The sequence below is a fragment of the Triticum dicoccoides genome, chromosome 5B (genome assembly GCF_002162155.2).
Source record: "Triticum dicoccoides isolate Atlit2015 ecotype Zavitan chromosome 5B, WEW_v2.0, whole genome shotgun sequence".
In the NCBI taxonomy this organism is placed as follows: domain Eukaryota; kingdom Viridiplantae; phylum Streptophyta; class Magnoliopsida; order Poales; family Poaceae; genus Triticum; species Triticum dicoccoides.
The window spans coordinates 549,620,147-549,692,222 of record NC_041389.1 but is presented as its reverse complement, the minus strand read 5'-3'; the positions used below and the strand labels follow the sequence as shown (position 1 = coordinate 549,692,222).

Sequence of the window (72,076 nt, the reverse complement as noted above, 5' to 3'; positions counted from 1 at the left end):
TCTTTCTTACCTGTCTGTTTTTTTTTATTATTTGTTTTCTTTTCTATTTTAACTCAATTTAAAATATTTATGCATTCTTTAAAAGTGTGTTTCCTTCACCATAATCATCTATGATTTATTTGCTACAATTTGAACATTTTAGATTTGATAATTGAAAACTTTTATTGTTGGACTTCAATTGAAATTTGAATTTGGATCGGTTCTGAACTAACACGAGATTAGCAACGGTAATCATGGTGATGTGGCATCATTACCAGAGGGTTACTGTAGGTTGATTACCCGGGCGTCACAATTCTCCTCCACTACAATAAATCTCGTCCCGAGGTTTAAGACGTAGAGAGGGGGGAAGGTCTAGTTACGAAAATGGATCTTCTCGGCCTTGGTTGCTCTTCTTGAAGAGGTCGATCCATTACATTGAAGTCTTTATTCCTATGCTTCAGTCATCATGATGAAGCCGACATCCTTCCTTCAAGATCCCCATCGTACTTACGACAGAATAAGGGGGTATTCCGGAAGAACGGGTCTCTGCAAGGTTGACTATCTGGTCGATAACATCGGGGAAGATGGCAGAAAGTAACTCTCAATTTGAAACTTAAGAAAATATCGAGAGCAAAGTAAGGAGGTATCATGGGAAGTTTCAAGTAGGTAGGCAATCGTTTGTTGCCTGAAACAAAGTGTGAAACGGGTCCAGAGCAACAAGAATAAGTATTGCGTCTGATACCAGAGTAGATCATCTGTAGGACGGTGACTCGTGAATTACATACGAAGCTAAGTGCAAAGGGTACTTCGGTATCAAGGATGTACAAGAGAGTCAGGTTTTGATCCTGTGGAACCGTGGGTTATGGGGCCACCATGTGGGTTAAAAGTAGGAGGAGCGGTGACTTCTTGCATGGTCAAGATAGCAAGGCGGGTCAGAATGTAGCATGTCGATTATGTCGGCAACAACGGCGGTACCAAGGGCGAGGGACGAAGAGAACCATTTTCCTGCTCGTTGAACGAGGCGGACCAATAGGCAAAGTTCTCGTCCATCGGTGGTTACCAGAATGTCATCATGAATAGTAACAGGGTCTTGCTGACAGAATTGTACAACAAGGTGTTTACATAAGCAGGGAAATGTTACTGCTTATATAATATAGAACACAAGAAGGTTTAAACAAACCAATGGAAAGGAAAAGTGGTTATCAGGTTTAAACAGAACAATGGAAGGGAAAATGTGTATACACACATATTTCGGGGGTATATCCTTCCCAAGGACAAGCGGAGCATGATATCCATGACAGGATAGAAAGTAGAAAACCATTTAGGTAAGGGGAGAGAAATTTTATGACATTACCATACAATGGTGTTTGGATAATTGAGCAGGAAACATTTAGCATTGCGCCTCCAATGTTCTTGTTGATGAGCGGGGTATCATAGTCATGCTTCGAGGTAGCAATGATATGGTGTTTCAATCAAGGGAGAAACTTATAAAATAATTCCTACAATTTCCTCCAGGAAGAATGGTTATCCTTGCAAAAGAAATTATAATGATAGGTCCTCCAGCCAGAGGTGGGGGGTGCTAGGCATGACATCTTGTTACCGGGTCATCAAAGGACCAACATCATAACTCTTGGAAAGTTGTCCCAACCATCATATCTGACCGAGATTCAGATCCGATTGGTGTCATGATACCTCAGACTCAGGGTGTCCACGAGGAAAAGGTGCAACACAAATCGACGAAATGACATTGCAAGATTCTCGGGAAATGAACTATGGGAGCGGGTTCCTGAAGCAATAGTTCATCATTAAACCAAGGAGGGGATGAGAAGGTGGCTGATGGGCTCAGCGACAATTTATCGAAAATTCCAAATGGATGTATTTCCACAATAAGGTGAACAAGAAGATGACAATTCTCAATTCAAATGATATAATGGTGCATGCTCGAGGAAAACATACACCATCAATCATTAGTTGAAAGGTGTGCCCGAAATATGACCTTAGGCAGCAAGATCAATGCTTAGAATGGTGATTCGATAACCAATGGTCTAAGAATGAAATATAGACCATTAACTTCAAAGCAATAGGGTCGCTAGAAGTTTAGAATTTGCACATCCAAGTTCAATTGTCGGTTTATCGGTTGGAAACAACACGGGGACCAAGAAGGAATGGTGATGGTGAGAAGTATTACTATATCAAGAATTTCTTGAGAGGTTGTGAAATTCTCACGACATTCCTGACATAACAGATGGTAATACTCCAAGGTAAAGAAGAGCAAATGCTTGATAGCAAGGAACTCAAGGTATAACACAAAACACGAACAAGTTTGTGTTGAACGAAAGGCAATAAAGTGGTCGATGATAACAAAAATCATCGAGGGCAAGGATGGTATTTGTTATCATGAATTCAATTGATATCGTGGAAGAGCTCAGAATGCTGATTATGATCATGACATATTTCTAGAGAGATTTCATGAAGATGTAATCGGTCAGCGATGACATCAAGTCAAGGGAATTATGAAGCAAAAGGTTATTAGAACCATGGGTACGACACAAACTCAAAATCAAGCTTGGTGTTCAAGGCGAAATGATATGACGAGAAAGATCGACGAAAGCTTAGCTCACATCGAAAGTTGTGCTTCGGGATTAAGGACCAGGTAGCACAGTTAAAATCATCACGATAATGATATAGCCAAATAGGCTAGGAATGACACGATCGGGTACAGACTTATAGGTAATGAAGATTACTAAGAGTTGTTGAACCATAATGCGGACTCTGTTCAGTTATCGGTGTCCTTGAGTGTTTAACAACTCAGAACCGATGAAAAATTGGAATCAGTGAGAAATAATAGTTCAGGAAGAACTCATAAGAAGTTATGTAGTTCCGTGATATTCTCGAGATACCATAGGGGAATACTCGAAGACAGATCAAAGTAGAGGTTGGACTTGGGTATTGCTCTGCGGAAGACAAGTGCTAAAACTTGCACGAGAAATGGTATTTAAACGAGAACATGGTCGAAACCACGATTGCAAAAGGCCAAATCCCAGATATAAGATGAACTTATACCAAAGGAATAATTAATTTAAGAGAAGCTTTAATGATAAGATCTACATCGTGTCCATGGGCATGAACACGAGGTTCAAGGTCGACTCCCACTTCTCCAATGCATGACCTTTCATTCACTGCTCTATTAAAATGATTTGAGTGCGAAGACCTACTTGGTGAATTACCAAGGGAGTATGAACCTTGAAAAACTTTCAGGTTCACACAGATTAAGAAAGGCATAGGTTCAACCGATTAGGGCATCTTAGAAACATATACCACAAGCTTCGAGAGTAATTATCACCAGCTCGAAAGCAGAGCATGGTTGGCCAAATCGAAGAATATGATTTACGAATGGCAATACGTATCAAAGAAAGAACTTTTTGAGATTTTTGTATATGAAGGACACTGTCAGATGATAATTCAACAAAGGATCTGACGGTCCATAATAGGGCTGATGTGGGCGTCGGCACACGACCAGAGGATGAAACAAAGCAAGGGCTTTGGATTATAGAAACAACTGACTAGTTCAAAGCTCAGAGGCAAAGGAATTAAGATTTCCAATTCAAGGGATCAGGAACAAGCGCTCTGATTAAGGATGGATAAGCCGAGTAGGCTTAGGGGAATAATCGACGGCAATTTGATTGGTCGAGATCCAGGTCAAGTTTAAAATGACGTCTGAGCCGTAAGGATAAATCCTGAGGATTGCAAGCATCCGCAGCATATTGAATCGGCGGACTCAAAATGATAGTGACAATGAAGGCCAATATGATTACAAGAATTATGGGATTAATCATAATGTTAGTAAGCAAGAATTTCAAGAGCATTAGGATGTCAAGGATTTCTAGAAGAACGAATGGTATTTCGAGGACTTTTGTGAAATACAGGAATCAACTGTGGATGAACAGATACTCGATAAGTGAGACGAATTATCCATAGGGGTATTCATGTGGTAAAGAACTGCAAGGCAGTAAGCTCAAAGGATTCTCGGGACAACAGAGAATACTTTGGGACATCTTGTAATAACAAGATCAACGGGGAATGATGGTAAGAATGGAAAGTCTATGCAGTTTTCATAGGGGTTGACGGTGGAAGGAATTCGCAAATGCAATGGCACAAGGACTCGAGAGAACATCGTAGAGTAACTTCGGAATCTTCTAGTGCGGCAGGCGATCATCTGAAGTGAGGGGCTCTTCGGGAGAAAGTACTTTCGAGAACCTAAAGTTAGTTTTGTGTTTAGCAAAATCATTTAACCCGAATAGAAGAGAGCTCAGAGTCCCAGAGTAAAGATCGAGGAGTAAAAGATCCTAAGACCACCCAATGGCGACGTGGGCCCGTAAGGCACACAGCCAAGTTAGTAAAAGTTTTGTAATAAATAGACTCGACTTCGGCCAAGGAGTGTGGAGGGGGGATTCCTACAGGCAACCTGGCTCTGATACCAACTTGTGACGCCCCCGATTCAATCGTACACTAATCATACACGCAAACGTGTACGATCAAGATCAGGGACTCACGGGAAGATATCACAACACAACTCTAAAAGTAAAATAAGTCATACAAGCATCATAATACAAGCCAGGGGCCTCGAGGGCTCGAATACAAGTGCTCGATCATAGACGAGTCAGCGGAAGCAACAATATCTTAGTACACACATAAGTTAAACAAATTGCCTTAAGAAGGCTAGCACAAACTGGGATACAGACCGAAAGAGGCGCAGGCCTACTGCCTGGGATCCTCCTAACTACTCCTGGTCGTCGTCAGCAACCTGCACGTAGTAGTAGGCGCCTCCAGTGTAGTAGTAGTCGTCGACGGTGGCATCTGGCTCCTGGGCTCCAACGTCTGGTTGCGACAACCAGGTAGAAGGGAAACGGGAAAAGAGGGAGAAAAGCAACCGTGAGTACTCATCCAAAGTACTCACAAGCAAGAAGCTACACTACATATGCATGGGTATATGTGTAAAGGGCCATATCGGTGGACTGAACTGCAGAATGCCAGAATAAGAGGGGGATAGCTAATCCTGTCGAAGACTACGCTTCTGGCCACCTCCATCTTGCAGCATGTAGAAGAGAGTAGATTGAATTCCTCCAAGTAGCATCGCATAGCATAATCCTACCCGGCGATCTCCCCTCGTCGCCCTGTGGAAAAGCGATCACCGGGTTGTCTGTGGAACTTATCTGGATGTTTTTATTAAGTATCTGGTTCTAGTTGTCATAAGGTCAAGGTACAACTCCAAGTCGTCCTGTTACCGAAGATCACGGCTATTCGAATAGATTAATTTCCCTGCAGGGGTGCACCACATAACCCAACACGCTCGATCCCATTTGGCCGGACACACTTTCCTGGGTCATGCCCGGCCTCGGAAGATCAACACGTCGCAGCCCCACCTAGGCACAACAGAGAGGTCAACACGCCGGTCTAAATCCTATGCGCGCAGGGGTCTAGGCCCATCGCCCATTGCACACCTGCACGTTGCGAGGGCGGCCGGAAGCAGACCTAGCCTCCCTAATACAAGAGCAGGCGTTCCGGTCCAATCCGGCGCGCGCCGCTCCGTCGCTGACGTCAAGAAGGCTTCGGCTGATACCACGACGTCGAGTGCCCATAACTGTTCCCGCGTAGTTGGTTAGTGCGTATAGGCGAGTAGCCAGACTCAGATCAAATACCAAGATCTCGTTAAGCGTGTTAAGTATCCGTGAACACCGACTAGGGCCAGGCCCACCTATCTCCTAGGTGGTCTCAACCTGTCATGTCGCTCCGCCACAAAGTAACAGTCAGGGGCTGTCGGGAACCCAGGCCAGCCTATACCGGGATGGAGCCACCTGTCCTTGTAGCCCCCACATCGGAATCACTTGCGGGTACTCAACGAGCTGACCCGACTTTAGTCACCATCTGTATAGGATATGTATGTATAGTATATACCCGTGATCACCTCCCGAGTGATCACGGCCCGATAGTATAGCAAGGCAGACTGACAAGAATGTAGGACCAATGATGATGAACTAGCATCCTATACTAGGCATTTAGGATTGCGGGTAAGGTATCAATGACTGTAGCAACAATGACAGGCTATGCAACAGAATAGGAGTAACCGAACAGTAACATGTTACACTACTCTAATGCAAGCAGTATAGAGAAGAATAGGTGATATCTAGTGATCAAGGGGGGGGGGGCTTGCCTGGTTGCTCTGGCAAGAAGGAGGGGTCGTCAACTCCGTAGTCGAACTGGGGGTCGCCGGCAGTCTCGGGGTCTACCGGAAAGAAGTAATGGAGGGGGAACACAATAAATAATAGAGCAATCAAAGCATCACAAAGCATAACATGGCAATACGCGGTGCTAGGTATGCCCTAACACGGTAGGAGGTGATACCGCGAAGGGGGGAAACATCCGGGAAAGTATCCCCGGTGTTTCATGTTTTCGGACACATGAACCGGAGGGGGAAAGTTGCGTCTTCGCCATGCTAGGGGTGTGTGGCAAACAAACGGGCTACGTATCCAGATTTGTCTCGTCGTTCTGAGCAACTTTCATGTATAAAATATTTTCATCCGAGGTACGGTTTATTTTATATTAATTTTTAAAGTTTTTAAAACATTTTCTAAATTATTATTATTAATTTAATTCGAAAATGTAATTACGATGTCAGCATGATGCCAGGGTGATGTTAGCAGTCAACTGGTCAGTTGACCTAGTCAAATTGACATGTGGGTCCAAGGAGTCCCAGTTGACCAGTCAGACTTTGACTGGTCAAAAGGGGGTGGGTCCCCCTTGTCATATACTATCTTACTAACCTAACAGATTAACTAACACAGGTTAATTAATTTAATTAACTCTTTAATTAATTAATTAATAATAATAATAATAATAATATTTAATCTCTTTTTTTAAAAATGTTTCAGGGGCATGGGCCCCCTTTGTCATAGGCACCTGGGGGCTTAACGGGGCGGGTTTAATGGCTGCGGGTGAGGCTGCCCGTTTGGACGCCCGCCCAGACCCAGTGGAGGCACCGGGGCATCGAAGCTGGCGGCGAGGTGCGTCGGGCAGCAGGGGGGCGAACGTCGGCTGTGGTGCGACACGCGCGCAGGGGAGCGGCCAAGGCATTAGGCAGGTGAGCAACGACACGGTGCGGCAACGACAGCTAGTAGGGACAGAGGCACGCCTCAAGCGGACGTGCGCGCGCGAGGCACGGCCAGGTCGTGCACGGTTACTGACAAACATCTTAATGTTACTCCGACTATTCGGAAACTTTCGCAAGTAGACAGAGAACACATCCAGGAGCAAGGTTAATGCGAAGCAAGACAACCGAGTCTTCCTTTCAACATTTTTTACAGCTGATGTTGAGATCAAATATCTTGAAGGACAAAATCACCCAAAAATATAAAAACATAACCAAAGAGCACATAATAGGGAAAGCATGTCATGAAAACTCTGGATGGTGCCAAGCAAAACCAAATCCCAATCAATTGGCGACGCTGCAAAGCTTTAAATACCCATCAACCATAGCCTTTAACTGTTGTATGTGTCCGTCTTCACTTTGCAACGTGAGTACATGCACGTATTCACTAACAGAACAACCAAAGCATCATCCAACTCCCACTATCACCATATGTCAATATAAATGTCTTGGGAGTTTGCGATTTACAGTGATTCATTGTGAGTTTCATTTGATATGTTGCTAGAGTGGGTGACTGGGCTGCCTAATCATATAAATTGGTCTGAAAGTTAGGATCCAATTTGATTGCATGTTCACTTGGTTTTTAGGATTTGTTAACAATCAGTGTCTTATTTGTGGTGGTCCTAGCTAAGTCCAGTCCTTATCTATTATTTATTTATTTTGTGCTCGTTGGTGATAAGACGACCATGTTGGTGAGTTCATTTGAGATGTCAGGCTGCTTCAAACGGCTGAAAGTGATTGGAGATGGAACTCAGGCAAAACTAGGCATTGGAGGCATAGAGGAAGAATTGTGAGCAATTTGGCTATAACCCTCAAGGGTATTCCAGTCAGGTGGTAGTTAGTAACCGATAGTAAGATCGAAATGGAGCATATGAAGATTTGGGCATCCGGTCCACATTAAAAAGCCCCTTCGGTCGGTAGTGAAAGATTTATATAAGATCTCTTTTGCATTTCTCATCATGTCTACCTCTGCAACTTAATAGCTAGCGCGGAGTAGCCATAAGAGCTCAATGGAGATTCGGATAATCTGGGCATCTGCTCCAGTTCATGCCTCATACTCGGTAGTCAAAATAAGAATTTAAATTCAATGGAGACATGTAGAACTGAATGAAAGGAGTATTAATGTTGTAATGCCAGCTACTGTACGTACCAGCTGCGGTCCAATCGAAGATCCAACTCGCGACTATGTCAGTCACAAGCGAACACAGTAGTATGCTACTAAAGCAGCTTACCGCCACCTAGTTTGCAACACAGAATTACTATTTTTGCCACCGTAGTAAAAGTTTGGCTTTTCTCTCTTTTGCTTCTGACAAACATGCTCCTGCATCGTCGACTTTTCACAGGTCATCTGTGTCCCTGAATCTCACAGGTCCTCCTTCTCACAAACACCCAGCCACTTGATAGTTCCACCAGAAAAAATCACAAATATAATCATTTTTCCAGCAATCAATAGGTGCATTTGAATATCTACGCTTGAAATTCTTCTATGGATTTTTCATCTTTGTGTATTTTCCACGCTTGAAATTATGCTTTGGATTTTTTGCATCTTATTAATGTCTTCTTAACCATTCTGAAACAAAGAGTTAGCTCGCCAAAGGGCAAGCACGGCACCGCACCGAAAGAGTAACGGTCAAACCGGGCAAGTATAGAGAACCTCTGTCCAAAGGTTGGTAGGCAGAAAACAAACCTTTGGACAGGTCCGAATCCGAATTGCTGCTGGAAAATTGCAGAATCAGCAACTCCAAAGATGGACAGGTCCGAACCTGAATTGCTGCTGGCATCAATGAGACTTGTCTCTCTTAAATCTCTGCAAGTCACATCAGATAAGTAGTGTAGTTGTCCAAAGGTTAGTGTGCAGAGAACCAATGTAGTTGTGCATTTTCGCGGCATCAGAATCTCCAGCTGTTGATGTCAAACAAGTAATCAGACTGCTGTCCTCATCAGGTAAACATAGGAAGTTAGCAACACATAACTGCAAAGTCACGGTCACTGACCAAACTTCACTTTGTAACGGAATATTGAAATCTAAGGTCCCAACTGCTGACAAAATACAAAATTCCAATGTAAACATAACCAAAAGCACTGCTGACAATAGAAAAAACTTACTGTTGAAAATGACAAGAACACTGAATTTTCGTGACAGCTCCAAGCCTCCAACAATTGTTGTCACAGAAAAATGGTAAAAATCGGTGCAGGCCACAAGGAATCGGATTTAGAACAAGGATAAGAAATATGGAATCACCAACGCCGCGGCACGGAAGCATCCCATCGAGCGTGCAAGTTGGGTGTGGGCAAAGCGGCGTTGCCCAGCCGTGCATTAGTGCGTGACGTGTGCGTGCAAGACTACTGCTGAATACGCAGAGGCAGATTGAGATTTTTGTGGGAAAAAAGTGTCAGAGAACACCACGACGGGATGCATTGATGAGGAGCAGTAATGGATATTAAATCAATTGTACAGTAGTCAGGTGGGATTTGTTGAGAAAGGCGTTTCGCCCGTTCCCTCGCGTCCCCCTCTCGAGGGCGACTCGGGGGCACCGACCTCCCCGTCCGCCTCCTCCCCTTCTCGATTCCTTCCCTCGCCGCTGCCGGAGACGGGCGCCGGGTCCCCCACGCGGCCACCGATGAGGGTGGCGGCGAGGCCCTCGGCCGCGACGCCGCTCGGGCTCGGGCCTAGGGTTTGAGGCGGCGGCCTCTGCTGGTGAGGGCGGCGGCGTCCCGCGGCGGGCGGCGCTCGCCGGAGTTGAGGGCAGCGTCTACTCGGCCGTGCGGGTGGCGAGTTGGCGGTGGATGCGGGCACCGCGTGGAGGGGTCCCTTGCGGCTCTCCTTCGCCAGATGAAGACGGCGCCCCCGTGCTGCTGCTTCCTCCTCGTCAGTCCGGCCGGATCCGGTGGCGGACTGCGCGGATGTGGGGTTGGGAGCTCTGGATCGGAGTAATTTCTTGTCCGGCTGCGGCGGCCACGACGTCGGCGGCGCTCCAGGCATTGTTTCCTTCTTGAAGGCGGCTTCGAGATCCAGCTCCCTCCCCCTCGTCCTTCCCCTGCACCCGGGTTAAAACCCACAACTTTGGTTGGGCAGCGGCGGTGCCCGGCTCCATCACCTTCTTGAAGGCGCCGCTTTGGGTCTGCGGGGATGTGGGACAGCTGCAGCGCGTTCTTGGCGTTCCTGATGGCGGCGGTTCTCTCTTTAGTGGTGTCGCTTCGCCATGGCGGTCGGCAGGTCCGGCTCTCGTGGGGATTGTGGTGCCCAACTCTTCGTTGTGTCTTCCTGGGGTGCTCCCGTCCCGTTCAGAGAGGCTGGAGGTGGAGCGGCTTCATCTTGCACGGAGCTTCGGTGGAGATGTCAAGTCATGCCTGACCGACAGGTGCTACGCTTTGTCATGCCTGGCATGCAGGTGCTACGCACGACAGATCTTCCAAAGACTTCAAGCTGTGTCGACTGGTGGTACTTGGCAGCATGGTGCTGATGTGTATCAGTGGCGACCGCGACGTGCTCAGCTGTTTGCGCGCAGGGAGGAGGTGCCGTTGGGCACCGTGGTGGCGTCGACGATAGCTAGACCGAGCAAGGTGGATGCATCAGTATAGTTCTGAAGATGGAGCGGCGGCAGTTGGCGGCGGCGGCCTCTGAGTGCACGCCGGACCGATGAGACCCATGCCCGGCAGGCGTCCTGGATGGGACCTCAGGTCTTAGATGTTAGGTTTGGTTGCGATGTCTGTTTGGTATTAGGCCCAGGCTATCTGCGCCCCTTCATCAACTAGATAGAGTTGCTTAAACGGCGGCTTTAGTCTTACTATTGTATTACTTTGTAAAGTCTTGTGAGAATAATTAATAAAGTGGTCGTATGCATCGTCCAGATGCAGAGGCCGGGGGTCATCCTCCTTTTCTAAAAAAACAGTAGTCAGGTGTGATGGACATGGAGTTCTTTACACGGAAGAGGCTACAAGGGATGTTGTTTTGACTTTCTTTGCTTTGTATACATGGGCTGTACCTGATGGCAGCATGGAGGTGTTGAGACGCGGCGTCACATGTTCATATAAGATCAACAGGAACTTTCGGGTGGAATGCCAAGTTGATGAATATGGACTTGTGCGGGAAGGGCGGCGTGCGTATAAGGCTCGGGAAGAGTCTGGAGTGCGTCGTGAAGGATCATGAATATACGTGGCGTCTAGGAAATGCACTGATGTGCGGGGTGGACATGACGCGAGGTGGAGCATGGTTGCAGCCGGATAATTTCGGCTGGGTCGGACTGGACTGTCTGACGGATCGACGGATATGTTGGTCAAAACGGAAGATGGCGGTGATTTCGGCGACGACGACATAGAAGCGTGATGCTGATGGTGGCCGACTTCTAGGGCGTGGAAAGACGTGGTGCAGGCCTGAGGGCTTGTGCGGTTTCTACAAGACTAAGGCGCGGGGTTGATTCAAGGTTGTGTACACATGAGAGCTTGGAGTCGACAGGGCGCGGGGTGGCTCATACAACCACCATGGATTTATGTTGAAGGTGGAGCTGGAGTCGGGTGGAAGATTTCACTCCGTGTTGATGGAGGGGCTACCGCGTAAGATGACAGAGAGTCGAAGCCTATTTCAGCGGGATAGTGAGAGACATGTGGATCGGACTGGGTATCAGTGGTCTGATGGAGGCATGATACTCGGCATCGGTCGGTGATCGATGGTTCTCTGCAGTGGGGGTTGAGGAAGTGTGGGCTAGCTACCCAGGAGACTCGACCAGGATAGCAGAGGCTTGATGCGATGATAGCGGTGAGGCGTGCGGTAAGCACGGGACACAGCGACAGGCCAAGGCGCTAGTGGTCAGACATGTGGTCAGACAAATTGTGCAATGATGCTAAAGCAGTGTTGACGAGTACCAGATTCGAGTTAGTGACTGGGTCTATCGGTGTCAGAAGATGGACAGGAGTTGACCATGGAGAATCTGAGAAAGTGGCGGAGAGTCTGAAATTGTTAAAAGATGAGAGAGTACATGGCCGTATATTCTGTGGTGTTCAGTTCACATGGCAAAGTGCGGATGACAAGTACATAAGAAGGCGGAGTGTTATGGTTGTGGGACATGTCAGAGACTATCCAGGAAAAAGGATGAGACAACTGCGAATTTGACTCAGGGTGACATAGGGCGACGGTGAAACTCCTTCAAGTTTCAGAGAGACGGTCAAGGAAGAGCAGTGACACAAAGTTCAGGTAACTCTCATATGTGACGTCCAATATGTGAGTTGTTACTTTCAAGCAGACAGTTATCGGTGTGTGATGACGTTGAACGGATACTCCGGAAGTTGGGAGCATAAGGTAGAGTAATGAGGAACTTAATTTTGCTCAAGTGTTGACTATGGAGAAGACGAGAAGAGACTACAGTTGCAGGTGGAGTCACGTGGAGTCTGGGAGTAGCAGCAGTGCTCATGGTGTATCTCATGTCCAATGTACATGAAGATTCCACGCATGGATGAATCCAAGATGATGAAGAATATTCGTCAAGGTGGAGTTTGTTAGAGTTGTGTCGAATATTATTGTACAACTTATATTGGTTACAGTTGGACTTGGAGTCGTACGGTGTGTAGACAGGATATGGAGTCGTGTCCAAGTAGGACACTTGTATCCTAGGCCTCTCATATGTAGTGGGGGTAGACACACAATGTAACCTATGCCAACATAATAGCACAGGCACGCGGGGGAGCCAGCGGTATTGTGCCGGCGCCCGGGCGGCGGGGGTGCGGTGTTGTAGCGGTGTCATAGGAAGGAGCGCCCGTAGTCAGGCCCCGGGATGTAGCCATGATGGTGAACCTCGTTAACAAATTTCGGTGTCGTGCTCGTGTGATTGCTTGGTCCTCGGTAGATTGACGGTGCGCCTCAGATTAATTTTAATAGGATTAGTAGCTGATTACGAAGATTGTAATGTGGTAATAACAATGTAGAAAGTCTGTCATTATTATGTGGTAGAAGAAAAAATAAGTTGGAACATTAATCCCTTTACATTTATTAATTGAGGTGGTTGGTACTTCATTAGTAGATGAACATCATTGGTCAACGTATAATTTCCAAAAATATCTTACTTTTTCTTCTAAAAAAATGTGGAGGATCCATAGGATGGGATTTGGCCTTTGCTCGTTGCTCTACTGCACCACTAAGATCTCATTCCGTGGTACCAACACAAATCATCCTAGTGCTAACTAGCTCGCTGTGCGCTGCCGAGTTAGCATGAAATAAGAATGTTCATGGATGTTATGTAAATGCAATCACACAAGCATTGGCTAATTTTGCAATGTGTCATGTGCTTGAGGGTTGTAAATCATAGAAAGGACAACCAGATCTGAAATGCTACCATCCAGATCTTATGCGAGTTTTATTTGAAGACACACAATAGAGAAAGCACAGCATAAAACTCTGAATTTCAACGAAAAAAATGCCAACCAATAGTTTGGTCACCATGCAAGGATGTCTCATTGCCCGACTTTAAATGATAGTTTGGGTCCCTCTTCACTCGCAATGCACACAAGTGCACTCATTTAAGAACACAACAACCTAAGTACCACCCCACTATACAGGTCCAAGGATCTTGACATCTAGACTAATTCATAGCTATTTTGATTTCATATGTTGCTGTAGTGGGGTGGGTTGCCTATGCGCTTCGATTGGCCTCATAGTTTTAGATTAATGTTATCACATATTCACTAGCCTTTTTGACTTTTGTTGAGCATTGGCACCTTGATTTTAGTGTATGTATCTGGCTTTGAATCCGTTTGCTTGAATTATTTTTTGTTGTTCGTGAGGTTGTCATCTCAGTGAGCTCATTCGAGATGCAGGAGAAACAGCCGAAACTTATAAGAGTTAGAATTCAAACATAATTAGCTAGGTGTTGGAGGCATCCCGGAAGATTTATGAGCAATTTTCTGATTCTCTTCAACTGGAAGTCTAACACTTTGTACCGACTTAAGTGGAGGTGCAAAAGATAAGAGAAGAGGTTTGGTATGAACAAAAATAATAGGTTTAGAAAGGGGAAAAGGTCTGGTAAGACCAAAAATAATAGATCTACCATGACAAAATGATTTAGCTTAGGTAGCCAACGCAATACAATTATGCTATGGAAGCGGTTCCGCCTATTTGATTTGTATAAACCATATTTATTTATCTTCCTGCACTACAGGTTCAGAACTGCTTTTCCCATCTTCTCTATTTTTTTAATGGGCATCTTCTACTTCCTACGAAAGGCACTCACGTCTCAATCATTTGTGATCACCAAACCATGGAATTTGCACCAGCAACGTCAACATCGCTGGGTGACCTTTCTACTAGTGCGAAGAGGCAGCCTGCGGTGGATGCAATGGCGAGCTTGTGCAACGTGGCTGACCACCACCAGGATGCTCCAGTGCAAGCACCAGCTGTGCAGAGATGCTTCAGAATTGTAACTTTTAGAGAACTTTGCTGAAGGAAACTTTCGGCGACTAATTGGATCACTTCATTTAGCATTTTATTCAACAGTTTGACACCATATGTTAGGATATAAAGTCTCAAAGACAATATCCTAAAGCACTTAGCAGAACAAAGAGCAATCCCTGACAAAAGATGACCAGAGCACTGAATTTTCCTGATAGCTCCAAGAAATTACTGCCAGACAAAAATGTTCAAAACCAGTACTGACCACAAGAAAAAATCAGATCCTGAACGAGAAATCAATACAATGTATAATCTTATTCATCAACATATTAAGATTTAGGCAATGGATAAACCAAACCAAACAAGGGAGATGACTCATGATCATTCAGACTATACCCATACTTCATGGTTCCACCAAGAAATTCAAAAACTCCAGTCCAGCCAAAAAGCTATTTTTGCCTTGCATTCTGTGTTGGGGTTGTAGATCTTATGAAGGACAGCCAGATTTAGAATGATGTGTTACTATTTGTGCAAAGATGCACACTCTTATAGTCGTGTTTGTGTTCGACTTGGTTCATTGGTTCATTTTCAATTAGAGGACTTAGGTGCAAAAACTATGGTGCTCTGGAGGGTGTACTTCATAGAAAAAAATACAATAGTTCCCACAGTAATTTCATAAACAAAACCTATGATTTAATAATTCCTCTATAAGCATTTTTCCTTAATTTCTTAGTTTTAAAAAAACTAATATTTCAAAATTATTTATTTATGTGTTGAAATTGCCGCCGCATGTGTGGAACAATCATCAAGCTACCTCATGGAAAATCACGTTAAAATGGTGAGCTATTGACTTTGTTTTCGAAAAAGGGTTTCCCCCTGCTTTGTATTACAAAGCAACCAATGATACAACCAACGAAGGTGTTGGGGCGGAAGAAGCACAGACACGCCCAAAAGAACCGAAAGAGAAAGAACAAAAGAAACAAATGCCGACAATGGCGGATCGACAAAAAAAAAATGAAGAAGCCTCGCGACCACTGCGCCCATCGGAAATCTCCCACCGAGCTCCTAGACTCCGAAGCGCCGGTACCAATCAACACCTCCAAGAAGGGACGTGACGATGATGATGCTGCTGCCAAGGGTTTCCCTCGGTACGCGACGAGGAGAGAGGAAGGATAGCCCCCGACGCCCTCTAGGAAGGTCGGGCGGCACCCTCAGGCGCCACCACGTCGGTGTCGGTCAAGCCGACCTGGATTTCTCATAATCCCAACCTTCACCTCGGGCGCTCCAGAGCCCGCCACCAAACCGACCATCACCCTACGCCAACATGGTCTCACCACGGCACCACGAAGTGAGGTCTGCACACCAAAGACGAGGAGCCGGGACTAGAGGCAGCAGCACCGTCAGCACGCGGGAGGGCTCAACCTCCACCGTTAACGACGGTAGCCGACCGGACGCAATAGTAGGAGCATACCAGGCCCATGGGCCCATAGGTCGGGCCCTCATAGGCCCATAAAGCTCCCACATTCGCGTTGTAATAGGCACGCTGTCGGCATCGACGCCCCGATCCGAGCTGCTCCTCCTCCCCACCGCGCAGAAGACAACGAAGCCGCACCCGGGTTGGCCCGCTAGGACACAGATGGGGCCCGCGGGGCACAAATCTAAGCTGGGGGCGCGCTGCCGACCACCCCGTGCCACTAAGCTGCCCCGCCACCGAGGAGCACGCCGCCACCTCGCCCGCCGCCGGCCACCGCCACTGGGTCGCCGGACCACAGCCAAACCGACGAACACCTCTGTCGTCCCCTGCCCCAGGATGGGGAAACGGGTGCGGGGGGACAGGAAGTCCCGCTGCCACCGACACCACCCAGACCAGCGCCGGGGGCGGCCGCCCGCGGCGGCAGAGGTGGAAAGGGGAGGTGGGCCGCCCGCGGCGGCAGAGGTGGAAAGGGGAGGTGGGCCGCCGAGGAAGAAGCGGGAGGCACGCCGCCCCGGCCACCTCCCGGGAAGGCGGCGCGAGGGTGGATCCGGGAGGGTAGGGAGGGGCCGGGCCAGGCCTGGGCAATCGGCGGTCTGCGGCGGCGCAGGGGCGGTAGGACGGCCGACGGCGGCGGGAGGTGAGGAGGAGAACCCTAGCGAGAGCCTGGGTTGGGAGCGGGTCGGGCGCCATCAGCTATTGACCATCTCTACTGTGTAACGCTTCATTGACTAAAGTATAACAACTAGAAAATAAAGCAATGTAAACATGGGACTCCCATATGCCAGAAATAACTTCCAATTTGATGAATCACACGATAGGGAAATAAAAACTCTGGACAACGCCAAGCAAAACACAATAGCAATTAATTGGTGACATTCCAGGGCTTTCAATACACATTGCTCTCAGCCTTTAAATGGTGGTCATGTACCTCTTCACTTGCAATGCGAGTATGTGCATGCATTTACTAACACAACAAACAAAGCATTATCCCACTCCCAGCACCACCATATGCCAATATATACAAAGGTCTTGGAATTTTGTGAATTACACTAGTTCGTAGCCAATTTGATTTGATACGTTGCTAGAGTGGGTGGTTGCCTAACCGCATTGGTTGGTCTCATAGTTTAGGATCCGATTTGATCGCATGTTCATTTGGGTTTTTAGGATTTGTTCACAATGTGGTGGTTCTATGCCGTTTTCTATTTCTTTTAGTTTTGTATACTTTTGTTTGTTGTTGATAAGACTATCATCTTGGCGAGTTCATTCCGAGATGCCAGACTACCTCAAAATGGCCGCAAGTGATTGGAGTTGAAACTCAGGCAATACTAGGCATTGGAGGCATACAGGAGGATCTATGAGCACTTAAGGGAAATGCAACTTTGGTTGAGATCATTGGATCGTTATGCCATGTGCACCAAGGGCCAGTTCCCGAAGTCGATGCAGTCCCCATGAAGAACTGAACCAAGTTGGAACGGGAACTTCGGTATGATTCATTACAACGGGCAAAGGCCCTCAATCATCTATCCAGACAGGATATTCTGCATCCGATCCAAGTACAAGCCGTCCAGAGTGTCAGACCTTCTTTTCTTTTCTTTAGTGAAAAACAGTGTCACATCTTCAAGTACCGTGTCATGCAGTTGGACAGCAGTGGCCTTGGGCCGTACGTGTGTGCGCGCTTCTAGCCCATCTGTGTGAGGCAGATGTCCCAGCTTAGTCCAAGAGAGCGTGTACTTAGCTACTCAGATTAGAGAGAACGGCATGAATGAGGAAGTGGCATTCTGAATACCACCTCTCTCTCTCTCTCTCTCTCTCTCTCTCTCTCTCTCTCTCTCTCTCTCTCTCTCTCTCTCTCTCTCTGTGTGTGTGTGTGTGTGTCTCTCTCTCTCTCTCTGTGTGTGTGTGTGTCTCACCTTCTTCCTCAAACTCACCCCTCACGTGTGATATGCACATATGCGCTTCAGAAAAACTTTCGTTAAAGAAACTTGCAGGCAACTCTCACCACCTTCTTTTTTATCCAGCGGTGCATCCCACAAGTGAAAAAACAGTAGACCATCACCTTTGATTGATTAAGATTCAGTCGGAACAATCACATGGAGGAGAGCTTATCCAACAACTGCAAGGGCTCTGTTCCTGACAGAAACCTCAAAACGCTCCCAAAATTCAGAAACTATCGCATGACAGTGTAGAGCACCGACCAGTCAGAGGAACACATAAACAGGATTAACACGAAGGAAGACATATATTAGCCTTATACCATTTCCTTTCAACAGTTCGACAACAGACATTGAGATCTAAGATCCCAACTTCTGACAAAATACAAAGACCCACTGTACTAACATAACCAAAAGCAACCGCTGACAATAGACAAAATCCCAACAAAAAAACTTAACACAACCAAGAGCAACTGCCACAGAGGACGACCAGAATTGCTGCCAAGGAAAAAAATGGTCAAAAGTAGTGCAGATCACAACAAGGAATCGGATCCAGAACCAAAATAAGAAAATGTAGAATCTTATCCATGAACTGATTATGATTCAGCTAATGGGCAAGTCGGGAAAACCATGGGAAATGGTAGACAAGTGAGAACAATCATGGGATATGATGCATAATAGTATGTACTTGAGACTTGAAACAAACACAAAGACACTACAGATTTCAGGATTCCGGTACAAAAATTCAGAGACTTCGCATCAGAAGATAAGCAGTAGGAGTAGTACAAAGAACCAATATACTGAAACTTCCCAACATCAGAATCTCCAACAATCACTACGAGAAAGGGAGAAGACGTAGACTGTCACTCCAAACTTTCACGTCACATCAACAGGAATAAACAGATGCAAGTGTTAAACACCGGATATTTGCACACGCATAACTTGGTTAAGAGGATGTTTATCTCTAGGAGGTTAGCTAGTCTGTCAGGATAGTTGTACGGTTTAACTTGTTGGAATCCCGTAGCACAACTACCTGCATCTTATCTCCTCCTCTCTTGTTCTCCAAGTTGTACTCAACCGATGTATGCATATCCAGGGTTGGCCCCTGCTATATAAACACGCACCCGTCGACTCTACCGAGGTAAGACGCTTCGAGCAATCTTCCAAGTAAAGGCCAATGCATAGTATAAGCACTTTCTTGCAATTTCATCATATTGGAAACATAGAGAGGTGGAGATATAGTTCCTCTCTCATAATAATTGCAAGTAGGAGCAGAAAGCACATGCATATTACATCTATCAAAATCATCATGTGCAATGGTAAAAGGCAACCCATCAATATAATCCTTAATAAGCACAAACTTCTTCGATATAGTGTTGTTTGGAGAATTCAAAAAGATAATAGGACTATCATGCATGGGTGCAATAGCAAAAGTTTCATGTTTAACATAAGGAACTATAGCAAGTTCATCTCCATAAGCATAATTCATATTGGCATCTTGGCCACAAGCATCTTCAAAAAAGGATATTTCAAACGAATTAAAGGAATCATAGCAATCATCCTTCGGTAAGCATGAAAGAAAATTAAACAATGTATGAGTTGAAAAGTTACTCTCATTAGAAGGTGGCCACGGGTAGCTAATCCGCTCTTCCTGCTTTTGTTCTTCGCTCTCCTCATCATCTTTTTCATCCAATGAGCTCATAGTTTCATCAATTTCTTCTTTCATAGCTTCCTGCAAAATATTAGTCTCTTCTTGGACAGCGGAGACTTTCTCAATAAGCGCATCAATATTGAAATTGTATTCATAATTTTCATAGCAATATCTAAGTATAGCAAAAATTTCAGGTCTATAAACTGAATCATCAAAATCATCAAACTCTTTAAACATAGATTCAATCTCATAAGCGCCCATAAAAGCAACAAATTCTTCTATTTGTTCCACATCATAGTAATCATATCTACCATTAGCATAAGAGGCTAAGGTTTTATTATCATTGAATTTGCATGAAAATGGAAGGTGTGGAGCCTTCATCCTAGAGCAACAAGTATAATCATATCTCAAGCATAGTTGCCTAGCATACCAATACAACATATAAATTTGATCCCATAATAGTTTCCCTTTTTGTGTCAAGCGATAATCCCTAAAGTATTCACGTTGATCCAACGTGTCTCCCATAAAATAATTGAATGGGGTTTTCTCAGGATTATCAAAGTAGTACATAATTTCTTTCACATAATGAGCATAGAGGGTTTTAGGAGGTTCCCCATCTCCATGTGCAGCAAGTACACCTATTTTTTTTGGTATTTCGTGTTCCATATCAATAACTAAAGATATAGAACAACTTAGAACAGCAAATAAAAATTACTTAGTGATAAAGCAAACAAGCACACACGAGAATATTCACCCCACGCTATGACTCCCCGGCAACGACACCAGAAAAAGGTCTTGATAACCCACAAGTGTAGGGGATAATTGTAGCCTCTTTCGATAAGTAAGAGTGTCGAACCCAATGAGGAGCTAAAGGTAGAACAAATATTCTTTCAAGTCCTATCTGCCACTGATACGACTCTATGCACGCTTAGTGTTTGCTTTACCAAGAACAAGTATGAAACTAGAACTACATTATAGGTGTTGTTGAATAGGTTTGCAAGATCATAAAGAACACGTAAATAAAAGCTAGGGGCTGTTTAGATAAAGAAGCAATAACGTAAATATAGCGAGTGTGGAAAAGTGGTGGTAGGAGTTGTGAAATTGTCCCTAAGCAATTGACTACTTTACTAGACCGGTAGCAAGTTTTATGTGGGAGAGGCATAAGCTAACATACTTTCTCTTCTTGGATCATATGCACTTATGATTGAAACTCTAGCAAGCATCCGCAACTACTAAAGATCATTAAGGTAAAACCCAACCATGGCATTAAAGTATCAAGTCCCCTTTATCCCATACGCCACAACCCCCTTACTCGGGTTTATGCTTCTGTCACTCAAGCAACCCACTATAAGCAAATCATGAACGTATTGCAACACACTACAACGGGAATCCCTCACACTTGCGCGACACGGAGGGCACAATAGGACAGCATCATAACCACAAGCAAATTAAACCAATCATAGCAATTCATCAATCACCGGTAGGACAACGAAAATCTACTCAGACATTATAGGATGGCAACACATCATTGGATAATAGTATGAAGCATAAAGCACCATGTTTAAGTAGAGGGTACAACGGTGGACCGCTGAATATAGAAGGTGGAATGTGATGGAGATGTTGGTGAAGATGGCGGAGGTGTTGGTGTAGATCGCGGTGATGATGATGGCCCCCAGCGGCGTTCCGGCGCCACCGGAAGCAAGGGGGAGAGAGTCCCCCTTCTTCTTCTTGTTCTTTCTTGACCTTCTCCCTAAATGGGAGAAGGGTTTCCCCTCTGGTCCTTGGCTCCCATGGCGTGGGAGGGGCGAGAGCCCCTCCGAGATTGGATCTATCTCTCAGTCTCTCTCTGTTTCTGCATTCCCAGATTCTGCCCTGGCACCATTTTTTTTATATCAGGAGATCCATAACTCCGATTGGATTGAAACCTTCGCCCAGATATTTTTTCCAAAAATTAGCTTTCTTGCGACCAAAGTAGAGCATCAACCGCCTTACATAGGGCTGCAAATGAGTCGAGTTCGAGCGAGTTGGAGTCAACTCATATGAAAATTCGAGCAAGCTCAAACTGACTGAAGCTCATGACCGAGCTGTAGAACATGACTCGTGCTCAGCTTGTAACGATCTCGAGTCGATCTCGAGCTAGTTTCGAGCTAAATGATATGGAAAAAATTATAAATCTATGGATGAAAAACAAAAAAAATTAAGGTGAGTATGTTGGGAACCTTTGCCAAAAATATAGAATATTTAACACATAGTCGACCACGTGCCCTAATTAGGCCTAAATCTTCTCTACACTTAATTAAGTTTCCATGTTCATTGGTAAATAAAATGAAGAAAAATTATGGACAACATATATGGCAATAAATTATCTTATTTTTATTTAATATATGGCATGATCATTTAACATAATGGTATTTTGTCGAGCTATCGAGCTAAAATCGAGCGAGCCAACATTGACTCAAGATCGGCTCATTTCTAGGTCGAGCTACATAAAGTGGTCAAACTCAGCTTGTTTCTTTTCGAGTCGATCTCGAGTCGAGTCGAAAAACGAGTCGATCTCGAGCGGCTCACGAGCCTCGAGCTTTTCTTGCAGCCCTAGCCTTACATGGGGCCCACGAGGGTGGGGGGCGCGCCCACCTGGAGTGGTGGCGTGGGCCACCCTCGTGGCCACCTCGGGCATCGTCTCGCGTTGATTCTTCCTCCCAAAAAAACTCAAATATTCCAAAATAATTCTCCTTCCGTTTTTATCCCGTTTGGACTCCGTTTGATATTGGGTTTCTGCGAAACATAAAACATGCAACAAACAGGAATTGGCACCGGGCACTGGATCAATATGTTAGTCCCAAAAAATAGTATAAAAAATTGCCAAAAGTATATGAAAGTTGAATAATATTGGCATGGAACAATCAAAAATTATAGATACGACGAAGACGTATCAGTCCTCACGCCCACCAACAAAACGGGTCAGACGAAAGAAAGCAGACACATTGTTGTGGTCGGTCTAGCTCTTCTAGCCGGTGCCCCCATGCCTCTCAAGTTTTGGGATGAGGCTTTTCTTGCTACTGTTCGTATCATTAATATGCTGCCAAGTCGTGTCATCAACAACGAAACTCCCATGGAACGTCTCCTTCACACCAAACCTGATTATACATCTCTCCGTGTGTTTGGCTGCACATGTTGGCCTAACCTAAGGACCTATAACAAGCGCAAGCTTATGTTCTGATCAAAGCAATGCATTTTCCTTGGTTATAGTGCACAGCATAAGGGCATGAAGTGTCTTGACGTGTCTACTGAACATGTCTATATATCTCGCGATGTAGTCTTTGATGAAACAAAATTTCCATTCACTGATTTACATCCTAATGTCGGTGCCCTTCTTCAGAAAGAGATTCTGCTTTTGCCTCCTAATCTCACCTGTTTTGATCAAGGGGGAAATAACTTGGATGATCAACTTTTGCTTAACCCTCATAATATTGCACCTGAGTTTTGTGATGATGCAGCTGAACACAGCAAGGAAAATTCGATGGAAAATGTTGAAGAAATCAGCCCAACGGGGCAACAATTCATGTGCCTCCAACCAGGGAGCAAATCTCCCTCGGGATCTGTGGCATAGCAGCCGAGAGAATCCGATGTGGGATCCGTTCCGTAGCAGACAGACGCAGGACTCGCATGGACAGATACGCCAGAAGATTCCTCCATGGGCGGTCTCCATTCATAGCCCGTCACGCGTCGCCTGTCGCCCCGCCGGTCAGAGGACTCCGGCCCGCACCAATCTGCGGGTGACACGCGGCGGCCTGCTACGGGGCGCGAGCGCGTCGGTTCCTGGATGGTGTGCGCATCTACATGCGCCTCCCGCGTCAGACAGGCGCGGACTCCGGTGCTGCCCTGCATGGCCCAGGCGCGGACTCCAGGGCTGATCTATGTGGCCCCGCGTCATCATTGGTGCATGATGGGCCGCCGGGATGTTCTGCACCATCTACCTCGCCATCGACTCCGCACACGGCCGCAGACGATCCGGCTGACACATCAGCCAGAGGATCTCCCCCGGGATCGTCTGCTACTGCAACACCTAAGCAGACTCGATCTTCTGCGGAAACTGCGCCAGCGGCTGCTTGACCACCTTGTACACATCTTAAAAAAGGGGTAATTAAACCTGTTAATTACAAACATGTACTCAAGTTTGGACTAGCATGTTCTACAGGAGAACTAAATACGCCTGAGGAAGCTCTTGGTGATGCAAGGTGGAAAAAGGCCATGGTTGAAGAATACATGGTTCTTAAGAGAAATAAGACTTAGCACCTCGTTCCCCCACAGCAAGGTAAAAACTTGATTGACTACAAATGGGTATTCAGAATCAAGAGAAAATCTGATGGAATTATAGATAGGTACAAAGCTAGACTTGCTGCGAAATTCTTTAAAAAGCGTTATGGCATAGACCATGAGGGCACCTTCAGTCCGGTTGTAAAAGCTGCAACAATTCACCTTGTCTTGTCAATTGTTGTTTTCAGGGATGTACAGAATGCGTTCCTTCATGGCATTCTGGAAGAAGAAGTTTACATGAAACAACCTCCTGGGTTTGAGGATAAGAATGCACCATCTCATGTATGCAGACTTGACAAAGCTTTATATGGGTTGAAGCAAGCTCCTAGAGCGTGGTACTCCCGTCTCAGTCAGAAATTGCAGGCTCTTGGTTTCGTCCCTTCCAAATCTGACACCTCATTGTTCATTTACAATAAGTGAAATACATCTATATTTGTGCCTATTTATGTTGATGATATAATTGTTACTAGCTCATCCAATGAGGCCATAACAGCACTGCTAAAGGATTTAAATTCAGAATTTGCTCTCAAGGATTTAGGAGACTTGCACTTCTTCCTAGGAATTGAAGTAAAGAAACATGAGGATGGGCTTCATCTTTCACAGAAAAAGTATGCAACTGATCTGGTAAGAAGAGTTGGGTTACAAGGATGCAAACCATCACTAACTCCTCTCTCTAGCACAGAAAAATTGTCTCTCATAGAAGGAGAACTTTTAAGTCAAGAGGATGGCACAAAATACAGAAGTCTAGTAGGTGCTCTTCAGTACTTAACTCTCACTAGACCTGATTTATCTTTTGCTGTTAACAAGGTATGCCAGTTTCTTCATGCACCCACTACAGTTCATTGGACTGTTGCAAAGCGCATAGTGAGATATGTGAAACATATTATGAATGTTGGTCTGAACTTCACCAAGTCATCATCCACACTAGTCAGTGCATTTTCTGATTCTGATTGGGCAGGATTTGTTGATGAGAGACGTTCTACTGGTGGGTTTGCTATATTTTTTGGACCTAACTTAATATCATGGTGTGCAAAGAAATAGGCTACAGTCTCTAGATCAAGCACAGAGGCAGAATACAAGGCGTTGGCAAATGCAACAGCTGAGATTATTTGGGCCCAATCACTGATGAGAGAACTTGGTGTCAGGAGCACTCAAACTCCATGCTTATGGTGTGACAATCTTGGTGCCACATACTTGTCTGCAAATCCAGTTTTTCATGCTAGAACAAAGCATATTGAGATAGATTTTCACTTTGTTAGAGAGAGAGTTGCAAGCAGACAGTTGGAGATTCGGTTTGTGCATTCTCGAGATCAAGTTGCGGATGGGTTCACCAAGGCATTGCCTACAAAGAATTTCGAAGAGTTTAAACGTAATCTCAACTTGACGAAGTTGTGATTAAGGGAGGATGTTAAGCACCGGATATTTGTGCACGCATAACTTGGTTAAGAGGATCTTAGGAGGTTAGCTAGTCTGTTAGGATAGTTGTACGGTTTAACTTGTTGTAATCCCGTAGCACAACTACCTGCATCTTATCTCCTCCTCTCTTGTTCTCCAAGTTGTACTCAACCAATGTATGCATATCCAGGGTTGGCCCCTGTTATATAAACATGCACCCTTCGCCTCTAACCTTATCTCCTCCTCTCTTGTTCTCCAAATTGTACTCAACCGATGTATGCATATCCAGGGTTGGCCCCTGCTATATAAACACGCACCCGTCGCCTCTAACGAGGTAATACGCTTCGAGCAATCTTCACAGCAAGAACAAATTGCAGAAAGCAAACAAACAAATTGGAGTAGTCTGCAAATATGTCTTGTACCATGATCTTAGAACGCTACAATACTATCACTGCAAATATGCAAAAACTAGGGTGCTTTGCAGGGTGGACTTAAGCCGTAGTTCCTCCAATAATTTCGTAAACAAAGCCTAGGATTTATAATTCTTCTTTACACATATATATTTCCTTGATTTCATAATTTAAAAAATAATATATTTTTAGATCTCCTAAATTAATTAATTATGTGTTGACTGCCGACGTATGCACAAAACTATCATCAAGTTGTCTCATGGAGAATCATAATTAAAATAGTCACCTGTTGACCACATCTATAGTTCAGTGCTTTATTGACTATATTGTGCAAATATAAAAACTAGAAAATAAAGTGATGTAAACATGGGACTCCTATATGCCAAAACTAGCCTTCCAATTTGAAGGAGCACATAATAGGAAAGAACATCATGAAAACTCCGGACCATGCCATGCAAAACCAAATCCAAAATCATTCGGTGACGCTGCTAAGTTTTAAATAACCATCGACCATAGCCTTTAGATGGTATGTGTCCCTCTTCACTTGCAACGCGAGTACGTGCACGCATTCACTAACACAACAACCAAAGCAGCATCCCACCCCCACCACCACCATATGCCAATATAATGGTATTGGGAGTTCACGATTTACACTAATCCATAGCCGGTTTCATTTCAGAAGTTGCTAGAGTGGGTAGGCTGCCTAATCATATCGATTGGTCTCATAGTTTAGGATCTAATTTTATTGCGTGTCCACTTGGTTTTTAGGATTTGTTAATGATCAGTGTTTTATTTGTGGTGGTCCTAAGTCCTTGTCTATTTATTTATTTACTTAAACCATCGTCTGATGAGTTCATTTAAGATGTCGGACTACCTCAAACGGCCGAAAGTTATTGGAGTTGGAACTTGGACAAAACTAGGCATTGGAGACATACAGGACGATCTATGAGAAATTTTACTATGCCCCACAAGGTTAAAGGTACTTCAGTTAACTGGTAGTTGGCGACCGATAGTCGTAAGATCCAAATGGTACACTTGAAGATCTGGCAATCCGATCTGGTTTAATAAGTCCACCACCATATGCCAATATAAAGGTCTACTTAAAGATCTCAGAATGCCGCTCCGGAAATTCATAAACTTCCGCATGACAATGGAGAGAATCAACCAGTCCAGAGATAACCGAGGAACGCATAAGCAGAATTAAACGAAGGAAGAAAACTATTAGCCTTATGCCATTTCCTTTCAAGAGTTTGACAGCAGGTACTCGAGATCTAAGATCTCAACTACTCACAAAATATAAAGTCACATGAGCAATTGGTGACAAACTGACAATAGGCAAAATCCCCCAAAAATACTTAACAGAACCAAGAGCAACTGCTGACAGAAGATGACCAGAACATTGAATTTTACTGACAACTCCAACAATTACTGCCAGGCAAAAATATGGATGGTCAAAAGCAGTGCAGATCACAACAAGGAATCGGATCCATAACTAGAATAAGAAAATGTAGAATCTTATCTATGAACTGATTAAGATTCAGATAATTGACAAGTCAGAAAAAACATGGGAGATGATGCATAATAATTCAGATTTCAAACAAACTCCCAGGATTCAGGGTTCCACTACAAAAATTCAGAGACTTGGCATGAAAGGACAGAGCACCATCCCAGCAAAAAAAAGGTGAACGGAGAAGCAGCAAAAAAGGTCAAAAGCAGTGTAAATCACAACGAAGAATCAGATCCAGAACGAGAATAAGACAATGTAGAAACTTATCCATCAACTTCTTAAAGATTCAGTTGGTGGACAAATGAGAACAATCATGGGAGGTAATAGACAAATGAGAACAATCATGTAGAATAATTCAGGCTTCAAACAAACACATAGACACTGTAGACTTATGGGTTCCTCTTCCACTGCAAAAATTCAGAGACTTCGCATGCAAGCATAGAGCACCATTGTAGCCAAAAAGATGAACAGAAAAACATACCAAAGGACCAGGATTAAAATAGATTGGAGTACTTTGATGTTTCGAACAATCGCAGGCAGACTAGGCAAAACAGATGACCCAAAATCAACAAGAGAATCGCATCCTTAGGCAGCAAGAAGGATCAGACTGCTGTCCTGTCACCCTCAAATCGGCCAAAAAGATGGATTCAATCCAGCTGCAATTAGAGGCACTTTCGGCCAAAAAGATGGATTCAAAACTTTTAGAAAACGTCATATAAATAAGACGAAAATTTTAGAAGGCTCTCATCGCTTGATACAGTGGTGCACAACCACAAACAAAGAAATGACAAAGACCCCAAAGTACTCAACAGAACAAAAAGCTGTAGAAAAAAGTCCCAAAAAATTTAGCAGAACCAAGCAAGATCAACCTGCTGACAGACAAACATTTGACAAGAATACTGAATCTTCCTGACAGCTTCAACATTTGCTGCCCCACAGCAAGTGGTCAACAGCACTACAGATCACAATTCACAAGGACGAACCCGATACAGAACTAGAATCAAGACTGTACAATCTTATCCGTCAACTGATTAAGATTCAGACAATCAACAAAACATATTATTTTTTCCATGGGATCATTCAGACTTGAACCAAACATCCGGGTTGCCCCACAAACATTCAGAAACTTCTCATCATCGGACAAGGCACCATCCCATCAAGGGTGTTAAGCAAGGAAATATTTGGAAGCGACAGGATTAAACTACCATGTATCGATGCCCATTTCTTTCTTTTCAACACCATATATATTGAGATCTCGGTAGGATTCTTCAGACTAGCACGTGGAGATTCCGCACGATCTTATCCACCAGCTGATAAGGCACGGTTACTGACAGACATCATAATGTTACTCAGAAAATTCAGAAACTTTCGCAAGACAGCGCAGAGCACCGATCAATCCACAAGTTGACACAGAATGCGTCCAGGAGCAAGGTTAACATGAAGGAAGACAACCGAGTCTAGTACCATCCCCTTTCAACATTTTTATAGGTGATGTTGAGATCAAAAATCCTGAAGACAAAATTTAAAAAAAATCGTAACCAAACAGCGCATAATAGGGAAAGCACATCATGAAAACTCCGGGCACGGCCACGAACCAGTGCCCGACCCGACCAGCACGCAGACGCACTAATCGTCACCGCCGTCACTTATTCCAACACCGCCATCTATGTTGCCGGTTGCCGCTGGTGTGCAGAGCCCCTATGCTGGCAGATGCACGTCACTCCCTCTCATCCGCTGACCTTCATACTGTGTGCACTATCGCGAGTTTCACGCGTACCAGCTGGAATCGCCGCACCGCTCCTAGTCATTGCCACCATGCCCTGCTAGCAACCGGGCACGCAAGCGCCCACGCGCCTTGCCCCGGCTAGCCAAGAGCATCACGTGCTACCACCATGAGGCATAGTATTTCGTGTGCGATGGCGGAAACGTCTTACCCGATGTGGGCGACGTGTACTTGTTAATATAGCAGGGGCGCACCTCCCTGTATAGCGCATACAAGTTGTTGGAGATTACATCTTGGAGAGAAAGAAAGATAACTAGATAGAGATAAACCATATTGTTATCTAGTGCATATTGTTGTTGTCAAACACGCATCATCTGCCGCACCATATTGTTATGCGTAGGTTGTTAGGAGTCCTGTTAAGATAGACTAGGTTGTTAGGGTTTATCTCTATCTAGTTATCTTTCTTTCTCTCCAAGATGTAATCTCCAACAACTTGTATACGATGTACAGGGAGGTGCATCCCTGCTATATTATTATTAACACACACACGTCGCCCACAGCAGGTAAGACGTTTCCGCCATCGCACATGGTAATCAGAGCCTTCCTCTTCCAATCTAGCCTCCCGATTGCATCTAGTGCATAGCCATGTCTTCATCCTCCGGCGCCGCTCAAGCTAGCCTCAATGGCCAGGTCATCGAGAAGCTCAACTGCACGAACTACGTGCTATGGCGCACGCAGGTCACACCCCACCTGCGGGGCGCCGGTGTCTTCGGCTACGTCAATGGCACCGTGCCCGAGCCGGCCAGACTCCACGTCACCAAGGACAAGGATGGCAAGGAGACTTTTCCGCCCAACCATCTCCACCCACTTTGGGTCCGGGAGGATCAACAGGTGCTTGGCTATTTGCTGAGTACCCTCTCCAAGGAGGTGCTGGTCGCGGTCACCGCGATCACCACGACGCGCGAACTCTGGGTGGCACTGGCGGGCATGTTCTCATCCCAGTCACTCAGCCGCATCAAAAACATCAGGAATGCGCTCATCAACGCGCAGAAGGGCAACCAATCGGTCGCCTCCTACTTCGCCTCCCTGCGCGGCCTTGCTGATGAATTCGCCACCGCCAACAAGCCTATCCAGGATGACAAATTGATCTCATACATCCTCCATGGCCTGGACGTCGACTACCAGCCGCTCGTCTCTGCCCTCGACGCCTGCGTCACACCCGTCACCCTCGACGAGCTCTATGCCATGCTGAGTAACTTTGATCAGCGCATGGCCCAGTTCCATGGCTCTTCCGGCGGCTTCAAGTCCTCTGCCAACGCCGCATCTCGCGGCCGCGGTGGCGTCCCTCGCTCGCGTTGATCTCCCTGCAACAAGGGGTAGTCAGGAGGTAACGGCAACGGTGGCGGCTCCTCCAACTCTCGCAACGGACGCTCCACCAACTCCAAGCCTCACCATGGCGGCGGCTCCGGCAGGTCGTCCATATGCGCCCCGCTGTCAGTTCTGTGGCAAGTTTGGGCCCATGGCTAAGGACTGCTGGTACCGCTACAATGAAGATGACAACTCCTCCCAAGACGAGGACAAGGTTGTTGCAGCTGCGGACTGCTCCTACGGCGTTGACACGAATTGGTACGTCGACAGTGGGGCTACCAATCACATCACCAACGAGCTCGAGAAGGTCACCATGAAGGAAAAATACTGTGGCGAAGATCAAATCTACACTTCCAATAGCAAAGGTATGAGGATCAGTCACGTTGTTCACTCACTTTTTAGTACCCCTCGTCGTAAAATGTATCTAAAGAAAATTTTGCTAGTTCCTAGTGCCGATAAGAAGCTTCTTTCTTTTCATAGAATTGCCATTGACAACCATGTCTTCCTTGAGTTTCATCCTTATTTTTTCTTGATCAAGGATCAGGCAACGAAGAAAATTCTCTATCGAGGTAGATGCGTTCGAGGGCTCTACCCGTTGATTCCGGAGCGTAGAAGATTCAATAAACAAGCTTGTGGTTTTGCCAAACTCTCGTCAACACGGTGGCACGATCAATTAGGACATGCTGCTCTCTCTTTAGTTGAAAATTTCTTAGGAAAAATAAGCTCCCGTATGTTGGTGAGCGTGATCTTGAAACTATTTGTGATTCTTGTCAACGAGAAAAAAGTCATCAATTGCCTTATCCGATATCTACTAGTGTTTCTACCAAACCCTTGCAATTAATCTTCTCTGATGTTTGGGGCCCTGCCCCTAGTTCTGTTGGTAGACATTCTTATTATGTGAGCGTCATAGATGACTACAGCAAATTCTCTTGGATCTATCTTCTCAAAAGAAGATCCGATGTCTTTCAAGTTTTTCAAAACTTGCAACCTCTCGTTGAACGAAAATTCAATAGTAAGATCATTGCAATCTGATTGGGGAGGGGAGTACGAAAAATTAAACTCCTTCTTACAAACCCTTGGAATATCACATCATGTGTCATGCCCTCATGCTCATCAACAGAATGGCTCTGCTGAACGCAAGCACAGACACATGGTTGAGGTTGAGTTAGCTCTCCTAGCTGGCGTATCCATGCCTCTCAAGTTCTGGCAGATGAGGCTTTTCTCACAGCCGTTCATATCATAAATATGCTTCCTAGTCGTGTCATTAATAATGAAACTCCACTAGAAAGACTTCTTCACACTAAACCCGACTACAAATCTCTTCGTGTCTTCGGGTGTGCCTGTAGGCCCAATCTTCGCCCATACAACAACTGTAAGCTCATGGTTCGCTCAAAACAGTGTGTTTTTCTAGGCTATAGCACCCAACATAAAGGTGTCAAGTGCCTCGACGTTGCCACTGGCCGTGTCTATATTTAACGAGACGTTGTCTTTGATGAAACCAAATTTCCTTTTGTTGATCTTCACCCCCAATGCCGGTGCTCTCCTTCACCAAGAGATTCTTCTTTTGCCTCCTCATCTCTCCGCTGTTGATCAAGGGGGAAACAATTGTGATGATCAACTGCTGACTAACCCTCTTACTGATGATGTGCATGAGCCTTGTGGTATTACAGGTGAAAACAACGAAGAAAATGGCGAAAACAGAGAAGAAAACGGTGAAGAAAACCCTCCACCAGAGCTACATTTTATGTGCCCGGAATCTGGAGACAAATCCTCCTCGGGATCCGTTCGCCTGCAATGCACCAAATCCTCCTTGGGATCAGCGGCAGCAAACGCGCCAGGGGTAGCGGCTGCACGCACACCCGCCTCGGACCAGGCGCGCGCCATGCGGTCGTCGTCCACGGGCTGCGGCGCGTCACCACCTCCGCGCCAATCGCCATCTGCCACATGTCATCCCATGGTTGGCGCGGGCAGCGCACGCTTCACCAACCAACCGGTGTGCTACAAGCGACGCCACCCAGCTCGCTCGACCAGCATGGGGCCCAAAGCTAGCGCGGAATCCAGCGCCGATGCGCGCGTGCACACGCGCCCGACCAGCGCCCGACCCGAGGCTGATTCGCCATTGTCTGGCCATGATGATCTTACTCCTCCGCTTGGATCTTCTGCGGATTCTACACGTGCACGATTGCTGTCCTCCACCATAGGAAATCCGAGTGGGGCAGAACCCTGCTACAGCGCGTCGATCTTCCTCGGGATCGGACCCTACAGAAACTCTTGTTCAGCCTGCGGGATCCTCTGTGGCTGAAAATCTAGCTACTTCTCCGCGGCTTACACGATTACAAAAGGGAGTAATACAACATGTTAAATACAAACGTGTAACAAAATATGGCATGGTTTGTTCTACAGATGAACCAGGTGAACCTCATACCCTAGAAGAAGCACTTGGTGATGAAAAATGGAAGAAAGCAATGAATGAAGAATACATGGCCCTAAGGAAAAATTACACATGGCACTTAGTTCCTCCACGGCAAGGTAAAAATTTAATTGATTACATGTGGGTATTCAGGATCAAGAGAAAATTTGATGGAACTATTGACCGTCACAAGGCTAGACTTCGTTGCAAAGGGATTTAAACAATAGTATGGCATAGACTATGAGGATACCTTTAGTCCAGTTGTGAAAGCTGCAACCATCCGTCTTGTTTTGTCTATTGTTGTTTCTAGGGGTTGGAGTCTCAGACAGCTAGACGTACAGAACGCGTTTCCTCACGGTGTTTTGGAAGAGGAAGTGTACATGAAGCAACCTCCTGGGTTTGAAAGCAAAAGTTCTCCCTCTTATGTGTGTAAACTTGACAAGGCACTTTATGCATAGAAGCAAGCACCGAGAGCATGGTACTCTCATCTCTGTCATAAAATGCAAGCACTTGGCTTTATTCCATCCAAATCAGACACTTCTTTGTTCATTTACAACAATTCCAACACATGCATATTTGTTTTAATATATGTTGATGATATCATTGTGACAAGCTCATCAAATGAAGCAACCACAAGACTGTTGAAAGATTTGAGTGCAGATTTTGCTCTAAAGGACCTTGGTGACTTGCATCATTTTCTTGGAATTGAGGTGAAGAAACATACAAATGGACTTCATCTCAGGAAAAGTATGCAACTGATCTGGTAAAAAAGGCTGGTCTGCAAGGTTGTAAGCCTACACCTACTCCATTATCCAGCTCAGAAAAGTTGTCTTTCACAGAAGGTAATCTCTTGAGTCAAGAAGATAGCACAAAATACAGGAGCTTGGTAGGAGCACTTCAATATCTCACTCTGGCCAGACCTGATATATCTTTTGTTGTCAACAAAGTGTGTCAGTTTCTTCATGCACCTACTAATGTTCATTTTACTTCTGCAAAACAAATAGTGAGATATGTCAAAGGAACTTTGAGCATTGGCCTAGATTTCAGCAAACCATCCTCTCATCTTGTCAGTGCCTTCTCTGACTCTGATTGGGCAGGATGCCTGGATGACAGGCACTCCACTTGTGGTTTTGCAATCTTTTTTGGACCAAATCTAGTCTCATGGTGTGCTCTAAAACAAGCTACTGATTCTAGATCCAACATAGAGGCAGAATATAAAGCACTGGCGGATGCTATAGCTGAAATTATATGGATTCAATCCATGCTGAAAGAACTGGGCATAAAGAACACACCAGCTCCATGTCTGTGGTGTGATAACCTTGATGCAATTTATCTATCTGCCAATCCAGTTTTTCATGCAAAAACAAAACATATTGAAATAGATTTTCACTTTGTTCGAGAGTGAGTTGCTCAAAAGCAACCTGATTTCGCTTTGTTCACTCCAAAGATCATCTTGCAGATGGATTTACAAAGGCTTTGCCTGTGAGAAGCTTTGAGAATTTTAAACATAATCTAAACTTGATGAAGTTGTGATTAAGGGGGGGGGGGGTGTCAAGCATGCATCATCTGCCGCACCATATTGTTATGCGTAGGTTGTTAGGAGTCATGTTAAGATAGACTAGGTTGTTAGGGTTTATCTCTATCTAGTTATCTTTCTTTTTCTCCAAGATGTAATCTCCAACAACTTGTATGTGTTATATAGGGAGGTGTACCCCTGCTATATTAATACGTACACGTCGCCCACATCAGGTAAGACGTTTCCGCCATCGCGGACGTGCACCGACTGCGCCGGATGCACGAGCTGATCCAACCAGGCCAGCAAGAAATGCTGTGAACATCCCTTTACAGAGGGTCGCGTTTCTAGTTGGGCTCTAGATGGGCTTAAGAGGCGAGTTCGACTCCCCTAGTGTATCTAGTGCCTAGTGTATCTAGATGACCTAGCAATCCGTAAGTTGACAGAGAACGCGTCCAGGAGCAACATTAACGCAAAGGAGGACAACCGAGTCTAGTACCATTTCCTTTCAACATTTTTTATAGGTGATGTTGAGATCTAAAATCCTGAAGACAAAATTTTAATAAATGTAACCAAGGAGCACATAATAGGGAAATCACATCATGAAAATTTCGGGCGATGCCAAGCAAAACCAAATCCCGACCAACCGGGGACGCTGCAATGCTTTAAATACCCATCGACCATAGCCTTTAAATGGTGTGTGTGTGTCCCTCTTCACCTGCAATGTGAGTATGTGCACGTCTTCACTAACACAACAACCAAAGCATCATCCCACTCCTACCACCACCATATGCCAATATAAAGGTCTTGGGAGTTTGCCATTTACACTAATCCCTAGTCAATTTTCATTTGATAAGTTGCTACTGTGGGTAGGCTGCCTAATCATATCGATTGGTCTCATGGTTTAGGATCCGACTTGATCGCGTGTTCACTTGGTTTTTTAGGATTTGTTAACAATCAATGTCTTATCTGTGGTGGTCCTAAGTCCTTATCTATTTATTTATTTTATTTTTATGCTTGTTGGTGATAAGACCATCATCTGGTGAGTTCATTTGAGATGTCAGACTGCCTCAAATGACAGAAAGTGACTGGAGTTGGAACTCGGGGTAAACTAGGCATTGGAGGCATACAGGAAGATTTATGAGCAATTTTGCTATACCCCTCGAGGTATCGGAGGCATACTGGTAGCTGATAACCGATAGTCGTAAGATTCAAATGGTGCACTTGAAGATCTGGCCATTTTATCCAGTTTACAAAGCCCCCTTGGTCGATGGTTAAAGATTTATGAGCAACTTTGCATTTCCTGCACACTGGGGACGATTTGCATGTAGAGATCTTTGTCAGTCCGAGCCTGACTAAGGAACATAACGCAGGCGGTGAAACGCACTCCCCACATGTTTCCAAGCAGTGGATATCACAAGAACAAGAAGGAATCGGATCTAGAAGGAGAATGAGATAATGTACTGATTAAAGATACATATATTGGAGTAATGAGAGCAATCATGGGAGATGATAGCCAAATGAGAACAATCAACGAAGATGATGCATAATAAATAATTCAGACTTGAAACAAACACCTAGACACTTCAGGGTTCCACCACAAAAAATCACTAATAGAATCGTTTTTCAAGCAGTCAATGGGTGCATTTCAATATCTACGCTTGATTCTTTTATGAATTTTGTGTCCTAGTGTATTTCCCAGGCTTGAAATTATTTGTTGCCTCTTAATGTGTTTTTAATCATGCTGAAACAGAGAGTTAGATACGGTGGTGATCTTTTACAAGCCTCACGTCATGTGAAGATCTTTTACAAGCCTCACGTCACTAGATACAGCGGTGATGCTGATGTTGAACAAACTAGGATGAAAATATCCCAGAGTTGTTGTAGCAGAACCAGAAGCGACAGCCAAATTCCTAAAAAAACATCTGGGGTAGTAGTTCAAAGAACCAAGAGCATCTTCTGCCAAACAGATGGCCAGTACACTGAATCTTACTCGCAAATCAAGCATCTGCTGCCACACATGACTGGTCAAAAGCACCACAGATTTCAGCAAATCAAGACTACATCAAGACTGCATGGCTCCACAACGAACATTCAGAAACCTGGCATCAGAGGACAGAGCAGACTTTCCAGGGAGAGTGCAACAGAGAAATATTTCAGAGTCACAGGATCAAACAAGAATATATGAGACGATTTTCTTCCTAAAACAGCCACGGGCATGACACTAGGTACAATCGACAGAGACTGAATGTATCTATTATATACTAAAAGGAAAATACGGGTCAAAAATAGAGGAATTTGCTAGAAAATCCGATGTTAATCAGAAATATCTGACCGTTAGTTTAATACGTGGTAAAACAATAACCATTGGAATTTTATAATATCAATTTGACATTAAAGTTGAGATAAATAACCAACCTTTGCCATTATAGAAAAAAAACGATTCATCTCTTTTATATTAACATAAATATATTTTCGAACATCAGAAAGTAACGGTTATTTATCTAACCCTACACAAATTTTTCTTTCAACAGTTTCGACACCATATATTGAGCTGAACAGAGAAACACACCAAGGGCCAGGGCTAAAGTAAACAGGTCAACTCTTTCAACAGAGAAACATAGAGTGCCATTTTTTCTTTCAATGGTATCGACACCATATATTGAGGTCTAATAAGAATTTTAAAATGGACACATGAACAACAGTTTGATAGAGATGAAACATAATCACAAATCAGCAGCCAATTGATTTGGGGAGAATATTACTATGTTTCTATACGATGAAAGTGTCACGCCTCTCGACCATTTGTTCTCAGGAAAACTACCACACCGTCAAGTTCTCGGGAGCGACGTGACCGCTCCACGCCTTTGCACACCAAGTGCCATGGCCGATGACGGCCCTCGGTTCAGCACCGAAAGAGCAACAGCAAAACCAGGTGGTGGGCTAAAAGAACCCTGTCGAAAAGATTGTAGACAGATAACGTGGGAATTCAGGCCAGGGGGAGACATTGACTGTCACTCCAAACTTTCAGAAAACCTCACGTCACATCACCGGGAACAAACAGATGTCTTGCCGACAAGCAGACAAGAAAGCAGGTGCAATGGAGAAGCACCAAAACTTTCATAATTGGAGGCACTTTCAGCTCCCTTGCGCGCAACTCAAAACTTTCTGAAAACGTCATAGAAAGACAGAACTTTTAGAAGGCTCATAACACCTGATACAGCGGTGCACAACCACAAGCAAAGAAAATATAAAGATCCCAAAGTACTCAACCGGACCAAGCTGTAGAGAAAATCCCAAAAATTAATTGGCAGAACCAAGATCAACCTGCAGACAGACAAACAGATCACAAGAATACTGAATCTTCCTGACACTCCAACATTTGGTGCCCCACAGCAAGCGGTCAAATAGCACTACAGCTCACAAGGACGAATCAGATACAGAACTAGAATCAAGACTGCACAATCTTATCCGTCACCTGATTAAGATTCAGACAATCAACAAAATATATTTTCTCTATGGGATCATTCAGACTTCAAGCAGACATCCGGGTTACCCCACAAACATTCAGGAACTAGCTTCTCATCACCAGACAAGGCGTCAAGGCACCATCCCAGCAAGAGTGTCAAGCACAGAAAATTTTCAAAGGGAGGGGATAAAACAAGCATGTATTGACACCATTTTCTTTCTTTTCAACACCGAATATATTGAGATATTTGTAGGATTCTTAAAACTAGCACGTGGAGATGTTGCATGATCTTATCCATCAGCTGATAAGGCACGGTTACTGACAGACATCATATGTTACTCTGACAGACATCATATCCTCCAGCTGCTGCGCGGAGGCGGGAGCTGTCCGGGCCTTTGAGGGCCCGGCCGGGCCTGTGGGGCCACGGGCCCGGTAGGCTCCTGCCATGGCGTCCGGTCGGCTACCGTCGTGGACGGTGGAGGTGGGGCCCTCCCGTATGCCGATGGTGCTGTTGCTCTAGTCCCGGCTCCTCTTCTCCGTTGTGCAGACCATCTTCGCGGTGCTGTGGTGAGACAGCGTGGGAAGCTTCGTGTTCGTGTTGGCGCAGGGTGGTGGTCGGTCTGGTGGCGAGCTCCGGAGTGCCTGAGGGAGAGGCTGGGATCGGGAGAAATCTTTGTTGGCTTGGCCGACACCGACGCGGTGGCGCCTGAGGGTGCCGCCGGACCTTCTTGGAGGGCGTCGGGGCTACCCTTCCTCTCTCCTCGCCGTGTACCGGGGGAAACCCTTGGCAGCAGCGTCGTCATCGTCGCGTCCCTTCTTGGAGGTGTTGTTGGGTACAGGCACTTCGGAGTCTCGGAGCTTGGTGGGTGATCTCCGGTGGACGCAGCGGTCACGAGGCTTCGTCGTTTTTGTCGATCCGCCGTTATCGGCATTTGTTTCTTTTCTTTTTTCTCTTTCTTTTCTTTTTGGGCGTGTTTGTGCTGCTTCCGCCCCAGCCCCTATCGTCGGTTGTATCGGTTGGTTGCTTTGTAATACAAAGCGGGGGGAAACCCTTTTTCGTTACTCTGATTATTCAGAAACTTTCGCAAGTAGACAGATAACACATCCAGGAGCAAGGTTAATGCAAAGCAAGACAACTGAGTCTTCCTTTCAACATTCTTTACAGCTGATGTTGAGATCTAACATCTTGAAGGACAGAATCACCCAAAAATATAAAAACATAACCAAAGAGCACATAATAGGGAAGAATGTCATGAAAACTCTAGATGATGCCAAGCAAAACCAAATCCCAATCAATTGGTGACGCTGCAAAGCTTTAAATACCCACCGACCATAGCCTTTAAATGTTGTATGTGTCCCTCTTCACTTTGCAACGAGAGTACGTGCACGTATTCACTAACACAACAACCAAAGCATCATCCCATTCCCACTATCACCATATGTCAATATAAAGGTCTTGGGAGTTTGCAATTTACACTGATTCATTGCCAGTTTCATTTCAGAAGTTGCTAGAGTGGGTGGGCTGCCTAATCATATAAATTGGTCTGGAAGTTAGGATCCAATTTGATTGCATGTTCACTTGGTTTTTAGGATTTGTTAACAATCAGTGTCTTATTTGTGGTGGTCCTAAGTCCTAACTAAGTCCAGTCTTTATCTATTATTTTTTAGTTTTGTGCTCGTTGGTGATAAGACGATCATGTTGGTGAGTTCATTTGAGATGTCAAGCTGCTTCAAACGGCTGAAAGTGATTCGAGTTGGAACTCAGGCAAAACTAGGCATTGGAGGCATAGAGGAAGATTTATGAGCAATTTTGCTATACCCCTCAAGGGCGTTCTAGTCACATTGTAGTTAGTAACCGATAGTAAGATTGAAATGGAGCATATTAAGATTTGGGCATCCGATCCAGATTAAAAATCCCCTTCGGTCGGTAGTGAAAGATTTATAAGCAATTTTGCACTTCTCATCATGTCTACCTCTGCAACTTAATAGCTGGTGCGGAGTAGTCATAAGAGCTAAATGGAGATTCGGATAATCTGGGCATCGGCTACAGTTTATTCCTCATGCTCGGTAGTCAAAATAAGAATTTAAATTCAATGGAGACTTGTAGAACTGAATGAAATAAGTATTAATGTTGTAATGCCAGCTACTGTAAGTATCAGCTGCAGTCCAATCGAAGATCAAACTCACGACCATGTCAGTCACAAGTGAACACTGTCCCATACTATTAGTATGGTACTAAAACAGCTTACCGCCACCTAGTTTGCAACACAGAATTATTATTTTTGCCACCGTAGTAGAAGTTTGGCTTTTCTCTCTTTTGCTTCTAACGAACGTGCTCTTGCATCGTCGACTTTTCACAAGTCCTCTGTGTCCCTGAATCTCACAGGTCCTCCTCACAAACACCCAGCCACTTGATAGTTCCACCAGAAAAAATCACAAATATAATCATTTTCCCAGCAATCAATAGGTGCATTTCAGTATCTACGCTTGAAATTCTTCTATGGATTTTTCGTCCTAGTGTATTTTCCACACTTGAAATTATGCTTTGGAATTTTTTGCATCCTATTAATGTCTTCTTAACCATTCTGAAACAATGAGTTAGCTCGCCAAAGAGCAAGCACGGCACCGCACCAAAAGAGCAATGGTCAAACCGAGCAAGCATGGAGAAGCTCTGTCCAAAGGTTGGTAGGCAGAAAACAAACCTTTGGACAGGTCCGAATCCGAATTGCTGCTGACAGGTCTCTCTTAAATCTCTGCAAGTCACATCAGATAAGTAGTGCAGTTGTCCAAAGGTTAGTGTACAGAGAACCAATGTAGTAGTTGTGCATTTTCGCAGCATCAGAATCTCCAACTGTTGATGTCAAACAAGTAATCAGACTTCTGCTCCCATCAGATGTAGCAAGAGGGAGAGTTGCTCCAAAACCAAAACACGGGCACACGGCCCAAACTGCAGCAAGTGAATCGTATCCAGCAGTAGAATATTGTCCGTAAACGGTCAGGCATCTCCACAGGAGCAGGTAGTGCTGCATCATCACAGCATTCTGTGATGTCAGACAATTGCTGCCAAAAAGGAGTAGCCAGACCGAAGTCACACATGATTCCCTTAAGTACATCAATGGGAGGGATATCAACATTCCTCTAAAAATTAGCATTACGAGCATCCCAAATCTTGGAGGTGATAAGCAGCACCATGACAGGCCAGATGGACTCGGGGAGTCCCACATGAGTATGAGAAGTCCAAAACGTTGCAATGGGAGAGGAGCATGGGAGAAAACCAATGGCATCCCAAATGGAGCGAGCTATCGGACAGTTGAAGAAGAGATGAGCACGGTCCTCTGGCACGGCCGCACATCGAGGGAAGGATGATGAGTCAATGATCGTCTTACGGTGAAGGTTGGCCCTGGTGTTTAGCAAGTCGAGGTAGAAGAGCCAGCCAAAGACGCGCACACGGTTAGGGACGTGGGCATCCCAGATGAAGGTGAGCGTGGGGTCGGCTACCTGGGAAGCCAAAGCGTTGTAGGCTCCCTTGGTGGTGAAGGGAGAGCCATTAAGCAATGTCCTCGAGTCCGGCACCCCTATATGTCTCACATCCTACAACAGAAATCTCAAGGAAGCCAGTTCATTGGAAGCAGTTAAGGTCAGCCGGCTACATAAGCCCAGCTCAATCCCATCCAACATGATACTAGCAACTAGGGCATTTGGTTTAGTGTGGTGGGGAAAAAGAGCAGGGAAGGCTATGCAAAGAGGTTCCGGAAGAACCCAACGATCTAGCCAAAAGAAGGTGGAGGATCCATCTCCTATAGAGAAATTGAAGATCTCGCGAAGAGCATTAAGGTGTTTAAAAATAGCTTTTCCATGGAAGGAATCATTTTTTCCTAGACCTATATATAGAGGAGAGTGCTTGAGAATCCAATCCTTCCAAGGAAAAAGAGGAGCGTGCAAAAATTTGAATGCAAATTTCAACATAAGGCAAAAGTTTTGTGCTCTAAAGTTTTTAACCCCAAGACCTCCTGCACGCTTGGGCATGTTGGGGAACGTAGTAATTTCAAAATTTTCCTACGCACACGTAAGATCATGTTGATTCATAGCAGCGAGAGGGGAGAGTGTTTTCCACGTACCCTCGTAGACCGATAGTGGAAGCATTATAACAACGCGGTTGATGTAGTCGTACGTCTTCACGGCCCGACCGATCAAGCACCGAAACTACGGCACCTCCGAGTTCAAGCACACGTTCAGCTCGATGACGATCCCCGGACTCCGATCCAGCAAAGTGTCGGGGAAGAGTTTCGTCAGCACGACGGCATGGTGACGATCTTGATGTTCCACCGTCGCAGGGCTTTGCCTAAGCACCGCTATAGTATTATCGAGGTGGACTACGATGGAGGGGGGCACCGCACACAGCTAAGAGATCCAAGGGATCAATTGTTGTGTCTATGGGGTGCCCCCCTCCTCCGTATATAAAGGAGTGGAGGAGGGAGCCGGCCAAGGGGGTTGGCGCGCCCAAGGGGGGGAGTCCAACTCCCACCGGGAGTAGGGCTCGCCCCTCTCCTATTAGGAGTAGGAGAGGGAAGGAAGAGGAAGGAGGGAGGAAGGAAAGGGGGGCCGGCCCCCCTCCCAATTCGGATTGGGCTTGGGGGGGGCGCCCCCTCCATTGCTCCTTTCCCCTCCTTTCCAGTAAGGCCCAATAAGGCCCATATACCTCCCGGGGGGTTCCGATAACCTCCCGGTGATCCGGTATTGTCTCAATCTCACCCGGAACCTTTCCGGTGTCCAAATATAGTCGTCCAATATATCGATCTTTATGTCTCGATCATTTCGAGACTCCCCGTCAAGTCCGTGATCATATCCGGGATTCAGAACAACCTTCGGTACATCAAAACATATAAACTCATAATGAAACTGTCATCGTAACGTTAAGCGTGCGGACCCTACAGGTTCGAGAACAATGTAGACATGACCGAGACACGTCTCCGGTCAATAACCAATAGCGGAACCTGGATGCTCATATTGGCTCCCACATATTCTATGAAGATCTTTATCGGTCAGACCGCATAACAACATACGTTGAACCCTTTGTCATCGGTATGTTACTTTCCCGAGATTCGATCGTCGGTATCTCAATACCTAGTTCAATCTCATTACCGGCAAGTCTCTTTACTCGTTCTGTAATACATCATCTCACAACTAACTCATTAGTTGCAATGCTTGCAAGGCTTAAGTGATGTGTATTACCGAGAGGGCCCAGAGATACCTCTCCGACAATCGCAGTGACAAATCCTATTCTCGAAATACGCCAACCCAGCATGTAACTTTGGAGACACCTGTAGAGCTCCTTTATAATCACCCAGTTACGTTGTGACGTTTGGTAGCACACAAAGTGTTCCACTGGTAAACGGGAGTTGCATAATCTCATAGTCATAGGAACATGTATAAGTCATGAAGAAAGCAATAGCAATATACTAAACGATCGAGTGCTAAGCTAACGGAATGGGTCATGTCAATCACATCATTCTCCTAATTATATGATCTCATTAATCAAATGACAACTCTTTGTCCATGGCTAGGAAACATAACCATCTTTGATTAACGAGATAGTCAAGTAGAGGCATACTAGTGACACTCAGTTTGGCTATGTATTCACACATGTATCATGTTTCCTGTTAATACAATTCTAGCATGAATAATAAACATTTATCATGAAATAAGGAAATAAATAATAACTTTATTATTGCCTCTGGGGCATATTTCCTTCAGTCTCCCACTTGCACTAGAGTCAATAATCTAGTTCACATCACCATGTGATTCAACACCAATATTCACATCTGTATGTGATTAACACCCATAGTTCACATCGTCATGTGACCAACACCCAAAAGGGTTTACTAGAGTCAATAATCTAGTTCACATCACTATGTGATTAACACCCAAAGAGTACTAAGGTATGATCATGTTTTGCTCATGAGAGAAGTTTAGTCAACGGGTCTATCACATTCAAAGCCATATGTATTTTGCAAATATTCTATGTCTACAATGCTGTGCACGGAGCTACTCTAGCTAATTACTCCCACTTTCAATATGTATCCAGATTGAGACTTAGAGTCATCTGGATCAGTGTAAAAGCTTACACCGATGTAACTCTTTACGATTGGATCTTTTTATCACCTCCATAATCGAGAAACATCTCATTAGTCCTCACTAAGGATATTCTTGACCGCTGTCCAGTGATCTACTCTTAGATAAAAATTGTATTCCTTTGCCAAACTCAGAGCAAGGTATACAATAGGTCTGGTACACAACATAGCATACTTTATAAAACCTATGACTGAGGCATAGGGAATGACTTTTCATTCTCTTTCTATTTTCTGCCATGGTCGGGTTTTGAGTCTTACTCAACTTCACACCTTGCAACACAGGCAATAACTCTTTCTTTGATTGTTCCATTTTGAACTACTTCAAAATCTTGTCGAGGTATGTACTAATTGAAAATCTTATCAAGCGTCTTGATCTATCTCAATAGATCTTGATGCTCAATATGTAAGTAGCTTTACTGAGGTCTTTCTTTGAAAAACTCCTTTCAAACACTCCTTTATGGTTTCCAGAAAATTCTACATCATTTCCGATCAATAATATGGCATTCACATATACTTATCAGAAAGGTTGTAGTGCTCCCACCCACTTTCTTGTAAATACAGGCCTTTCCAAAAGTCTGTATAAAACCACATGCTTTGATCAACTCATTGAAGCGTATATTCCAACTCCGAGATGCTTGCACCAGTCCATTGATGGATCACTGGAGCTTGCACATTTTGTTAGCACCTTTTGGATCGACAAAACCTTATGGTTGCATCATATACAACTCTTCTTCCAGAAATCCATTCAGGAACACAGTTTTGATATCCATTTGCCAGATTTCTTAAATTGTGGCAATTGCTAACATGATTCGGACAGACTTAAGCATCATTATGAGTGAGAAAATCTCATCATATTCAACACTTTGAATTTGTCGAAAACCATTCGTAACAAGTCGAGCTTTGTAGATAGTAACACTACTATCAGTGTCCGTCTTCCTCTTGAAGATCCATTTATTTAACATGGCTTGCTGATCATCGAGCAAGTCAACCAAAGTCCATACTTTGTTCTCATACATGGATCCTATCTCAGATTTTACGGCCACAAGCCATTTTCCGGAATCTGGGCTCATCATCGCTTCCTCATAGTTCATAGGTTCATCATGGTCTAGTAACATGACTTCCAAAACAGGATTACCATACAACTCTGGTGTGGATCTTACTCTGGAAGACCTACGAGGTTAGGTAGTAACTTGATCTGAAGTTTCATGATCATCATCATTAGCTTCCTCACTAATTGGTGTAGGAATCACTGGAACCAATTTCTGTGATTAACTACTTTCCAATTCGGGAGAAGGTACAATTACCTTATCAAGCTCTACTTTCCTCCCACTCACTTCTTTCGAGAGAAACTCCTTCTCTTGAAAGGATCCATTTTAGCAACGAATATCTTGCCTTTGGATCCATGATAGAAGGTGTACCCAACAGTTTCCTTTGGGTATTCTATGAAGACGCACTTCTCCGATTTAGGTTCGAGCTTATCAGGTTGAAACTTTTTCACATAAGCATCGCAGCCCCAAACTTTAAGAAACGATAACTTTGGTTTCTTGCCAAACCACAGTTCATAAGGTGTCGTCTCAACGGATTTTGATGGTGCCCTATTTTAAAGTGAATGCAACTGTCTCTAATGCATAACCCCAAAACGATAGTGGTAAACCGATAAGAGACATCATAGGTCGCACAATATCCAGTAAAGTGCGGTTACGACATTTGGACACACCATAATGTTGTGGTGTTCCAGGTGGTGTGAACTGTGAAACTATTCCACTTTTTTAATATGAAGGCCAAACTCGTAACTCAAATATTCTCCTCTACGATCAGATCGTAGAAACTTTATTTTCTTGTTACGATGATTCTCCACTTCACTCTGAAATTCTTTGAACTTTTCAAATATTTCAGACTTGTGTTTCATTGAGTAGATATACCCATATCTGCTCAAATCATCTGTGAAGGTCAGAAAATAACGATACTTGCCACGAGCATCAACACTCATTGGATCGCATACATCGGTATGTATTATTTCCAGTAAGTCAGTAGCTCGTTCCATTGTTCCGGAGAACGGAGTTTTAGTCATCTTGCCCATAAGGCACGGTTCACAAGCATCAAATGATTCATAACCAAGTGATTCCAAAAATCCATCTTTATGGAGTTTCTTTATGCGCTTTACACCGATATGACCCAAACGGCGGTGCCACAAATATGTTGCACTATCATTATCAATTTTGCATCTTTTGGTATCCATATTATGAATATGTGTATCACTACGATCGAGATCCAACAAACTATTTTCATTGGGTGTATGACCATCGAAGGTTTTATTCATGTAAACATAACAACAATTGTTCTCTGACTTTAAATGAATAACCATATTGCAATAAACATGATCAAATCATATTTATGCTCAGCGCAAACACCAAATAATATTTATTTAGGTTCTACACTAATCTCGAAAGTATAGGGAATGTATGATGTTGATCATATCAATCTTGGAACCACTTCTAACACACATCGTCACTTCACCCTCAACTAGTTTCTGTTTATTCTGTAACCCCCTTATCGAGTTACTAATCTTAGCAACCGAACAAGTATCAAATACTCAGGAGCTACTATAAGTACTAGTAAGGTACACATCAATAACCTGTATATCAAATATACCCTTGTTCACTATGCCATCCTTCTTATCCACCAAATATTCAGGGCATTTCCGCTTCTAGTGACCATTTCCTTTGCAGTATAATCACTCAGTTTCAGGCTTTGGTCCAGCTTTGGGCTTCTTCGCGGGAGTGACAACTTGCTTGCCATTCTGCTTGAAGTTCCCTTTCTTTCCCTTTGCCCTTTTCTTGAAACTAGTGGTCTTGTCAATCATCAACACTTGATGCTCTTTTCTTGATTTCTACCTTCGTCGATTTCAGCATCATGAATAGCTCGGGAATCGTTTTCGTCATCCCTTGCATTATAATTTATCACGAAGTTCTAGTAACTTGGTGATGGTGACTAGAGAACTCTGCCAATCACTATCTTATCTGGAACATTAACTCCCACTTGATTCAAGCGATTGTAGTACTCAGACAATCTAAGTACTTGCTCACTAGTTGAGCAATTCTCCTCCATCTTTTAGGCAAAGTATTTGTCAGAGGTCTCATACCTCTTGACACGGGCATGAGTCTGAAATACCAATTTCATCTCATGGAACATCTCATATGTTCCGTGACGTTTCAAAAACGTTTTTGTTGTCCCGGTTCTAAGCCATAAAGCATGGTGCACAAAACTATCAAGTAGTCATCATATTGAGCTAGCCAAACGTTCATAACGTCTGCATCTGCTCCTGCAATAGGTATGTCACCTAGCGGTGCATCAAGGACATAATTCTTCTGTGGAGCAATGAGGATAAACCTCAGATCACGGACCAAGTCCGCATCATTGCTACTATCATCTTTCAACATAGTTTTCTCTAGGAACACATATAAAAACATAGGGAAGCAAAAACATAGGAAAGCAACAACGTGAGCTATTGATCTACAACATAACTTGCAAAATACTACCAGGACTAAGTTCATGATAAATTAAAGTTCAATTAATCATATTACTAAAGAACTCCCACTTAGATAGACATCCCTCTAATCCTCTAAGTGATTACGTGATCCATATCAACTACACCATGTCCGATAATAACGTGAGATGGAGTAGTTTCAACGGTGAACATCAATATGTTGATCATATCTACTATATGATTCACGCTCGACCTTTCGGTCTCCGTGTTCCGAGGCCATATCTGTTATATGTTAGGCTCGTCAAGTTTAACCTGAGTATTCCGCGTGTGCAACTGTTTTGCACCCGTTGTATTTGAACGTAGAGCCTATCACAATCGATCATCACGTGGTGTCTCAGCACGAAGAACTTTCGCAACGGTGCATACTCAGGGAGAACACTTTTACTATGATAATTTAGTGAGGGATCATGTTATAATGCTACCATCAATCAAAGCAAGATAAGATGCATAAAAGATAAACATCACGTGCAATCAATATAAGTGATATGATATGGCCATCATCATCTTGTGCTTGTGATCTCCATCTTCGGAACACCATCATGATCACCATTGTCACCGGCGCGACACCTTGATCTCCATCATAGCATCGTTGTTGTCTCGCCAATCTTATGCTTCTATGACTATCGCTACCGCTTAGTGATAAAGTAAAGCATTACAGGGCATTGCATTGCATACAATAAAGCGACAACCATATGGCTCCTGCCAGTTGCCGATAACTCTGTTACAAAACATGATCATCTCATACAATAAAATTTAATATCATGTCTTGACCATATCACATCACAACATGCCCTGTAAAAACAAGTTAGATGTCCTCTACTTTGTTGTTGCAAGTTTTACGTGGCTGCTACGGGCTTAGCAAGAATCGTTCTTACCTACGCATCAAAACCACAATGATAGTTTGTCAAGTTGGTGCTGTTTTAACCTTCGCAAGGACCGGGCATAGCCACACTCGGTTCAACTAAAGTTGGAGAAACTGACACCCGCCAGCCACCTGTGTGCAAAGCACGTCGGTAGAACCAGTCTCGCGTAAACGTACGCGTAATGTCGGTCCGGGCCGCTTCATCCAACAATACCGCCGAACCAAAGTATGACATGCTGGTAAGCAGTATGACTTATATCGCCCACAACTCACTTGTGTTCTACTCGTGCATATGACATCTACGCATAAAACCTGGCTCGGATGCCACTCTAGGGGAACGTAGTAATTTCAAAATTATCCTACGCACACGCAAGATCATGGTGATGCATAGCAGCGAGAGGGGAAAGTGTTTTCCACGTACCCTCGTAGACCGATAGTGGAAGCATTATAACAACGCGGTTGATGTAGTCGTACGTCTTCACGGCCCGACCGATCAAGCACCGAAACTACGGCACCTCCGAGTTCAAGCACACGTTCAGCTCGATGACGATCCCCGAACTCCGATCCAGCAAAGTGTCGGGGAAGAGTTTTGTCAACACGACGGCGTGGTGACGATCTTGATGTTCCACCGTCGCAGGGCTTCGCCTAAGCACCGCTACGGTATTATCGAGGTGGACTATGGTGGAGGGGGGCACCGCACACGGCTAAGAGATCCAAGGGATCAATTGTTGTGTCTATGGGGTGCCCCCCTCCTCCGTATATAAAGGAGTGGAGGAGGGGGCCGGCCAAGGGGGTTGGCGCGCCCAAGGGGGGAAGTCCAACTCCCATCGGGAGTAGGACTCACCCCTTTCCTATTAGGAGTAGGAGAGGGAAGGAAGAGGAAGGAGGGAGGAAGGAAAGGGAGGGCCGGCCCCCCTCCCAATTCGGATTGGGCTTGGGGGGGGGCCCTCCCTTTCTCCTTTCCCCTCCTTTCCACTAAGGCCCAATAAGGCCCATATACCTCCCGGGGGGGGGGGGTTCCGATAACCTCCCGGTGATCCGGTATTGTCCGAATCTCACCCGGAACCTTTCCGGTGTCCAAATATAGTCGTCCAATATATCGATCTTTATGTCTCGATCATTTCGAGACTCCCCGTCAAGTCCGTGATCATATCCGGGATTCAGAACAACCTTCGGTACATCAAAACATATAAACTCATAATGAAACTGTCATCGTAACATTAAGCGTGCGGACCCTACGGGTTCGAGAACAATGTAGACATGACCAAGACACGTCTCCGGTCAATAACCAATAGCGGAACCTGGATGCTCATATTGGCTCCCACATATTCTATGAAGATCTTTATCGGTCAGACCGCATAACAACATACGTTGTTCCCTTTGTCATCGGTATGTTACTTGCCCGAGATTCGATCGTCGGTATCTCAATACCTACTTCAATCTCGTTACCGGCAAGTCTCTTTACTCGTTCCGTAATACATCATCTCACAACTAACTCATTACTTGCAATGCTTGCAAGGATTAAGTGATGTGTATTACCGAGAGGGCCCAGAGATACCTCTCCAACAATCGGAGTGACAAATCCTATTCTCGAAATACGCCAACCCAACATGTACCTTTGGAGACACCTGTAGAGCTCCTTTATAATCACCAAGTTATGTTGTGATGTTTGGTAGCACACAAAGTGTTCCTCTGGTAAACGGGAGTTGCATAATCTCATAGTCATAGGAACATGTATAAGTCATGAAGAAAGCAATAGCAATATACTAAACGATCGAGTGCTAAGCTAACGGAATGGGTCATGTCAATCACATCATTCTCCTAATGATATGATCCCATTAATCAAATGACAACTCTTTGTCCATGGCTAGGAAACATAACCATCTTTGATTAACGAGCTAGTCAAGTAGAGGCATACTAGTGACACTCAGTTTGTCTATGTATTCACACATGTATCATGTTTCCTGTTAATACAATTCTAGCATGAATAATAAACATTTATCATGAAATAAGGAAATAAATAATAACTTTATTATTGCCTCTAGGGCATATTTCCTTCAGGGCATACAAACACGGTCCCATGAAACTACGCATTTGGCTCCCAAGAAAGATCGTCATTAGACCACAAAAAACTTCTCCAACGCTTATCTATTTCCTCAAGGACGCTCACGGGAAAGGAGAAACACATTAGGAAATAAGTAGGGAGGCTATCGATAACGGCCGGCAAAAGGACAAGACGACCTCCACGGGACAACAGGAGGGCGCGACATCCAACTAAGTAGATATCACAACGATCGATAACCGGCTGGAAGGCCGAAGGGGAGAGTTTGTGGGAGGAGAGAGGGAGACCTAGGTATTTATGTGGGAAGGCAGCAATGGTGGCGCCCAAGGTGTTTGCTATAGCAGCGGCGAGCTGCGGTTCCACATTCATGGGGACAATCGTTGTTTTTTGGAAATTTATCGAGAGGCCGGTAGCAAGAGAGAATTCGTCGAGAATGCGTTTAAGGGTGGCCGCAGCTTGTGGGTCGGCTTTGATGATGATAAGTGTGTCATCTGCGTATTGTAGGACTGGACAGGCTAAAGAGTTTGAGATCGGCTGGGCTAGTAGTTTGAGATCACATGCGTTGATAATCATTCATTGGAGAACATTTGCAACTATGATGAAGAGGAAGGGGGAAAGTGGGTCCCCTTGTCTAGGACCGTTCTTACATTGGATCCAAGGGCCTGGAGATCCACTGAGGAGAACAGTTTTCTTGCCAGTGTGGAATATTGTGTTAATCCAATCTAGCCATTTGTTAGAGAAGCCCCTAGCCCGAAGGATGGAGAGGAGAGAGGGCCAACAAACAGAGTCAAAAGCTTGAGAAAAGTCGAGTTTTACCACAAGCGTGGGGGATTTAGTCCTAGCGTAGACATGAAGGACATCTGCGGCATATAGGAAATTTTCAGAAATAGTTTGGCCTGAGACGAAGCTAGTCTGATCAGGGTAGACAAGCAAGGGGATGACCGGTTTGAGGCGGTTAACAAGAAGCTTAGAGAGGGCTTTGGTTGGGCAATTTTGGGGAGAAATGGGGTGGAAAGCATCGGGGGAGGGGGGCCGCTCCTTCTAGGATGAGCATGACTATTGGAATTAGTCATGCCATGGGATTAGATCTTGCAGTTCCAGCTCCACCTTGACCGAGATTGTTACCATTGCATAGAAATTGAAATCAAACGGCTGTATACCTTGACGTCTACCTACGCGATGCAATTCCAGGGCTCCATGTCAAATTTTCAACCTTCCAAGATCTGAAATGCCTAGGTTGAGCCTACTTAAGTGGAATCTTTGGATTGCTTGTGCTCCATGACAGAATCCTCATGGCTAATAGACTCGTTGTTCATGGATGGCCTCATCACGCCACTTGTTAGCTTTGTCTCCATGGGGAAGTGACCGCAACCCGTCATTTCACAGATTATATTTTCTGGGTTGTCGCCTAGAACCATGTCATGGTTTGGACGGGTGAGTCACTTCCGTCCCCCATCCGGTTGCCAGATATGGGTATTGTATCTTAGTGGTGGGACAATATTATTTTGTCAAAGAGAAATGGTATCAGGTAGCATCATGTTGCGCCTCTTTTCGTCTATATGAATGGGCAGTACTATTACTCGTTTCTAAAAAATGACTTTAAACTTTTGAATACATGGGATAATTGCAAAGTGCACGAAAGGATTATTAATATGGTCATCCCAACTAGTGTAAGTATTAGTTGCGTCCCAAGCACGAATCAAACTCGCGGCCATTTCACCCATGAAGCGAACGCAATACCACCATGCTAAGAAAGGAGCATACCGCCAACATTCAGTTTGCAGCTAAAAACTATTATCTGCGGCACAATACTAAAAGTTCAGCCTTTTCACCTTCCTGCTTCTGAGGTACAAGTCCTTGCACTACCGATTTTTCAGTAGGGACATCACCGCTCCACAGTGCACGGTGGTGCGCAGCTTTTTTGGCTAATTTTGCATCAAGTTACATGCTAAAGATGAAGAAGTCTTATACGAGTTTCATTTGAAGACATACACGGCAGTGCGGGTTGTATATCTTAGGATGGAGAACAAGATATGAAATGCTACCATCCTATCCGTGCAAAAGATGCACAAGTCTTATGCGAGTTTTATTTGAAGACATACACAATAGAGAAAGCATGACAATAAACTCTGATGCCAAAAAAATAAATCCCAACCAATAGTTAGGCGATGACGCAAGGATGCCTCATTACTTCTAGCCTTTAAATGTCAGTTTGGGTCCGTCTTCACTCGCAATGCATGCAAGCACACTCATTTAAGAACACAACAACCTAAGTACCCCTCCTCTCCCACCAACACGATATGCCACTATAAAGGTCAATGGAGTTTGGCATCCAGACTAATTCATAGCTATTTTGATTTTGTATGATTCTATACTGGGGTAGGTTGCCTATACGTTTCGATTGGTCTCATTGTTTTGGGTCAATTTTATCACATATCCACTCGCCTTTTTGAGTTTTGTTGAGCATCGACAACTTGATTTTAGTGTTTGTAGCTGGCTTTGGATCCATTTTCTTTAAATATTTTTTGTTCATGAGATTGCAATCTCAGTGAGCTCATCAAAGATGAAGGAGAAATAGCCGAAACTGATAAGAATTGGAATTCAAACATAAATAGGTGTTGGAGGCATCAGAGAAGATATACGAATAACTTTGTGATTCTCCTTAACTGGAAGCCTATCGCCATGTAGTTGGTAACCTATAGCCGTAAGAGTTAAGCGCGGATCCCAAAGATCAGTATATGGATTTGGTAAGAACAAAAAGGATAGTTCTAGAATGGAGAAAAGACCCGGTAAGACAAAAACGAACAGGTCTAGCACGACAAATTGGTTTAGCTTAGGTAGCCAATGCAATACCATTATGTTACAGAAGCGGTTCACATCCATTTCTCTTGCCGTAATAAGTTTCAGAACTTCTTTGGCCCTATTCTGCTTCGAAGGCACTCATGTAAAGGACTTCCAAATCAAGATAATGGCTCAGGCCGGCATAAGCCTACCATTGCTCATTTATTTGCATCCAATAGATACTAAATTTTAAGCTAATAAAATCCACCCTTTGTTGGGGGAAAACTCGGCATTGCACCGCAAAAAAACTGGTATTGCTAGTGTTTGAGATCACAATGGGCAGTACTCTCGGTCGGTTGTATCCATGAATCTCATTCTCACATCAGATGTGCAGCACAAATGAATACTAGGATACTCCACCTTCCTAAGATCATGATATCAACGATGCTACCAGAAGGAGGAATCAGAAATGCTTCAAAAACTGGAACTTTCAGAAGAAGAAAAACTATCTTTGAAAGTTCTGGATAACTGAATCTTGTTGGTTTCATTTCAAATGAAATGGATCCCCCACTATAGGGCTTTCTGCCCTTTTCCTCTTAAAAAAATATCCTGATAACTTGCACTAGCTTCTTTATCAAGCGGTGCATCCCACAAGCAAGCAAACAGTAGACCATCACCATCAATTGATTAAGATTCAGTCAGAACAATCCACAGGTACACACAGGAACTCATAACTGCAAAGGCACGGTCACTGGAAAACAACAGAGCGCCACTCCGAATATTCAGAAACTTCATGTGACAGTGCAGAGAACCGACCGATCAGATTCCACAGGTAAGCAGAGGAACACCTAAGCATGGTTAGCACGAAGAAAGACAACTATTAGCCTTATACCATTTCTTTTAAACACTTCGACATCACATATTGAGATCCAAGATCCCAACCGCTGAAAAAAATACAAAGTCCCAAAGTATTAACAGATGTATCGAACCATACATAACCAAGAGCAACTGCTAACACAAGATGACCTGAACAAGTGAAGGACAATGTAGAGTTTGATCTATGAACTGATTAAACATTCAGATAGTCGACAAATAAGAACAATCATGTGAGATGATGAAAAATACTAGTTCAGACTTCAAACAAACAGCTCCTCTAAAAAGATGACCAGAACGTTGAATCTTCCTCGCATCTCAACCAAGCCGCTGTCAGACAAATGTGGTCAAAAGCAGTGGTAAAAGAAAACATAACCAAAGTGCCACTCCGTAAATCTGAACCTTATGACAGAACAGAGCAAAACTAGGGTGCTTTTCAGGGCAGACTTAAAAAAGTCCATAGTTCCCCCAATAATTTCGTAAACAAAGCCTGGGACTTAATAATTCTTATTTACACATATGTATTTCCATAATTTTGTATTTAAAAAATAATATTTGTTAGATCTACTAAATTATTTATTTATGTGTTGAAACAGCAGACGCACGTGCGAAACAATCATCACGATGTCTCATGGAGAATCATGTCTAAAATGCTGACCTATAGACCATCTCTACCGTCCACTTCTTTATCGACTATATTTTACAAAGGCAATACCTAGAAATAAAGTGATGTAAACATGGGACTCCCATATGCCAAAACTGGCCTTACAGTTTGATGGAGCACATAATAGGGAAAGCACATCATGAAAATTCCGGATGATGCCAAGCAAAACTAAACTACAATCATCTAGTGACGCTGCAAAGCTTTAAATACCCATCGACCATAGCCTTTAAATGGTATATGTGTCCCTCTTCACTTGCTCGGTAGTCAAAATTAGAATTTAAATTTAAGGGAGACTTGTAAAACCAAATGAAAGGAGTATTAATGTTGTAATGCCAGCTATTATATGTATTAGTTGCGGTCCAATAAAAGATCAAACTCGTGACCATGTCAGTCACAAGCGAACGCAATACTATGATACTAAAACAGCTTACCGCCACTCAGTAAATGAGAGCAATCATGGGAGATCGTCAACAAACTTCCAAAAGGTAAGAACCAACAAGCCAACTAAAGACAAGATCCCAATGTAATTACAGAACCAGAAGTGATAGACAAAATCCCCAAAAAGTTTACAGAACCATGAGCGTCTGCTGCCAAACAAAGTTAGTACAAAGTTGGGTCATCTATTTTGGAACGGAGGGAGTAGATGAGTATACTGAACCTTCCTCGCAGATCAAACATTTGCAGCCACACATAAGTGGTCAAAAGCAACACAGATCACAATCAAGACCGTAGAATCTTATCCACCAAATGCTTAATAAGGTTCAGAAAATAGACAAACAGAAGTCGTGGGATTATTCAAATTTCAACAAAACATCAAGACTCCACCACAAACATTCAGAAACTTGGCATCACGGACAGAGTGCCATCCCAGAGACAAAGTTAAATAGATAAACATTTCAAAAGACACGGGAATAAACAAACATGTATTGAGACCTTTTTCTTTCTTTCAACAACATATATAGAGATCTTGGTAGGGTTCTTAAAACAGCCATGGGCATGACACGACAGAGCACCCTATAGAAAGATGACTACATTTCTACCACCATCAGCAGCTGAACTAACTGCAACCATCCATCGTCGATCGGTGACACTAGCAATGAGCAGAAACGGCCACGTTCCGGAGACCCCCTCCCACTGCTGCTGCTTGGCGTGCTGCATCACTCGTCGCCAGAAGCTTTAGACATTCGCATCAGTGTTCGAAGTACCAGAAGTTCAGAACAGATGGACAAGTTATAAGCAACGAAGGGAATGGTCGGGGTGGATGTATATGGTCACACCTTGCTGCCGGCATCGTCATCGTTCACCAGAGTTAATTCCGGCATGAGTGCAGGTGCAGTCTGACTCCCTAATGTTCAGCGCTTCATTTACTAAAATATAACAACTAAAAAATAAAGCGATATAAACATGGGACTTCCATATGCCAAAACTAACCTTCCAATTTGATGAAGCACACGACAGGGAAATGAAAACTCCAAACAATGCCAAGCAAAACCAAATCGAAATTAATTGGTGACAATGCAGGGCTTTAAATACACATCGCCCTGAGCCTTTAAATGCTAGTCATGTACCTCTTCACTTGCAACGCGACTGTGTTCATGCATTCACTAACACAACAACCAAAGCATTATCCCACTCCCACCACCACCATATGCCAATATAAAGGTCTTGGGATTTTGCGAATCTGATTTGATAGGTATCCCACTCCCACCACCACCACCATTATACCACTAACACTAAAACTTGGAGATTCTGCACAATCTTCTCCACCGACTGATAACACCTCGAATATTCAGAGGCTTCACATAACAGCAGAGCACCAAACAACCAACAAGTAAACATATATCATATCCAGGAACAAGATTAAAACTTCTTTTTTCTTTCAACGGTTTGTAAAATATAATATTACAATGACAAAGTCCCAAGTACTTCACAGAACCAATAGCAAGAGCGTCCTAAAAACAGAATAGTGAACTTTCCTGTCAGATGGCTAGGCATCGGATGCAGAGCGAAAATCAACACGATGCACAATCTTATCCATCAAGTAGTTAAGATTCGAACAATAGACAAATCACAAGTCATGGGAGATAATGCATGAATCATTTAGAATTCAACCGAAAGACCCAGACTTCAGGGTTCCACAAGAAAGATTCAGGCATCGCAGGACAGAAAGAACACCACATTTCCACTAATAAAGTTAAACAGACAAACATATCAAGGGATAACATTTAAACAAGCATGTATTTAGACCAAGAAATTGCTGACAGATCCAAGAAATTGTTGTCAGACAAAAATGGTGAAAAGTTGCACTAATCTCAAAAAAGAATCAGATCTAGATTCAGAAAGAGAAATCAAGACAATTTATAATCTTCCATCGACTTGTTCATATTCATCATGTCTTCTCATGAAGAATCACGTTTAAAAGAGTGATCTATGCTCCCTTTCCTCTCGGGCTCTCGCGACCGCGTCGCCCCTGCGGGCGACCGGCCGCGCCCCGATCTCCTTCTCCAGTGACCCACCCTCCTTCCCTCCCTACCGCCGTCGTCGGCGCTCGCCGCCGGGCCTGGCCCGGGCGACGCTGGCGGCGGCGGCCCCCGCGCTTTTCCCCTCTCGGCTTCCTCTGGCACGGGCAGGAGCAGGCTGGGGGGTGTCCCTAGGCGGCGGCGGTCCGGCGTGGCGGCGGGGTCCTCGCGCTGCGTGGGCGGATCGCTGGACGGCGGCGTCGCCGTTGGTGGCGGGGTAGCACGGCGGCGCGTCCTGGCGGCGCCCGCTCGGCCTAGATCTGGGCCCTTTGGGCCCCATCTAGGCCCGGGCGGGCCGGCGGCGGGGTGAGCCTGCGGCGCGACCTCCAGGAGACCGGGGCGTGGCGGCGAGCGGCGGCGGGCTGGTGACGCGGCTACCGAATTGCTGCAGCGTGGACGGTGGGGCTTTGCGGGCCCGTTTGGATCAGGCCGGGCCAGGGGTGGCCTGGTGTGCCCTGCTGCCGCGTCCGGCCAGCGACCGCGACAGTGCTGGGGTGCACGTTGGCGGGGGAGATGGGTCCCTCCTTCTCGGTAGCGGTGCCGCTGCTTCCGTCATTTGGCGTTTCCCTTCGGGTCTCTTGGCCTCGTGGTGGCATTCGCAGTGAGGCGGCATGGGTGGTGGCGCAACCGTGATGGCGCAATGTGGTCGACGGCGAGCTGGTTGGTTGGCTTCGATCCGGTTGGGTAGTGGGGTTTGGAGTTGGGAGAAATCCTTGCCGGATCTTCCGGCTCCGGTGCGGTGACGCCTGCGGGTGCCACCATTCCTCCCTGGAGGGTGCCAGTGGTCTTCATTCCCCTCTACCCTCCGTGTGCCGGGGGAAACCCTAGGATACGTCCGGGCAGCAGCGTTGTCGGCATCGTTTCCTTCCTGGAGGTGTTGCGTGGTACTCGGAGGATCGGAACCTAGGATCGTGGTGGGTAGATTTATAATCTTCCATCGACTTGTTGATATTCATCATGATATTCATCATGTCTTCTCATGAAGAATATCTTCCATCGACTTGTTGATATTCATCATGTCTTCTCATGAAGAATCACGTTTAAAAGAGTGATCTATTGACCATATCTATTGTTCAATGCTTCATCGACTACATTGTATAACTATAATGCCTAGAAAATAAAGCGATGTAATCATGGGACTCCATATGCCAAAACTAGCTTTTCTATATGAAGAAGTGCACAATAGGTAAAAGCACATCACGGAAGCTCCAAATAACACTAAGAAAAATCAAATCCCAATCAATTGGAGAAAATGTGAGACTTCAAATACCCATCGCACTTAGCCTTTAAATGGTGTCCATGCCCCTCTTCACTTGCAAGGTGGGTCGTGCACACAATCACTAACACAACAACCAAAGCATTCTCCCACTCCTACCATCACCATATGCCAATATAAAGGTCTTGGTATTTTGCTATTTATACTAGATCATAGTCAGTTTGTTGATTTGATATGTTGCTAGAGTGGGTGGGCTTCCTAATCGTATCGATTTGGTCTAATAGTTTAAGATCAAATTTGATTGCATGTCTCGTGGTTTTATTGTATTTGTTAAGAAATGGTGTTTTGTTTGTGGTGGTCCTAAGTATTTATCTTTATCTATTTTTCTTAGTTTTTTTTGCTGTATGTGATAAGACTATCATCTCCTTGAATTCATTTGAGATGCCGGAGTTCTCGAAATGGCTGAAAGTGATTGGAGTTGGAACTCGAACACAACTAAGCATTGGAGGCATACAGGAAGATGTATGATCAATACAGGAAATGCCGACAGAGAACAAGAACTACAGCCTGAAAGAGAGGGGAGCAACTAGAGCATTGATCACTGAATTCCCGTGATAGCTCCAATTAAATTGTTGCGAGACAAAAATGGTCAAAAGCAGTACTGATCACAAGAAAGAATTGGATCCAGAACAAGAAACTAAGACAATGTATAATCCTATCGCTCAACTGATTAAGGAAAGAATCGGATCCAGAACAAGAAACTAAGACAATGTATAATCCTATCGCTCAACTGATTAAGGTTCAAATAATGGACAAACTAAAGAAATCATGGGAAATGACTCATGATCATTCAGACTATGTATCCAAACTTCATGGTTTCACCACAGAAATTCAAAAATCGCACTCCAGCCAAATAGATATTTTGCCTTGCATCTTGTGTTAGGGTTGTATATCTTATGAAGGACAACCAGATTTAGAACATCGTTGTGATGCTATCTGTGCAAAAAGATGCACACTCTTATAGACATATGTGTGTTCAACTTGGTTTGTTAGTTTGTTTTCAATTAGAGGACCTAGGTGCAAAAACTATGGTGCTCTGGAGGGTGGACTTCACAAAAAATAAAATAGTTTTCCCAGTAATTCCGTAAACAAAGTCTAGGATTTGAAAATTACTCTTTAAGCCTTTTCCCCTTATTTTCTTAATTTTATAAAAACTAATAATTTTTAGATTTCTAAAATTGTTTATTTAGGTGTTGGAAATGCCACCGCATGTGTGAAACAATCATCAAGCTGTCTCATGGAAAATCACGTTCGAAATGGTGATCTACTAGACATATCTACTGTTCAATGCTTCATTAACGAAAAATATAGATCTACAAAATAAAGCGATGTAACATGGGACTCCCATATGTCAAAACTAACATTCCAATTTGATGAAGCACGTGATAGGGATAGCACATCATGAAAACTATGGACATTGCCAAGCAAAACCAAATTGCATGAGCCTTTAAATTGGTGACGATTCAGGGCTTTCAATACACATTGACATGAGCCTTTAAATGGTGGCCATGTCCCTCTTGATTTGCAACGCGGGTATGTGCATGCATTCACTCACACAACAATCAAAGAATTATCCCACTCCCACCACCACCATATGCCAATATAAAGGCTTGGAATTCTGTGATTTATTCATAGCCAGTTTGATCTACTATATGTTGCTAGGGTGGGTGGTTGCCTAACCGTGTCGATTGGTCTCATAGTTTAGGATCCTATTTGATCACGCGTTCACTTGGGCTTTTAGGATTTATGCACAATATGTGTCTTATTTGTGGTGGTTCTATGTCTTTCTCTAATTTTGTAGTTTTGTATTTTTGTTTGTTGCTGATAAGACTATCGTCTCGGCGAGTTCATTCTGAGATGTCAGACCACCTAAAAATGGTCGCAAGTGATTGGAGTTGAAACGCTCGGTCAATACTAGGCATTGGAGGCATACAGGAAGATCTATGAGCAACAAAGACAGTAGCAACTTTAATTGAGGTCGTTGGATCGTTATGCCATGTGCACCAAGGGTCAGTTCCAAAGTTGATGCAGTGTCCATGGAGAACTGAACCAAGTAGGAAAGTACTTTTTGGTACTATTCATCAAAAATCTAGCAAGAGGATACTTCTGCATCCAATCCAAGTACCAACCATCCAGGGTGTCACACCTGCAAGTATTGTGTCATGGGGAAGATGGCCATCAAGTGTGTGTGCCCTTGTAGTCCATCTGTGTGGGGGAGATGGCCCAGCCCAGTCCAGGAGAGCGTGGCATTTCGAATATCACCTCTGTGTCTCCTTCTCTAATATCACCTCTCTCTGCTAGGGTGCTACTGCTGTCCAACCTATCCCCTGAAACCAAATCCTTCAAGATCGAGTTGTCACACTCAAACAGAGATGCTTCAGAACTACTGTAGAACATTTAGAAGAACTTTCGTGAAAGAAACTTGCACACAACTCTCACCACCTTCTTTTTTATCCAGCGTTGCATCCCATGCAGAGAGAGGTGATATTCAGAAACTTAACATGACCAAGAGCAACTGCTGATAGAGGATGACCATATAACACTGAATTTTACTGACACCTCCAAGAATTGCTACCAAGCAAAAATAATAGTCAAAAGCAGCGCGGATGACAGCAAGGAATTGGATATAGAACAAGAATAAGACAATGTAGAAACTTATCCATCAACAAATTAAACATTCAGATGGTGGACAAATCAGAACAATCATGGGAGGTGATAGACAAGTGAGATCAATCATGGGAGATGATGAATAATAGTATTTCAGACTTGAAACAAACACAAAGACACTACAGACTTCAGGGATCTACTACAAAAATTCAAAGACTTTGCATCACAGGTCAGAGCACCATTCCAGCCAAAAGGGGCTAAAATAAACAGGACAACTCTTATAGTACCATACAGGGCTTTAAATACATATCACCATATATTGAGGTATGAGGTCTAAGAATTTAAAAAGGGACACAGGGACGACAGTAGATACATTCGACGGAGATGGAACATAACTACAGATCATCGGCCAATTGATTCGCTGAGAATATTATGTTTATATACCATACTAAAAGTTGCGTGAAACATGTGTCATGCATCTCGATCATTCGTGCTTCGAAAAACTACCGTGTCCTGCACCGTCAAGTTCTCGAGAGCTCAAATTGCAGCAAACAAACAAACAGATTGGAGTGTCTCCAACAATCGCAGGCAGTCACCCAAAATCAGCAACACAATCGTATCCAGAACTGGCTACCTTATCCTTAAACAATCATAGATCTTTCCCACAATATTGAAGTACTGCATCTTATAATATCAAACTCTTGCTGCCAAAAAGGAGGAACCAGAATGATGTCACCTTCGAATCACACAAAGATGGATCCAACTCCAGGTGCAACCGTGCAACGAAGAAGCACCAAATTGTTCAGAATTGGAGGCACTTTCAGTCCCCTTACACGCAACTCAAAACTTTCATCAAACGTGTCATATAAAGAAGAGAGAAATTTTAGAAGGCTCACATCACTTGATACAGCGGTGCACAATCACAAACAAAGAAAAAGACAAAGACCCCATAGTACTCAACAGAACCAAAAGTTGTAGAAAGAAGACCCAAAACACTTGGTAGAACCAAGCAAGATCAACCTGTTGACAGACAAACACATGACAAGAATACTGAATCTTCCTGATAGCTCCAACATTTGCTGCCCCACAGCAAGTGGTCAGCAGCACTACAGATCACAATTCACAAGGACGAACCGGATACATAACTAGAATCAAGACTGTACAATCTTATCCATCAACTGATTAAGATTCAGACAACCAACAAAATAGTTTTTTTTTCATGGGATCATTCAAACTTGTGTTAAACATGTAAGGTTCAGGTTCAGCGCATAGTGCAACATTGTAACGTGATAGATCTCTTGGGGATATTCTGGTAGTTTGTTATCCTAGATAACTAGCTTAACCGTGGCTATCTCTACCTCTCTCTTTCTTCCTCTCCAAGATGTACTCTATCTCTTGTATGCGCTACAGGGATCTGCGCCCCTGCATATAAACACGAACCACGTCCCCTCGTATCGAGGTAAGACGTTTATCACATCTTCACATGGTAACCAGAGCCTCCCTCTTCCATAACATCTAGCATCCATCAAACCCTAACTCCAGCCATGTCGTCTGTCTTCCGCTGTCGCTCCTATACCCACCATCCATGGTCAGGTAACAGAGAAGCTCACCAGACGAACTATGTCCTCTGGCGTGCTCAGATCACGCCCCAGCTCATCGGCGCTGGCCTGTTTGGCTACGTCGACGGATCCATCAAGGAACCGTAGAAGTTCCTCATCACCAAGGATAAAGATGGCAAGGAGCAAGCCGTCCCGAACCCGCTACACCAAGCCTGGGTAAGGGAAGATCATCAGGTACTTGGCAATCTGTTGATCAATCTCTCTCGCGAAGTTCTTGTCCAGGTGACCTCGATCCGCAAGGCGCATGAGCTCTGGACTGCTGTGGCGAGCATGTTCTCGTCCCAGTCCCGATCTCGCATCAACAACATCAGGATCGCCCTCTCCAACGCACAGAAGGGCACGCAAGCGGTGGGCTCCTACTTCGCCCACATCCGCTCCCTCGCCGACGAATTGGCGGCCGCTGGCAAGCCGTTGGATGACGATGAAGTCATCTCCTACATCCTGACAGGGCTGGATATGGAGTACCAGCCTCTGGTGTCGGCACTCGACGCCCAAAAAGAACCAGTCATGATCGATGATCTGTTCTCTCAAGTAAGCAACTTCGACCAACGCACTGCTATGTTCCATGGTGCTGGCAACAACGCCGGTTTCAAGAGCTCTGCCAACGCCGCCGTTCATGGTGGTCGTGGTGGCTCACGCGGCTACCGTGGCCCTCCGCGCGGCAAGGGAAAGAACAGCGGCGGCGGCAGCAGCAACTCCAACAACAGCGCCTCTCGTGGGCGGCCCTCCTACACCAACAACAAGGGTCGTCAAAAAACTCCAGGAGCCGCCCCGATGCTGTCAAGTGTCAAATCTGCGGCAAGATCAGTCACTCAGCAAGGGATCGCTGGTACCGGTTTGAGGAGGATGAAGGAGAATCCTCGCAAGATGAGAAGGTTGCTGGTGCTGTAGAAGCCTCATATGGAGTTGATACAAACTGGTATGTTGATAGCGGCGCTACAAATCGTATCACCGGTGAACTTGAAAAGGTGACTATGCGGGAGAAGTACCGCGGCCAAGACCAGATACACACAGCAAGCGGATCAGGTATGAGGATTAAACATGTTGGTCATTCAGTTTTTCAAACCCCTCACCGAAAGATTCATCTAAGAAAAATTCTTCATGTCCCTAGTGCATCTAAAAATCTACTCTCTGTTCGTCGTATTGCCATTGACAATCATGTCTTTCTCGAGTTTCACCCCTTTTTTCTTTTTGATCAAGGATCAGGCAACAAGGAAGGTGCTCTACCAAGGTAGATGTGTTCGCGAGCTTTACCCATTGATTCCGGAGTTTAGAAGAATAAATAAGCAAGCTTATGGTGTCACCAAAATCTCCTCGACAAGGTGGCACGATAGACTAGGGCATGCATCCTTTTCTTTAGTTGAATGATTGCTTAGGAAGAATAAGCTCCCATATGTTGGAGAGCGTGATGTTGAAACAATCTGTGATTCTTGTCAAAAGGCTAAAAGCAATCAATTACCCTATCCAATTTCCACGAGTATTTCTACCAAACCATTGCAGCTTATCTTTTCTGATGTTTGGGGTCCTGCCCCAAGTTCTGTTGGTAGGCATACTTACTATGTTAGCTTCATTGATGACTATAGCAAGTATTCTTGGATCTATTTACTTAAAAAAAGATCCGGGGTTTTTCAAGTGTTTCACAACTTCCAAGCTCTCATTGAACGAAAGTTTAATAGCAAAATCATTGCTGTTCAATCCGATTGGGGAGGGGAATACGAAAAATTAAACTCATTTTTCCAAAATCTTGGCATCTCTCACCAAGTTTCTTGTCCTCATGCACATCAGCAGAATGGATCTGCCAAAAGAAAACATAGGCACATTGTTGAGGTTGGTCTAGCCCTCTTGGCTGGTGCATCCATGCCCCTCAAATTTTGGGACGAGGCTTTTCTTACCGTTGTTCATATCATCAACATGCTTCCTAGTCGTGTCATTAATCATGAAACACCGGTAGAAAGGCTCCTTCACACCAAACCTGATTATATATCACTTCGTGTTTTTGGGTGCGCATGTTGGCCAAACCTTAGACCCTACAACAATCGTAAACTTATGTTTCGCTCGAAACAGTGTGTCTTCTTGGGCTATAGCCCTCAACATAAAGGAGTTAAGTGCCTTGATGTTTCCACTGGACGAGTCTATAACTCTAGAGATGTCGTTTTCGATGAGACAAAATTTCCCTTTGCTGATCTACATCCTAATGCCGGTGCTCTTCTTCGCCAAGAAATTCTCCTTTTGCCATCACATCTAGTAGGTGCCTCTGGGGAAGATAACTGTGATGATCACATGCCAACTAATCCTCATAATAGTTTGCTTGAGTTATGTGATGATGCAGGACAAAATAGTGAAGCTAATGGTGGTCACGGTGATGAAAACAGTGAGGAAACAGCTCCAAACGAGCCATATTTCATGTGCAGGCCCTCGGGGAACATATCTTCCTCAGGATCCGGGCCGCACCAGTCCTGCAGGCGATCTCCTTCGGGATTGACGCCCTCGGCACCTGCGCCTGACGCTGACAGAGCTCGGGTCGACCGCCCTGACTCAGCAGCGCGGCACGCCCCGACCAATCAGCGGGTGCTGATGGCCCGCACCAATCTCCAGGCGCCACATGGCAGTTTACGAGCCGCTTCCCCGATCCGCCCACGTGCTACGCGCGGCGCCCACGTCGGCCGACCGGCTCGGGGTCCCGTGCGGTGGACCACCCGACAGGCGCTGGATCCTGCATGGATCCCGATGACGCACCAGGTGGGAGCGGGTCTATTGCGGCGGGTGGATCTTCTGTGGTGGATGGCGCCCCTTCATCACACGCCTAGGCCGCAGAAAATCCTGCCTCTTCGCGAGATCGCAGAGTATCTGCCTCGGGATCACCGGGGGATGCTGCTGTGGATTTTTCTGCTACAGACCCCGGATCTTCTGTGCAGCAAACTACTGCTGCTTCACCACCGATGCCACGCACACGTCTACAGAAAGGGGTATTGCAACCTGTTAATTATAAAAAGGTGCTTAAGTTTGGCTTAGCTTGCTCTATAGGTGAACCACAAATGCTTGATGAGGCTTTAGGTGACACAAAGTGGAAGCAAGCTATGGAAGAAGAGTATAGAGCTCTCCAGAAAAACAAGACATGGCATCTAGTTCCTCTACGGCAAGGTAAAAATCTCATTGATTGCAAGTGGGTATTCAGAATAAAAAGGAAGTCTGATGGAACTATTGATCGGTATAAGGCTAGGCTGGTTGCAAAAGGATTTAAGCAACGGTATGTGATAGACTATGAGGACACCTTTAGTCCTGTTGTAAAAGCCGCCACCATTCGCCTTGTCTTGTCTACTGCTGTTTCCAGGGGATGGAGTCTCAGACAGCTAGATGTTCAGAACGCGTTCCTTCATGGTGTTCTGGAAGAGGAAGTGTATATGAAGCAACCTCCTGGGTTTGAGAACAAAAACACACATTTCCATGTTTGCAAGTTGGATAAAGCTTTGTATGGTCTAAATCAAGCTCCTAGGGCATGGTACTCCCGTCTCAGTCAAAAATTACAAGCACTTGGTTTTGTTCCTTCCAAGTCTGACATGTCACTGTTCATTTACAATAAGTGCAACACATCTATCTTTGTGCTCATTTATGTTGACGATATTATTGTTACAATCTCATCAGATGAAGCAGTGATAGGACTGTTGAAAGATCTTAGTGCTGAATTTGCACTAAAGGATCTAGGAGACTTGCATTTTTTCCTAGGTATTGAGGTAAGGAAACAAGGAAGTGAACTTCACCTATCTTAAGAAAAGTATGCTACTGATCTTGTAAGAAGAGCTGGGCTACAGGGATGCAAGTCATCACCAACACCAATGTCATGTTCTGAAAAGATTTCTCTTACAGAGGTAGAACTCCTGAATCAGGAAGATAGCACCAAGTACAGAAGCTTAGTTGGTGCACTCCAGTACTTGACTCTTACAAGACCAGATATTTCTTTTGCTGTGAACAAAGTTTGTCAGTTTCTTCATGCTCCCACTACAGTTCATTGGACTGCTGCAAAATGGATAGTAAGATATGTCAAAGATACTGTTAATGTTGGTCTTACTTTCTCCAAGTCTACTTCAACTCTTGTCAGTGCATTCTTTGATAGGCGCTCTACTGGTGGTTTTGCAGTATTCTTTGGACCTAACCTAATATCTTGGTGTGCAAGGAAACATGCTACAATCTCAAGATCAAGTACAAAAGCAGAATACAAGGCTTTGGCTAATGCAACAGCAGAAATTATCTGGGTTCAGTCCATGCTCAGAGAACTTGGGATAAAACATACTCAAGCTCCATGTCTTTGGTGTGACAATCTTGGTGCCACTTATTTGTCTGCAAATCTTGTGTTTCATGCAAGAACAAAACATATTGAGATTGACTTCCACTTCGTTCGAGAAAGGTTTGCTAGCAGAAAGCTTGAGATCCGTTTGTGCATTCCAGAGATCAAGTTGCAGATGGCTTCACCAAGGCATTGCCTACAAGGAGTCTTGAAGAATTAAAACGTAATCTCAACTTAACAAAGTTGTGATTATGGGAGGGTGTTAAACATGTAAGGTTCAGGTTCAACGCATAGTGCAACATTGTAACGTGATAGATCTCTTGGGGATATTCTGGTAGTTTGTTAGCCTAGATAACTAGCTTAACCGTGGCTATCTCTATCTCTCTCTTTCTTCCTCTCCAAGATGTATTCTATCTCTTGTATGCGCTATAGGGATCTGCGCCCCTGCATATAAACACGAACCACGTCCCCTCGTACCGAGGTAAGACACTTATCGCATCTTCACAACATGAACCAAACATCCGGGTTGCCCCACAAACATTCAACAACTTCTCATCATCGGACAAGGCACCATTCCAGCAAGGGTGTTAAGCATGGAGAATTTTGGAAGTTCAGCAACGAAGGGAATGGTCGGGGTGGGTGTATATGGTCACACCTTGCTGCTGACCTCGCCATCGTTCACCAGAGTTAATTCTGACATGAGTGTAGGTGCAGTCTGACTCACTAATGTTCAACGCTTCATTTAATAAAATATAACAACTAGAAAATAAAGCGATATAAACATGGGACTTCCATATGCCAAAACTAACCTTTCAATTTGATGAAGGACACGATAGGGAAATAAAACTTCCGAACAACGCCTAGAAAAACCAAATCGTAATTTATTGGTGACAATGCAGGGCTTTAAATACACATCACCCTGAGCCTTTAAATGGTGGCCATGTACCTCTTCACTTGCAACGTGAGTGTGTTCATGCATTCACTAACACAACAACCAAAGCATTATCCCACTCCCGCAACCACCATATGCCAATACAAAGGTCTTGGAATTTGCGAATTACACTAGTTCATTGGCAGTTTAATTTGATACGTTGCTAGAGTGGGTGGTTGCCTAACCGTATCGATTGGTCTCATAGTTTAGGATCCGATTTGATCGCATGTTCATTTGGGCTTTTAGGATTTTTTTTCACATTGTGGTGGTTCTATGTTGTTTTCTATTTTTTTAGTTTTGTACTTTTGTTTGTTGTTGATAAGACTATCATCTTGGCGAGTTCATTCCGAGAGATTACCTGAAAATGGTCGCAAGTGATTGGAGTTGGAACTCGAGCAATACTAGGCATACAGGAGGATCTGTCAGCAATTAAGGCAAATGCAACTTTGGTTGAGATCATTGGATCGTTATGCCATGTGCAGCAAGGACCAGTTCCGAAGTCCATGCAGTCCCCATGAAGAACTGAACCAAGTTGGAATGGGACCTTCAGTACGATTCATTACAACGGGCAAAGCCCCTCAATCACCTCTCGAGACAGGATATTCTATATCCGATCCAAGTACAATTCATCCATGGTGTCACAAATTCTTTTCTTCTCTTAGTAAAACAGTGTCACACCTTCAAGTACCGTGTCATGAAGTTGGACTGCAGTGGCCTTGGGTCGTAAGTGTGTGTGCGCTTGTGGCCCATCTGGGTGAGGCAGATGGCCTAGCCTAGTCTAGGAGAGCGTGTCAGATTAGAGAGAATGTCATGAATGAATAGTGGTATTCTGAATCTCACCTCTCTGTCTCTCTTTGTGTTATCACCTTCTTACTCAAATCTCACCCCCTCAAGCGTGATCCTTATCCTTCATGATTGAGTGGTCACATTCACACACAGATGCTTCAGAACTACTCCCTCCGTCCCATAATATAAGAGCGTTTTTGACGCTAGTGTAGTGTTAAAAACGTTCTTATATTTTGGGACAGAGGGAGTAGAACATTCAGAAAAACTTTCTTGAAAGAAACTTCCGGACAACTCTCACCACCTTTTTTTCAATCCAACGGTGCATCTCACGAGTGAAAACCCAGTAGACCATCACTTTCTATTGATTAAGATTCAGTCTGAATAATCACATGGAGGATGCTCCATGATGTTATCCATCAACAACAAGGGCTCTGTTCCTGGTAGAAACCTAAGAGTGTCGCTCCGAATCTGCATGACGGTGCAGAGAAGTGACCAATGTGCGATGCGGTAAACGTCTTACCGATCTTGGTAGACGTGTTGCGTGTTATATTGAGGGGTTGCGAGCCCAATCACGCTTACAAGGTTGTTAGGAGATTTACATCTTGGAGAGGAAGAAAGGCTAGAGATAAGAAGATAAAGGTTACAAAATATTCATCTAACTAACTACTCCTTCGGTGGTGAACTCCTCCTTGTATACGCCATGTACCCACAACAATATCATGTTTGACTCCCTCCCTTAATCACAACTTCATTAGGTTGAGATTATGCTTGAAGTCTTCAAAACTACTTGTAGGCAATGCTTTGGTAAAACCATCAGCAACTTGATCTTGAGAATGAATGAACCGAATATCCAAAAGCTTATTTGCAACTCTTTCTCGAACAAAGTGAAAATCTATTTCAATGTGCTTGGTCCTAGCATGAAAGACTGGATTTGCTGACAGATAGGTAGCTCCTAGATTGTCACACCACAAACATGGAGCTCTAGTGCTTCTTATACCAAGTTCCTTTAAAATTGACTGTACCCATATGATCTCTGTTGTTGCATTAGCCAATGCTTTGTACTCTGCCTCTGTACTGGATCTTGAAACCGTAGCTTGCTTTCTGGCACTCCAAGATATCAAATTTGGTCCAAAGAATACCGCAAAACCACCAGTTGAGCGTCTATCACCTAGACACCCAGCCCAGTCTGAGTCAGAAAAGGCACTGACAAGTGTGGAGGATGACTTGCTGAAGTTTAGACCAATGCTCAGAGTGCTTTTCGCATATCTTACTATACGTTTTGTAGCAGTCATATGAACAGTGGTAGGTGCATGAAGAAACTGGCATACTTTATTGACAGCAAAAGAAATATCTGGTCTAGTCAATGTTAAGTATTGAAGTGCACCTACCAAGCTCCTATATTTTGTACCATTTTCTGAATTCAGAGGCTCTCCTTCAGCAAGAGACAATTTTTCTGTGCTATACAAAGGAGTGGGTGCAGACTTACAACTTTGCAAACCAGCCTTTTTTACCAAGTCTGTTGCATACTTTTCTTGAGAGAGGTGAAGACCATCCTTGTGTTGCTTGACCTCAATACCAAGAAAGTAGTGTAAATCTCCTAGATCCTTTAGAGCAAATTCTGCACTTAAATCCTTCAACAGTGTTGTTATTGCTTCATCAGATGAACTTGTTACAATTATATCATCAACATAAATGAGAACAAATATGGATATTCTTGACGTGTTATAGATAAATAACGAAGTGTCAGACTTTGAGGGAACAAAACCAAGTGTTTGCATCTTTTTACTGAGACGAGAATACCATGCTCTTGGGGCCTGTTTCAGTCCATACAAGGCCTTGTCAAGTTTGCACACATGAAGTGGTTCCTGTGCACTGACAAACCCAGGAGGTTGTTTCATGTAAACCTCTTCTTCCAGAACACCATGGAGGAACGCGTTTTGAACATCTAGCTGTCCTAGACTCCATCCCCTAGACAAAACAATGGACAAGACAAGGCGTATGGTAGCAGCTTTAACAACTAGACTAAATGTGTCCTCATAGTCAATACCATACCTTTGTTTGAACCCCTTTGCAACGGGTCTAGCTTTGTAACGATCAATGGTTCCATCAGCTTTTCTTTTTATCCTAAAGACCCACTTGCAGTCAATAAGATTTTTACCTTTCCTTGAGGGAACCAAGTGCCATGTTTTATTTTTCCTTAGTGCCACAATTTCATCATGCATTGCCTTTCTCCAATTAGCATCACCAAGCGCCTCTTCAAGATTGTTGGGTTCTCCTGGTTGACCTGTTGAACAAATCATCCCATATTTTGTAATATGTCTATAATCAATAGGTTTAATTTTGCCTTGTTGTAGCCGTATGCGATGTGGAGTAGTAGCAGGAGCCGCTACAGAGAGCCCCGGTGCAGAGGATCCCACGCCTGGATCATCCTCCCCCGATCCCAAGGAGGATCCTGACGCAGTTGCGGACCCAGTGGTGTCGGCAGCGGCAGGTTGGTCGGGATCTTCTGCGGTCGTTCGCTGCGGCACAAGCGGCAAACCAGCCACAGAAGATCTGGGCCAAGCCGCATCGTCATTGCCTCGTGATTGCCTGGGCCCTGCCTCGTCAGAGTCTGCCCCCGCCTCAGGCAAGCGAATCGCTGCCCGCCGCTTGTAGACGAGCGGTTGGGCCTCAAGCCGCGCGCGGCCCAGGCCAGTGCCGGCCTGCCAGTTGTTGGACGGTGATTGACGCGCGTGAGGGGAGTCGCCGCGGCCATCCAGGTTCTGCCGCGTGGCGGGTGGTTCGGCGCGCCCACCTGCAGCTGTCGCGATCGCACGCGCGCCTGCGGCTCTCGGGGATCCGCTGCAGGCCACCGATCCCGAGGCTGATTCGCTGCGCGGCAGCTCCTAGGCAGATCCCGAGGGAGATTTGCTCCCCAGCGCAGGACACATGAAATAAGGGTCGGTTTCTTCATTATTTTCTGCAATTTTTGCGCCGTTGCCTACATCATCACAAAGCTCATGGAGACCATTAGTAGGGTTAGTCATATGATCATCACAATTTGTAATACCCCCTTGATCATAACAGGAGAGATGAGAAGGTTAAAGCAAGATTTCCTTGCGAAGGAGGGCACCGGCGTTGGGATGAAGATCCGCAAAGGGAAATTGTGTCTCATTGAAAACAACGTCACGTGAGATATACACCCTACCAGTAGAGATGTCAAGGCACTTGACACCTTTGTGTTGGGCGCTATAGCCAAGAAAAGCACACTGTTTTGAACGGAACATGAGCTTGCGTTGATTGTAAGGCCGAAGATTTGGCCAACGCGCACACCCAAAAACACGGAGAGAGGTGTAATCAGGTTTTGTGTGGAGGAGACGTTCCATAGGTGTTTCATTATTTATGACACGGCTAGGAAGCATATTGAT

At 44.6% G+C, this 72,076-nt stretch overlaps 1 pseudogene; it reads left to right on the top strand.

The window, feature by feature from the left end:
• The first annotated feature begins 30,094 nt into the window (after positions 1-30,094).
• LOC119313365 lies at positions 30,095-30,233 on the top strand (annotated as a pseudogene).
• The last annotated feature ends 41,843 nt before the right edge of the window (positions 30,234-72,076 follow it).